This window comes from Cupressus sempervirens, chromosome 2 (assembly GCF_028749045.1).
Source record: "Cupressus sempervirens isolate cs-2001-9-10 chromosome 2, ASM2874904v1, whole genome shotgun sequence".
Classification (NCBI taxonomy): Eukaryota; Viridiplantae; Streptophyta; class Pinopsida; order Cupressales; family Cupressaceae; genus Cupressus; species Cupressus sempervirens.
The window spans coordinates 33,984,726-34,056,814 of record NC_143119.1 but is presented as its reverse complement, the minus strand read 5'-3'; the positions used below and the strand labels follow the sequence as shown (position 1 = coordinate 34,056,814).

Genomic DNA, 72,089 nt, shown 5'->3' with positions numbered 1-72,089 from the left:
TATTTCTACCAAAATGATCTTATTATTTGGTCCTTCCTTTATGTACAAACTATAGTTGTCATTAGTTCTTTGAAAACCAATCTGAATAAGATAGTTATGCAATCTTTCATACCATGCTCTAAGGGCTTGTTTCAAATCATATAATTTTTTATGCAATTTGCAAACCAAGTCCTTCTTGTCTGGATCAAAAAAAGCTTCAGGCTATTCAATGTAAACCTCTTCATCCAATATGCCATTGAGAAATGCTGACTTGACATCATCTGATAAACTTTGAATCCTTCGAATGTAGCATATGCAAGTAAGGTTCTGACACCTTCCAATATTGAAACAGGAGCAAAAGTCTCTCCATAGTCTATGCCTTCTTCTTGAGATTATCTTTTGCATACTAGTCTAGCTTTGTTCCTTGATACTTTACCATCTTCATTTAGTTTGTTTCTGAATACCCACTTTGTTTAAATCACATTTTTGTCTTTGGGTCTAGGTACAAGAGTCCATGTTTTATTTTTCTCTATCTTTTCTATCTCTTCATTCATAGCTTCAATCCAACTTTCATTGCCTAGTGCACCTTTGACATTTCTAGGTTCAAAGTCAACAAGTAAACAAGTGCCTTTAAACTTACGTCTTGTCATTGTTCCTTTTGATTTATCTCCAATGATCTGATCTGGTGCATGATGCTTTCTAACATACTTGGCTAACATGCTTCTTGGCTTTTGAATGACTTGCATTGTTATCCTTCTTTATCTCAACTTCTAGTTCTAATTCTAGTTGCTCAAGCTTGGTAGATGCTAACTCAGTAGCTTTTGTTTGCAACTCGGGTTCTTGCAGCTTGGTAGGTACTGACTCGGTTTGAACTTCTTGTGAGTCAGTTAATGAAGACTCTGGAGTTGAGGATTCTTGATTAATAGGTATACTTGGCATTGTATCAGGTTCAATGTAAACAAATCTTCTATAGTCTTCAAGTTCCTTTTTGCTTTCTTTTTCTGTTCTTCTGAAATTTAGGTGATTAAATAATATCATGTCAAAAATTGAACAAACAAAATTGTGTCCCCTATCCACTAAATACCATCACCATCAAATCCTCTATGAGTGTAAAATCCCAATCTCTATATAAATAACAAGTATGCCCACAATGTACACATGGATGAGATGACACTACATCCTAAGATGCCTCCATATCCATCCCATCACACATGTGCTAATAGAATTTTTTTTTAATTGGATCCCAAAGACTGTAATGTTGTACATGATGATGATGTAGGTGGCACATGTGAGGATGACACTAGTGGTGCAGGTGACACATGTGGAGATGAAACTAGTGGTGCAAGTGATGCTAATGGAGATATCATAGGTTGTGATGATTGATGTGCCATAGTTGATGATGATGGAGTTGTTGCATGATATGATGACCCTAAAGGTTTATCTAATGATGGTCAAGGTTCTAGAGGTGAAGAAAAACCACCTAACTATGAGCCATGGTCAATGATGTAACCACATGAAGAGTCTATAAATCTATAGACTCGTTTACAATTGATGGGAATACAAGATGAGGCATTATTTTTTGTTTTTTTAACTCTACTCTCATGTTGTGGTACCATCCTACAAACCCTAGATCTATCCTGTATAGAGCCTCTCCCTCTACCCTGGAACTGATAGATGTCAAAGTAATTTGGCTTCTTGCCAAGCATCAACTCACGATATAGATTTCTTAAAAATATAGAGGCACCTCATAATTATTATGTGGTGTTAGGTGAAATACGATATAACCCCTATCCCAAAAACATGATCTCATCCTAGTATGAGTGCACCAATGAATATGAAAATTTTGGTTGTGTGTAATAGGGAGTTTCTAGATATAGGATCGGTGAAAAGAGAAAATATAGTACATTTCTTTATGTCTTTATCTATCACTTTTTTATATGATATCCCATTGGCATATAATTCTTGACACATATCCCTCCATATGCCCCATTCCATAACCTCCTTAGACACCTCATTTTCCTTTTGGGCCATTTTTTCAAGTGTATTCACTATGGTTGAGTGGTGAGAAAGTCTAGATGACCACAACCTAATGACTATTAGGGTAATGTTAGCACTATTTTGTGTAAGGTAGCTTATGAGATCCTTTTGTATAGTAGTTAAAACATATAATTATATGCCCATAGTTTTTATAGGAGGTAGTGATTGTTGATCGAGAACATTGAGTGGAGGGTTTTGTGGTTGTGTCACAACAAGTGGAAGGTTTTGTGGTTGTATCACTATGGATGGAGGGTTTTCTGGTTGTGTCACAATGGATGGAGTATTTTTTGGTTGTGTCATAATGGGTGGAGGGTTTGACTGTGTAGGAAGTGGTCTTTCATCTCTCCCTCAACTTCTTGGATTCCCTTATGCATTTATATTAGAATTTTATTTTTTTTAAATACAAAAGTTATAAATTACAGAATCACATTAAAAATTTTGATGGAAAAATACATAAATGAGGAATAGAATGAATACCTACCTAATTTGTGGGGCATTATGGATGGAAATGCAATAAAAAATCAAATTTTATCCCAAACCTTATTAGGTTTTAACCTTCTCCTCTGTAATGCAGACTGTTGCTACTATTTGAGGGTATAAAAATGCCCTTAGACATAGACTGTAGACAAAAATTTATACTTTAAAAAACCTAATTTGGTTTTGTAAAACCTAATTAGGTTTTTAAAAGTATAATGGCCAAGCTTGGATACCAAGCTTGGCCCACATTTCACTTTTAAATAACCCAATTGGGTTATTGAAATTTTTACTTTTTTTTGGGGTGTCAACATTTTTGTACACCAACTTGTTGCACTCAACCAATTGTATTTTCTAACAATGTCCCTCTTTGGCATTTATGGAAACACCTCTAGTTACAATGCATTCCAAAAATTCCACCATAAAAAAATGTAATATCTCAAGAAACACCCTCAATGTGAAAATTTGGAAATGGATCTTCATTAATATCCTTAGTTTCATTTTGATTCTCATGCATGTATAATTCACATAAGATTTGAACTCCCTCTTTGATATATATTGTTTGTTATGTAATCTCTACCTCTTTTACCTTCATGATATAACTCTAACTTTTTCTTATGGTAATTTTCTCACAACATGATCATCTCTATCTTTGATAATAATGCAAAAGACACTTTACCTTGTACATATTTTCCAAGTTTATATCTACATATTAGTACCAAATTCTTTCTCTATCATTTTTGCATGAATCATACACCATTCTATCCATTTTTCTCATTACTACCTTAGGAAACTCCTAAAGTAGGACTAACTATAGCAAATTATAAGACATTCTTATCAACATATTTGATGCAAATCTTCACTTTATCTTAAGTATTCTTGTATAGGGGAATCACCCCTACTCTTACATATTGATGAGCATCTTTAGGTAAAGTTTTCATGAATATATGAGCTATTTTTTCTTTAGTGTTCACATACTCTAATTTCACTTCTTTGTCTTGAACTAGCTCTCTCAAGTAATGATACTTGATAGTAATATGCCTAGTTTTTCTGTGAATTACATGATCCTTTGATATGTTAATAGCACTAGTGTTATCACAATAGATAACAACTGGATCCTTGATCTCTTCCTTCATTCCTTTTAACAATTTATTGATCCATATGATTTTTTAATAATTTACTACTATACCATCATATTCAACTTTAGTTGTTGATTGGGAAATGAACTTCTACTTCTTTCTTATCCAGGAAATTAGTCTCTTTCCTAGAAAAAAATGTGCATCCACTTGTTCTTTTCCATTCATCAATATTACCTACCAAATTTGAGTTAATAAATACCTTCAGTTCAAACTTATCATTCTTCTTGTAATACAATTAACAATCTTCTACTCCTTTGAGAAATATTAGTATCCTTTTCATTGCCATTATGAGACTCTCCTTAGGATTTGAAAAAAATCTTGCAACTATCTCACTACTAATGCAATATCTGTTAGAAAAGTAAAATATCAAATTAAGCATATATATTCATAGCATGTAAAGAAATAAACATTTACACATATGACATAAGATATGATTACCTAGAAACCCTCCAATGAGAAGGTAAAAATGGGGTGGGGATGACACCCACAAATATTCACTGCTATAGTTGTAAAGTGTATCCAATGAAGGTTACATTTTTTATCATGAACCATGATCTACCCTATGAAAGGTCGACCTTGTTAAAGGCTTACAAGATTGTTAGATCTTACCATGTTAAAAGATTTAAAAACCCTATTGGAAGTGTGCCTAATTAAAGGACTTAAAAATTACAATGAAGTAAGACCCTGTTAAAGGATTTACAATAGCCTATTAGGACTAATCTATTAAGAGATTTAATTGATTCAACTATTAGAATGTCTCAATAATGATCCTGTGGTTAGCACTCTGCTACTAGATAATAGATCGCCTCTTTGCATGTATCCTTAATCCTCTCTGATAAGATGTATCACTTATTTTCTCTAATTCCTTTCCTTTGTTCTCCTCTAATTGATTCTCCAATTCATAACTTATGATAAAAACTCCCTTAGTCACAATGAAATTCTTTGTTTTCACATTCAAAATTCTCTCTTCACACTTACGATCTATTAGGATTTTCTTTAAGTAGATCTAGTTGACTTAGGGTTAGGTATGAATCAACAATTGTGATTCACCTATTTTGTTGCTTAATCCATCCCTTTAACTAACTAGATGCATGTACTGGATAGGGATCCTCAATTTATATTTGATCTTATCATCTAGAATCTCAAAAAACTCCTTATGTCAACTCAAAATTGGTTTACATAGAAGTTTGTATCATTAAAAACAACTATGTCCAAAAGTACATTACTTGGCACTTGAAGTCTCTGATGCTTGGCATCCATTTTATCTTCAATTTTGTAACTCAACCTCTAAATGACTCAGCATTGATTGATCACTCAACATTTGAATCACTCAACATCAATTGTCTTCTCCGCACTTGAGTGACTCGGCACTAATTGCTTACTCAACACATACTTTATATTTGGCTCAGCATCCATTACTTGTTCCACATGAACTAAGTTCTTTCTTGTAAATAACTTAAGTGTATTGTCACTCATATGCCAAAACCAATATGATATTAACAATCTCCCCCTTTGATATTAGTGGAAAAAATACTTGGTCATGCATGAATAACCTTAATTGTTGAGCATCACTCAAATATTCTCTATCCTTTACTTGACATATATAAAAAATTTCAAAACTTCAAAATTTTGTAAAACTTGTGACTTAACAGTCCTACCTAACCATTTTATAACTCCCATTGAGTTGATTGTGCTTTTCTAAATTTCAATCCAATACTCCTACTGAGTAAATATGTTGAACTATTGTGCTCTATTATGTCTCCCCCTTTGTTTGGTCTCCCCCAAAACTTATTCATTCTTACCTTTTATTCTCATTCTCATCTTTTCAAATTTCAAAAAATATCTAATTTATTCTCTCCCTTTTTGACACTTATGTCATAGGTTGTACACATAGTGTGCATTTTTCAAAGAATTATTTATGGACCTCCAGCATAATCTTTAATGTTGCATCCCAGTTGTCATATGCTACCTATAGAGATTTGACCTAAATATCTGACTCAACAACAAGGTTGACTAGGCATTCATGAGTAGAAATATTGGGATCTTTCTTCATCAATATTTTTGTAAAGGCCAATTCCTTGTGTAACACCTCCATGTGAGGAGTTAACATGGATTAGATGTTGATTAGTATATCCCTAATATTTGCATCTTTGGCTTACAATGTTGCTAAATTACCTTGTGCTAACAAAAAATTTCTAAAATGATTTTAACTTTGACCAGGAGATTTTTGTAGGATTGTACCTATTTTTTTCAAATCTCCTTCCAAATGGTCAATGTGTCTCTACACTTCTTGTGTGAATAGGGGTGTATCACACAACTTGGTTTAAAGAGAGAAAATGTTCTCCAATACCTTCTTCACATCATCAATTTTGGTTGCTAACTCAACTTGACTTAGTGCAATGGCACTAGATATCTTCTCATTCACATTTTCTTGAAATTTCCTCTTAGACTATTCAAGTAATTTTACATTTGAATCTAGGTCTTCATCATTTATCTTATCCACAATATGTGCCAACTTCTTAATGATTGGCTTGTCTTTCTCAAGTTTAGGTAGCCTAAATAAATCAAGAAATATGTCCTTCATTTCATGTAGTGATTGTTTCTACCTATTCTCCCTTCTGAGAAGTTCTTGGTGTTTCTTACTGGATAGAGCATCCTGCAATATGCTCATTTTTTGATGGTGATTGATGCAAGATCAAACCTTGGGAGTTCAATCACCTCATCTATGTTGACATCACCATACGATGTAACCTCATCAACCTTACATGTACTAGGATTAGGCCTAGATGACTGTAGTGGTGTAACTTCTACACTTGATCCATGAAGTGGAAGACTAGGAATATGAGTTGCAGTAACTGGTAGTGTAACCAATGTCTAAATTGCTAACTATTCCTCTAGTTTCATAGTCAAGATTGAATCTTTAGTCCTATCCTTCTCCTATTTTTTGATCTTAGTTTCACCTGGTATTTGTGTTGTAGGTGCAAGACTAGGTTCTTAACATATTTGGACTAGTGTCCCATCTTTTTCATCTATTGCAACTCCTTGAACCAAAACATTTTACACCAATGTGATGATATTTGATGTCACTATCTCCTTCCTTTGGTATACTACAATAAACATTGTAGGTTTTACCTCTATATCTTGAGGAGAGGCTATGGATATTTCTTGGGTTTTCTCCCCTACAGATGCCAATTCTATCTTCTTAATCTCATCCACACTCAGCAATACAAGATGGCTACACAGTTTTTCCTTGGTGGTGGTGTCTATCAATGTCTGAACTTCATGTCCTCCTCTGTTAGGGGATTTATGTTCTAAGTGATATTTTTATAAACATCCTTGATCTTCACTATTTTTTTTTGTTGATCTTCTTTTTCCACACAAGGTGGATTGGCACTCGGCATATGTACCTCTGGTACATTATGGTCATTTTGTTTCTCTTCCTTAGTTTTAGCCTTTATGTCTACATCTTTTTTAGTGCCTTCATCATTTCCTTCCTTACAATTTCATATTTTTTAACCTCAACTACTCATTTCCCTTCTTTGTCTTCATCTACTTCAACAGGTGTCTTCTTAATTGCCTTTGGTGGTGTTAAACCATATATTGATTTCTATAGTTGGGTGGTCTTCTAAACATCATCCTCTATATTGTTCTATAAAATGTTAAATATTCTTTATTTTGGAGCAAATTTTCCTTTATACTTGTTAATGGCCTTTTTCATTGAATTTTTGTCCAATTCTAGTATCACTCTTGATAGAGTAGTCTCTCAGATTTGTCTTTCTATAGTGAGACTATATTGCCACTTTTTCTCAACTTTATCATATAGTATTTTGGCTAAAGAGTTGGCAATCTCAATTGGATTTTTTTTGAATGTTTTCACCATGGAATACATAGATAGTTCTACTTTATTCATTTCTATTTTCTCAAGTTTATTGAACTCAACGTCTATGAATCCTGATAAGTCAGCATTGTTCTTAATGTTTTCACACAAGTTGTCCAAATTAGAAGAGAGATTGTGACTTACCACTTTGAATTGGTTGTTGTCATCTAATTTGGACCTCTCCTCATTTGATTTAGCTAGGGCAACATATTTTCTCCTTTTCCTCTTCTTAGGTTCATCTTCCTTAGTAGTTGTACTATGGTCAAAGCACAAACCTATGTCACCCACTTGTGAAGGAAAGGCTAACAAAAGTATAACTATTCACCTTCAATGATATAAAACTAGTATTATTATTTAGGATTTAAAATTGAAGTAAACTAATGAAATCTGTAGAAATTGATCAAGTTTAGGATTATAATTTTTAACAACTATTTGGATTAAGAATTGATATATTTTCATAATTTTTATAGATAATTTTTTAGTTGATGTAAAATGTTGAAAATTAGGAATCTAGTTCCCACCAGAAAACTATGTGGAAAAAAACTTATTTCCCTTTGATCTCAGACTATGTTATAGATAACATATATATCTAAAACATTCAATAATAAATTTTGTGTTTAGACTTATATTTTTTCTTTTATAATCATTCAAAGTTCAACTCACCTAAAATTGATAGCTTTTATCTGCTACCACATTTATCAAAATAAATCTATTCTAATTGGAATAAAAATTATACATTCTAGAAGAGGACTCTCTCCTCTAGAATGTCATACAAGTTTTAATTTTTTATGATATGATTTACTATTCTTTTCTTTCTCAAAATTGACATCTTTTCGAGTGTTAAAATATGTGTTTGTAGAATTTTTTAATTATAAACTCTATATGAGAATATTTTTGACATTTGGCTCTATAAAATGGTGTTTATAAGTTATTAAAAATATATCATAAAAAATAGTAAGATTTATTGAAACATCGGTTTTCTTTAGTAATTGGATACAAACTAGTATAAAACACGAATTTAATAGATATTTTCAATTGGAAAAGTGTGATACCATTTATAACTTAGTTAGAATGAATTTATCTAGATCATATCTTTGAAAAAAATTAATTTTTAGATAGAAATACTCAAATTTAGTTATTCTAATTAGTTAGCCTGAAAGGTGACATAGCTTTGTACTTTTACCCACTTATCTCTCTTTCCATTAGGCTTATCCACTTCTTGAGTTTTATTGGCAGTGGCTCTTCTGCTAGCCCTAGTGATAGGAACTATAGGTTTTTGTTCTAAAGGTTTCACAACTTTCTTTGGTTTTCTTACTATTGGCAACTTAGCTTTTCTCATCTTAGTTTCTATATCAATAGGTGCTTCATTGGTTTCTTCTTTCTTGGCACCTTCATCAAATTCTGCTTCCTCTTCACTTTGGTCCTCACCTTGACCCTATGTAATAGAAAGTGGTAAATGGGAAAGTGTATCATCTTCATCATCTTCATTATTTTCTTCCTCTTCATCTTCTTCTACCTCTTCACCAAATTTTCTTTGAGCTTCTTCATAAGTTTGTTCTCTATAAAAACTAGTTTTCCTAGGTTTTTATTAACAACTAACATATCGAAGAAATACAATTATTACTTCATCTCTATAGGAAGACAATTATATAAGTTATGTTCATGTGATTGAGATTAATAGTTAAAAAAAATTCATAGCTCTAAGAATTGAAATACCATAAATGAATTTTCTATGGAAATTAAAATCTACATCCCATGGAAATTGAAACAATAAATCATTGTAAGAATACTTCTACAATTACCTAGATTAGTCCACAAATACCACTATAATAAAATCATATAAAAAATACCATCCAATACTGCTATATCAAAATTAAATGATGATTACCATTAAATACCACTATATATAATTAAGGCATCACATGCCACTGTGGCAATTAAGGCATCAATTCTACTGGATCATTTAAGGCTTCAAATACCACTGTATCACTTAGGGGTTCAATTACTATTGGATTATTTTAGGCATCAAATACTAGTGTATCAATTAGAGCTTTAGATACCACTGAATCAATTAGGGCTTCATATACCACTGTATCATTTAGGGCTCTAGATGCCACGATATCATTCCTCTCCTTTTGATGGTTTAACTCTAGCAATAACATAAGATTAGAAGATATGCTCATATTTATTATTCAAATAAATAAAATATTGATATAGAAATCCATCAAATAAATCTTCCTCTCACAACTAAATGTAAAATAATTTTAATGATGATAAAACTCAATTAATCTTACCCTAGTCTTGCATATACATCATAAAAGTAAAAATACCAATTTTTGACCAACAATTGAATATATAGTTTATCTTTGTCTGTTGTACATTCGGTAACTTGGGGAGATGTAAAAAATTATCAAGGGCTTAACCACCTAACCTTGGACCTTAACTTATCCCCACACAATATCTATCAAGAAAGGCCCTGCCTACCTAAAATAGACATGTAACATCTTGTCATCCACTAACCATGATGGTATGTAATCACACCACTTGACATGATAGCAAGAGAATTCAATAAACATGATCATGCATGATCTATTAAATGATTCATTTTAAAAGTAATAAACATTGTTATGTCATAACTAGTATTGTTTCATGTTATTAAAGATTCCTTTCTCTCACCTCTTAACCCTTTTCCTTGGCTATATAGTTGGGTGAGTCCTAGGTGTTTGGAATTTTCAGAACAACCGGTTCTTCCTATTGATTCTCAACTATTTCATAACTAACATAGATTATAGCTTATCACAATCTATGATTTGAGAGATTATATTCTTTAAAGATTGTAGAATTGATTGTTTAATTCTAATATCCTTTGTCATAAAGATTTATGGATCCATACTATGGTTACTTAGCTATCACTTGCCATGAACAATGTTAAATTAAAAGAAATTCAATCTGTAAATTCAAACAAGATATCATCATGGAAAATGTTGAAATTTGTTGCTATAAATAATCAATAACAATGACATGGAATATTTAGCAAAACTTATAACTTATTCATGGAAGGGAAAGAATCCCCAAGCTTGGCTGGCTACTATGGAAAATGATTTAAAACTCTAGAATATCATAATCTAGGATGATTAATACATGACCTGATGTAAATTTGGAAATTTATGAATTATTTGAAATTTGACTTGGTAACTAGCTCTCCTTCAGTTGCTATGGAGTATCCAAAATGTAGAGATACTTAGTCTTCAATGATGATCATATCACATATGACAAAGTTCTAAGGTGCTACATATAAATGGAAAGTGCAAATTGAAATAAAAATGAAATTGAACATGAAATATCTAGAGGTCGGGTGTTATGGAGGGTAGAGAGAAGATTGGAAAAACATAACAGAAGATAGTCGAGGGTATGAATTATATCAATTACTTCCAAACGTAACCATAGTGTATAAATACAACCTCAACCTCAACATAGAAAAGGATCCCTTATGACAAACCACATTGAGAATGGCACTAGTATGAAAGGTAAAAGATTTTGATTGAAATTGTAGAAAGTTCAAATTTCTTAAGCAGAGCATCTCTTACAAATGTAAACCAAAATGAATACAAAAGAAATTAAAGTTGAGAGTGTGTTCTCCTCTAACTTTCTTCTCACCTGATCCATGGTGTAAAAGAATTAAGAGGTACTCTTTGGCTTTCGTAACTCAAACAATATTTGCCAATTTAAAATGCCAAGTGTTAAATCGGTTTCAAACAATGGAAAAGGAGTTGGAAGGATATAATTAAAATATTATTATATTTTATATTTATATATGTACATATAAATATATTGAAGTGGCATTATTTTATTATAATAAAATAAAATGATGGTGTCACTTCATTTTTATATCTATGTGTATGTTCATAGATATATATTATAGTAATAAGATGAAAGATCAATCAAACCTTTAAGGTATGTATTGTATTTCAATTAATTTATTTTATGTACCAAATTATTTATCTAATAGATCATGTGGTTCCATCAATTGTATCTTATTTTTTAAGTTGCTAGGTCATCAACCCATTTGCCTAGTGATGGTGATGCTCCTGTGCCTAATCTTTTCTGACAATGCTTCCACCCCTTCGACGTGCTTCCTGGAAGGAAATCCTCTACAATTAAATCAAATTATCATAGCAATTTTATAATCATAATGACTAATTTCCTTTTCAATTCCATGAATTTGTGATAAATAATCAACTCGCATGTTATCTTGACATGAAATTATAATGACTAACCATCTTACCATTTCATAGGATTATAACAATTTTAATTGTCAAATGACTTCATGTGAACCACAATGGCTATATTTTAAATTAGGTCAAAAACTGGGATGTAACATTCTTCTTCCTTATTAGAGAAGATTTCTTCAATTCCATTGTGATTTTGGACTTGGCTATATCATAGTTTCCAAAAGAAGTAGTCTTCTTATCTACTTCCTCTGCAAGTGAAGTAGTGATGGCTACAGATGCCTCATCAACATTAATTTCACAAGGTAGAGCCCTAAGCCATCTAACCCTTAGAGAAATAGCCTAAACATAAGTGAAATAAACATAAATGAGAAAAAAAAAACATAACTATAATATTTCTCTACTAGTGACACTAATATTCTCATTCTTTGCTTTACTGACTTCTTGAAGTCTTCAAAGTAGCTAGTCATTATAGTCTCAAAATTCTCTCCAAGTTTCTCTATATATTCTCCAATCTACACTATAATAGACCTATTGGTCTTCCAAGAAACTTTTCCAAATGAAAGTAATTTGTTTTGCACATAGAAAATATGCAAACAATGATTGAACAAAATTTGCGCTATGCACTCTTTATTTTTCTTATGGATCCCAAGTTTTCTGATAACTATTGGAGTTGCAACTCAGCAAGGTTATAATAATGATCCTTCTTTACTATCTTATAGCCTAAATCTACAACTATACATGGTACACTATTCAATCTATTGGATTGGAAGAACTTATGTGCAATGACTCTAACTACAAATGAGATCAGGGGATCAATGATTTTCTTTATAGTCATACCTCTCTTGTTCCATACTGCCCTTGTATTCTTTTCAATTGCCTCTTTTTCATCACTCCTCATGTTCTTTGGTTTGTCAAGGGTAGGATACCTTGTTACTCTATAAGTAATCCTCTTTGTGATTTTGATAGGGCCATCTTCTAACCATATAGAGTTGTCATATATTCTCCTCAGAACTATCCTGATCCACTCTATCTTGAAAATGTTTGGAAAATCTAGGGCATAGGTTAACCCTTTTCTCTCTACAACTTTGTTTCCTTCAACACACAATTCACACACAATTTTCCATATAGGTCTCTAATTTCCATGTCTCCTATACTTCCTACCTTACAAGTGTAGCAACACCTTATATCTTGTATCGTTAGAACTTGTGGTGGTATCATAGATAATGCATTGGATAGGTCTTGTTTGTATTCAATATCAAGAATTACCCTAAAATATGGTTGAGTAATCTCATTATTTGTCAACTGTACATTCAAAACTTCTTTTCTCTCCTTAACTATAGTAGTACAAGAGTTATTCACCATAACAACTATCTAGGGTTTGCGTAAATTCAAATAGCATACCTTTGCAAAGAATAAATACCTTGAAAAATATGATGATTGGTCGCTAGTAGTGGTTGAATCTAGTTTGTAAATCCTTGAATCAACTTCTTCAATTTTCCTTATGCTCTCCATGCTCTCTTCAATGTCGAATGAAAATCCATCATATGGCCCTTGAAACTTCACAATAATTGTTTAGTGCTTACACAACTATAAGCTTGACTCCAATAGTAATTTCAAATTACTAAGATTCCATTCAATTTCTACCATGCTTGGAAACTATCGTTAGATTGGCCAACACTATTACCTTCAATATCTTAACATCAACTAAGCTTTCACTTTGGTAGCAATAGTGAAAATTTTCATGTTCGATAACAACATGAAAACTAACAAAACTTATGGATTTCTTCTAGGTTCTAACCAATACCTTACATCTTTCTTCATGCATATATGTTCTTTTCAGAACTAATCCTTGGAACTGATGTAAAATATTTTATTAGAATATCAATCCCATACATACCTTTTGATTGCCTAGTTAGGGGTGTTGTGATCTCCTGATCCATTGGATTAAGTCATCCTACTTGAACTTGATGTGTTGTAATCTTTCTTTTTCTTCCATGTTTTGTTCATCTAGATTTTGAATTCTTCAACATCAACCTTTCCTTCTCTTTTATTGAATTCACTTCTTGGTGCATTTGACCTTGTTGAACAATGTCTACTTATGTGACTAGTCTTTAAGCAACTAAAACATAGAGTCTCACTTAACCATCTACTATAATAACTTCTTAAATGTGTTCTTATGCAATTCTTAAGAATATGTACATACTCTTGATAATAGTGACAAGTGTACCTAGTACTATAATCCCAATTATAAGACTTTCCATTATGTTTTACTTTTTTTTTCTTGTTTAATCACCATTTGGGCTTGGATCTACACTCATATGCTCTATATCTATACTTTTGACAATTATAGCAGTATCCTTCAAATTGTTTTCTGTTCATGGTCTTGGTTTTGCATTCATGTGCTTGATGTCCTTTCTTTTTGCACATATAATAGTATCCCATGTAGTTCTTCTTAGTATTTTAATTTGTAGTCTTGCTCTTGTAAACGTTAGTTGTATGTCCTATCTTTCCACAATTACAACAAGTAGGCTTGAAGTTCTTACCTTTCCTATCTCTTTGTTCACCACTTTTGATTCTCCTTCTTCATTGTTGGTGTACCCCAATCCAGTGGCATCATCATTGGATCTAGGAGATCTCATCAACTTCTCAAAGTATTTTATTCTCAAAGTATCTTATGGATTTGCTTGATTTGTTGAAACTTTTAGAAAATTATTTTTCCCTTCTTAGATCATTACTCAATTGTTGATTCTATAATTTTAGGGTTGCGATCTCAATATATTTACCATTCAATTCATGATTGGCTTTCATCACTTGATTCATTGTCTCTAGTTGTGTGCTAGCAATCCTTTGCACTTTTGATGTCTTCTCTTCCAATCTGTTAGTCAATACCCTTTTGTCACTTTCAATCATGACTTTGTCTTCTTCAACTTTATTTCTCAATTTAGTTGTCTCACACAAGATTATAGCTTGTGCTTCATGCTATCTTTTAGTACTTCTAACGTCTTTAGTTAGGATTCCATTCTTTTCCATTAGATCTGCAACTATTCATCAAATTTACTTGAGTTTCCTTTTGAAAATAGTTTAGTAGTGTCAATCTTTTTGTAATGTGTGTCATTATCTTTAATAGCTATTTATTTCATTCTCTTTAGTGAGTGATAAAGATCTTCTCTTTCCTCATTTAGTTGATATAGGGAAAGTCATATTTCAATCTTTTGATTCTCAATAGTCTTTCCTAACTTGTAGACTTCCATCTTTAAGATCTTTCCTCAAATTTGCAAAGCTTTCCTTTCCAAAGAACAAGGCTCTAATACCATTTTTTGGAAATACAATAGGAAAATCAAACTTTGAGAGAGAGGTGAGGGGGGGGGTGTGGGGTAACCAACACTTCAAAAATTTAACCATAAAATTATTCACCTTACATCCATCTCACAATTTGCATGTAAACTAAAATATCAAATAATGCATATAAATCCATGACATGAAAATAGATAAAAATTCACACATATGACACAAGATATAATTACCATTAAACCCTCCAATGAGAAGGTAAAACTAGAGTGGGGATGACACCCAAAAATCTTCACTACTGTAGTTGTAAAGTGTATCCAATGAAGGTTACAATGTTTGATCATGAAACATGATCTATCCTATGAAAGGTTTGTCCTATTAAAGGCTCACAAGCTTGTATCTTACCCTATTAAAAGATTTCAACACCCTATTAGAAGTGCGCCTGATTAAATGACTTAAAATTTAGAATGAAGTAAGCACCTTGTTAAAGGATTTAAAATAGCCTATTAGGACTACTCTATTAAGAGATTTAATTGATTCAGCTATTAGAATGTCTCAACAATGATCCTATGATTAGCACTCTGCTACTAAATAAAATATAACAAAACACCTCTTTGCATGTATCCTTGATCCTCTATGATCAGATATATCACTTCTATCCTCTAATTCCTTTCCTTTGTTCTCCTCTAACTAGTTTTGCAATTCATAACTTATGATTACAACTCCCTTAGTCACAACGAAATGCTCTATTTGTACATGTAAATTTCTCTCTTCACACATACAATGTATTAGGATTTTGCTTCCTTAAGAAGATCTAGGTGACTTAAGGTTAGGTATGAATCAACCCATTTTGCCATTTAATCCATCCCTTTAACTGATTGGATGCATGTATTGTATAGGGATCCTCAATTTAGATTCCATCTTATCATCTCAAATCACAAAATAATCGTTATGTCAGCTCAAAAATGGTTTACATAGAAGTTTGTGCCATTACAAAAAGCTATGTCCAAAACTATATTACTTGACACTTGAAGACACTAATGCTCGACATCCACTATAGCCTCAATGTTGTAGCTTGGCCTCTAAATGACTTGACATCCATTGATCAGTCAACATCTAAATTACTCAATATCAACTATTTTCTTGACACTTGACTGACTCAGCACTAACTGCTTACTCAACACACATTATATATCTAGCTTAACATACACTATGTTACAACTTATGCTTGACATGCATTACTTGTTTGACATGAACTAAGTTCTTTCTTGTAACTAACTTAAGTGTATTGTCACTCATATGTCAAAACCAATCTAAGATTAGCAATAACAGGTTTGATGTGAATAACATATTATAGTTTTCCAATCATTGATCTATATATTTTCTAGTTCACATTAGTAGAATCATCACTCTTAGGTAACTTTTGGCCAATGACCATAGGTGTACTAACTGGTCTTGAATCTTCCATTCCAAAGGTCTTTAGAATTTTTGTGATATATTTGGATTGAGTAATACAAATGCCTTGGTTCATTTAATATGCTTGTAATCCAACAAAGAATTTGATCTCTCCAAATACTAGCATTTCAAATTCCTTCTTCATTTCATTAGAAAATGATTTTCATAATGCTTCCTTACCTCCAAATATGATATCATTAACAAAACTTTCTGACAATAATACCTCATTGTTCTCACTAATCTTAAAATATAGATTTTTGCTATCATTTGTTCTTGCAAATCCAATCTTCACTAAATAGTTATGCATTCTTTCATACCATGCTCTAGGGATTTTTTAAAGTTGTATAAAGCCTTGTGCAACTTGCATATCTATTTGTAAATAGATTTTTCTTTGCATAAAATGCTTACAAAATGACTCAAAAATGCCCAAACTCAAAGCAAAAAAACACCAATAGATAGATAGCATTACAATTAGATTACGCAAGTGTCCTTTGAAATTTGTGGGGTATATCTCCCCAATTAAATAAATAATGAATGAATTTAAAAGATTCTTTTAACCTAAAAGAGATAGCTACTCTCACTATTCTTAGATAGAGGGATAATCAAATAAACAGTAGCAAAGTAAAATGTATATTCCATAATGAAAAGGGAATTCATATTTTCCCCATCAATGAATATTTAAGAAAAATATAAAAATAGATAAATTATCTAAATCATGCACAATATATGCACCCCACAGTAGAAAAAGATCCCACAATTCAATATTGGTTTAATCATAAACTAATAGAGAACAATTCAAATCATAAAACCTTCTAATATATTTATAGAACCTTTTATCATCCAAAAACAATCTTGTTCTTGCATATCACTAGAAATCCAAAATATTTGCATAAAACTAAACTAAAGACTAGATTAAAGTTTATAGTATGACGCCAATCAAAAACTGCCAACCCTCTACACTACTAAGTTTCTAGCTTAGGTAGACTAATATTTGAGAACCTCCATCAAAACCTAATTCTTAGATAGTTTTAAAGTAGTTAAAATAACCAAGTTTAATGGGTAATTAGACCTTGGGAAAAACCAATTAAAAGCTTAAATTTGAAAGAAATAGAAAGAAAAGACTTTCCAAAGAGGGTCATCATCCTACTTCTTTAGTGGCTCTTCTTCTTCATCCTCATCTGGGTTAGAAGGTCCTTGGGTGAGCTTCAAAACTATGTATCCGCCTATGAACTTAGACATGGAATTCTTATTTAGAATCTTTATGCTCTACATATGGTTTTTCCATGTGTCCCTATCCTATTTCATTTTAGTGACACTATCTAGATACTCTGGGAGTTACTAGTTAAACATGTTGATCATAGTCTCTACCTTGGTGATTTTGATAAGATCTATTATGGTTAGATCAACTCCATTTTTTATCATGTTTAGGGGTTCTTCATATTGTTTAACCAATGCTTCCACATTAGAAACCCATTCTTTGAAAGGTGCAGAAGGAGTTGAATTGATTATTTGCATGTCTTTATGCACACCATCCTAAACTATTTTGAACTCCTTTTCAAAAGACTATATGTGAGAAATGTTCAAACCATAGTTAGAAACCCACCAAGCTATGTTCATTCACAATACATGGATCAACCTTGCATCAACTAGTTGCAAAGGATTCTCCTCCAAAAATTTATCCAAACCATACTCTTCCAAATCTGCTACCTAAGTAATCATGGCTGATAGCCTTTTAGATTCTTCTTTGCATACTATCACTTATATGAAGGCTTCACTTATCACCACTTTAGAAAGAGTAAATATCTTATGCAAATAATGTATAAATTTAGTGAGAAGATTTATTACACAGTCTATCCAACTATGGATGACAAAAATTAAAGCCTTTCCCTTTTTTAGAGTATTCATCAACTATCAATTTTTGGGTGCACTAGGATCAAACATGGCCTAAGACCAACAATTAGTCATTGAACTTTCCCCCTTTAATGATCTTATGTATTCTTCCATTGCATATACTTCTGACTTCAATCTCTTCTTTTCAATGCCTTCTTTTTTCCATTGTAGAATAAACTATTTAGTAGATGATTCCACCTAATGTTCTTTTGTCTCCCAGTTGATCACCCTTAAATTTGTGCAAGTAATCTCAAAATTATTCAAATCCAATGCACCTGTATCTTCTTTGTGATTGTAAGTGGCCACTTCAGCAATGCTATTGCCTATTTCTTGGTCGAACACTATTCTAGCCAAGCTCTTAGTTCTTTTGGACTTTGAGGCTCTAGTAGTATACTTACTTACAATGTCATCAACAAAAAAACAAATAGAAACTAGGGTTCTCTTTTTGTTAATTGAGGCAACTAGCCAATTTGGTGTGGAATCAAGAATTTTTTGAGGTTCATTGCCTTTCGAGCATTCAAATTCACTATCCTCTGAGGAGAGGCTCCTACTATAATTTGAACTCACTAAAGATTGTTGATGAGTACACCACCCATATCCTTGTCAGGTTCACTATCAACCTAAATAGCTTCATTGGGTCCAATAGGTGTTGACATCTTGGTTCTATTCTTAAAATGAGCTTTCTATACTATGAGGGGATTATTGCATTGTGCCTTGCTAATCCTTGAGATCTCCTACTACCTGTGGCTTTGAGATTAACATTAGAACTAGAATTAGTTTATTTTTTAGCATGTTTGATCTTTTTCATTTTTACCCAAGAATTTTTTCTTTCAAGAAGAGTCTTTGTTCTCTCTATGATATTATCATCTTCTTCAGAATCCCAGTTTATAATGGCTTTGTTGGAAATTAAAGGCTTAGTTATTTGGATGTCAACTAGATATTCTTTATCTTCTTCACTATCCACAACATCTATATCCAAATTTAGTTGACAAATCTTAATTTGGGAAATAGTCAACCTAGTAGATTCTCTCTAGTCTTCAATATTAGGGACATGTAAAAACTTCACATGGGATTCAAACAAGCTATGAGCTATCCTTTTGCTATCAAAATTTTGTCTAGCATGATAGGAACCAAGATGAAAATTCATCAAGTCCAAACTTATACATGTAGCATCTTCTATACATTGTAGGTTAGTTTTCTTAGTTCAAGTGGACAAATGATATTAGAAGCTTCATCAGTAGTAAACTTTTTTATGACTAAAATTAACTGCAGAGACACCTCTTCCAAGATAAAACAATGAAGAGAAAATCTATGGAGTCATAACGATTCCTTATCAAAACCACCTATCCTCACATAAGTGAATTTGGGAAATTGAATATATTGAATATATATGCTACCAAAGAATTGAACAATTTTTTGAGATTCATGAGAGAATCTATGATGAGGAGAACCATTCATTTCAAAACACAATTTCCTTGAGAAAATATCACAAACCTTCCTAAAGTTTCCCAAAGCTTTGTCTTTATGCAACACATGATAGTAATTATATATAGTGATATCTTCCATCTAGGGTTCATGGGGTAGATACTACAAGTCCTGAGTACGGGCAAGCATATATGTTTGGTATGAAGACATATAAATCCTTCTTTAGGTTTAAAGTTCCTTGAGTTGATTTTTCAAAGAACTAGCAATCAACTTGGCTAGTCAAAGAATTGAGACCCTTTAAACACAATTTGAATGTAAAAGTACATCCATTCTTTAAAAGAAGAGACATCTAGAGAGCCATAAATCTAGTGCAACAAGACCATTATATCATGAACTTTTGAGGTCATGTGGCCTTTCTTGAGGATTTTGGGTAACCTAGAGCCACCTTTGTAAGGAGTTTTAGTCCAACTCTTTGCAATGACATTTCTATAGATATTAGAGATTTTTGAAAATCTGGCCAATGATAATGTAGGTGTCAAATTTGTGAACTCTTGTTCTTCAAGGTGACACAACTTCGACACAGTTTCTCTAGTGATACTCAGCAATACACTTCTATCCCTTTTCAAAATATTTCTACTAGGCATATCATGTATTTGGATACATTTTCGAATGAATTCTAGACATGAATATGCTAAATGAGAAGGAGGAGGCCAAAGGAAATTGGTATCCAAGACTTTAGTACAAAAGGGCTCTGAAAGTTTCTCACACAACCTTTCTATTATTTCCTGCTAGGTCAAATACTAAAAGGTTTACATCTAACACAATGGACAAATTACTATGCATACTACAAGTATTCCCAAATATATGCAATGTATACCTCATAATTTAGAATTCCCTCCCATTTCCTAAAAATCAAAGAAGCAGTCACAATCTTTTCTACTAACAGGTGAAAGAAAAAGAGTTAGATAATACAAGACTTACCTAAAGAGAAGTGACTATGACAACTATGAAAGATATCTTCTCCTTCCTAAGACTCTTGCTGCTGACACTTAACTAACTGAAGAAACTTCTACCTTTTGAAAAAGGAAATTTTACTCATATACACTTTGAAACAAAGGTGGGGTATTAATCATGAGAAGAATACAATGTATTACACATGCTGTGAGAAAAGGATGATGTGAAAAAATGATGTCTATCATTAAATAAAAAGATAGTAACTTAAATGATGTGCTACCTTTGCATGTGCCAAAATTTTAGTTTTGCCCCTTAAATATATCTCGACATGATAATTAATGATTGTCTTACTTCAAACATTAGTTATTTGCTACTTATCTTCAAATGATGAAGTCATACATGATTATGTTAGACTCAACAAGGCATCTAACTATAGTGCATCTCCTCTTTGAACTCCATGACACATCAAGCTAGGGCCAACCAATGGCGTTGCATGAAAACTGAAAGTGAGTTGAAGTGATGAACTCGTTGAACCTTTTGAACTTGGTTCAAATGGTACAATTGGTACAAGAGGTTCATGGTTACTTCATTTCATTTACAAGTGGTACAAAGGGTTCATGAGTTACTTAAGGAAATTTGAATCTTTGGATATGACCTTAATAAAAACATTTACAAAGGAAATTTGGGGATTGGACTTGGTCAACAAAAAACATGAAGGAAGGATTGAAAGGACAAGGTTCATGGATGAATCATTGAAAATGGTTTATTTAACCTCAAATAGAAACTAACAATAGGCAGAACCGATGATTCAAAATAAAGAATTGAAAATAGTAGTGAATAAAAAAAATAAAAATGGTGACTCTGAAAAATCCTAAACTAACAATACCATATTATTCTTGCTAGGATCCACAAAACCTTTTGTTTTCTCTATGTATACTTCTTCTTCAAGTATCCCATTTAGAAATATAGATTTGACATCCATATGTTATACCTTAAATCCTTTATAATTAGAATATTCAACCAGTGTTCTAACTCCTTCTAGTCTTGAAACATGGGCAAATGTCTCCCCATAGTCATTTCCTTCTTCTTGTGCACATCCTCTGCATTCCAGTCTAGCCTTTATCCTTGTGACTTCACCATTTTTATTCAACTTGTTCCTAAATACCCACTTTTTTTCAATAATATTTTTTTATTTAGGTCTAGGTCCTTTTCAATTTGCTCAATTTCTTCATTTATTGCTTGTATCCAATCCTTATTCTCTAAAGAATCTTTCATTGATTTGGGCTCAAACTCACAAAGTATGTATTATTCTTTAGTCTTTTCCTTGTCATAACACTAGTTTCTTTGTCTCCAATGATTTCCTCTAGTGCAAGATGTCTTCTCACATCTTTTTCTAGTAAGTTTGAAGATGATGAGTTTCTCAAGAACTACTATCAGATGGGATCTTGTTTGCTTCCCTTTTGTCATTTCTTTTGTGTGCTTTAGTTTTTCAAATTTTTGTTTAGTGGTTGTCTCTCTTTTGGATTTTCTTTATGTTGTTACCAATCTTTCTATTTTTCTTTCTTGTTCATAACTTGACATCATTGATATATATATATAAAATATTAACTCTATAAATGGTTTTCATGCCCCTTCAAAACTTTCTTTTACATAATTAAAAGAAAATTCCTAACCAGCCTAAAAGCTCTTAGCTTAAGCCTCATTTTTTCTAATGAGATCATCATCAATATCTCTAACCTTACAAAAAATACTATCTAAAGGACTGAAAACATTATTCTTGCTCCTTAGATGCACATGGAAAGGTCTAATATGGAAGAACAACCCTTAGGGTAATTATGGACCTTCACTTCAATGTTTGTGGCTTTATTTATCTTCTTTACCTAAGACTTTTCAGTATCATGCAAAGTACTTTTCAAGATATTATTAGGGGAGTTACCTTTAAAATAAATGATACTTATCTTTACTTGTATCATTAAGATTTTGTAGGCCCTCACTAGTGTCATGTAAAGTAGATTTATCCACATTCAAAACCTTGTTCAATTTACTCTACACACCATAAAATTTATCATCCAAAGTTTTTATTTTCTCCTCATGGTCTTGTTTCAAATTATGAATTTAATTGGAAAGATTATGAGTACTAGAAAGAATATCATCCAATATATTGGTTGAAATTGACCCACTCTTAAAATCCTTACACACTAAAATGAATCAATTAGGTAGGGCCAAGATTGACTTTGTAAGAAATTATTCAATAAGGCTACTAATAGTGGGGTCTTCCTTGATTGAAGAGAAAATTTCAATAAGGGTGTGTTTCCCAATTTCTATAGGAATGTCATCATTAATTTTCTTCTTAGTTCCATCCTTATGAATAATCTTCAAGTATTCCTTAAGAAAACTAGGAGAAGGTTTCCTTCTAAGAAGAGATTAATAGTTTTTCAAGGTGACCCATAAGGTTTAGGCCAGATTATTTACTTAGCCCTACTAGTACTCACCTTCCATTTTCTCTTACCTGTACTTTTCTCTAACTAATTTGGTAGAAAATCTTGAGAAGGCACATAATCTAAGTCCTCTTCATCCAAAGAAATAATGATATTTCTACAAGACAAAGAAGGAAGAGATGTCTTTCTTTTCTTATACATGTGATAAATGTCACCCCCTTTAGAATCAATTCTATCAAGGTCAATTCCTAACTCATCATAGTGAATCCAAACATTCTTTTTGAATTCTAGGCCAAACTTTTTATGAATCTTTTTTTCAACATATAGGGATTTATCCTATCCCATTACAAGTAAAGTCAGTCCCTCTTGCTAAATGGGTGTAGAGTGTCTCTTCATATGAGCCACCATTCTATAAATTAAATATGAAGAAAAATAAAATAAAAAAGAAATACATTTATCATAGAAAAAATAATTGACAATAACCAATTGGTAACTCAACAACTTGCTAAATTTTCCATCCAAAGTCCTATACTGCATGATCACCTTAGCAACATTCACCCATAACAGTGGTAGAGAAAGGTGCTCAGAACCCCAATTAGTGGTCTTGGTGGATTTTCTCTTTCATTAAGAAAAAATAAATTGTCCATCACCTCTAAAGATAATTTGGTCTCCCAATAAAATTTAATGCCACCACTTTACATGTTGGAGACAATTGAGCCCATGTCCTCATTGATCACCACCTATATTTCATAGACTTGCAACACTCCATCCTTTCACCCCTTGTCAAAAGCCTTAGTGATTAGGGAATCCACCCAGTAGAGAGTCAATATGTAAGTTGTTTAGCTGCCAATAGAAATGGCGCTCCATATAATATATATATATTACCAATTCTCATAAATGATTGCCTCTATTATGTTGCAATATTCTCTAATAGTGGGAATAGGTATGTTTGTAGAACCAAACCAAGTAGGGATGCCAAAAAAATAAAAATAAAATTATATGTAGCCTCAAAAAATACACCTTCCTAGCACTATACTTTTGCACATATCAAGGTAATGAGTGAGAGTTAAGCATTGAAAGCTTGCCCAATAATATCATTCCTAAGAATCCATTTCATCCCTATTGGTATGTGATCTGCATAATCCCAAATCAAACAATGATGGGATGCAACACCTTTATGTGTAATGAAATCTGCCACCTAATTTCCTTTATGATACATGTGAGAAATTAGAAAATTGTGAAACTCATTAAGTATTTTGATATAGTTTCTTATAATATTCCTAATAGGCTAGCTAGGAGGGATGGAGCCTTGAAATAATTAGTTATATGCAATGAGTCACTCTCAGTCCACACTTTAGCCAAACTTTTGTCTTTGGCCATTTTCAAAGCCCAAATAGATTGCTCTAGCCATGAAAAAATGGTTTATCTAGGTCCCTAAAGGAATTTCCATTGATCATTGATAATGTTGTTAGTTGTCAAATATATTAAAACTAGTCACCAATATGGTAAAGATGCCATATTTTGTAGGATAAGTGTGCACAATATACAAGCTCACATTTATACTAGTATTGTATACAACTATTATTTGATCCAATATATTAAATCTTTGACCATGTAAGATTTCACCATCATATAGGTATTTCAACTTTTGATGTTCAAATTGTCTTTCTTTGGAAATCTATAGCAACACAAAGTATAAAGAATAGAGAGCCATCTAAAAGAAATCTTCTCTCAAGTAACCTATTGGGTCTTGTTAATATATGCAAAGCTTAATGATCTCAAATCTAAATATAGTTAGTGTTTAAAGTCTTGCACCAATGTGTTATACCCCACTCAATTTCCCATATGTGTATTGGTAGTTAATTATAAATGAGAGTTCTCTCAAAAAACTCAAAGCAAAGATTCTTGCTTTAAAATATTGCTAACAAAAAAATTACCAAGAAAAATAATTGAAATAAAGCAATATTATAATAGTCTTAAAACTGCCATAAAACTAATTAATGAGAGTGTTAACATATCCAATGTGGTTGTCTTTCATAAGATCATATTTTTTAAAATCAAAAGAATATCCTTGTAAACTATAAATAAAAATTAAATAACACAAAATATCTATGAAGACAAAACCAGATAGAACATAATATTTAATAATAAAAGAGTAAACATCTTTAATATTATTAAAATGTAATTGTAATATATTCATTAATAAAAGAGAAAACATCTTTAATATTATTAGAAATGTAATCCTAATATATTCATTAAGACAAAACTAAATACTAAATACAAGATAATATTTTATATTATTCGTTCATATGTAAGCACCATACCAAATATTGATACTTAGATCCATAATTTTATTTTGTTTTGAGTCAAACAAAAGTGAGATCAGTCCTTCAAAAAGAACACATAAAAGCACACATATAAACATAAATATATATTAGTAGTGTTATCTTCAACACAATCATATATTATTCTTTCATATGTAAGCATCACACCAACTATTGATACTTAGATACATACATAGTTTTATTTTAAATCAAACAAAACATAAAAGTGGGATCAGTCCCTCAAAAACACACATAAACATAAATATATAATAGTAATGTCCTCTTCAGCTTTCTCATATACTGATGTTGTTAGGAATTCCCTTGAAGGTGAGACCAACAACCTTGGTATTATCTGAAGTGCTTGGAAACAAGAGTGTGTAAGGAACCATTGCGGCACCACATCAGTTTTTCAGGTTTGGATCCTTATTCCTAGCTATAATATTTTTCTCAATGGCCAGCAGGTTCTGCTGAAATTTCTAAAAGGCTTCGGAAACCCTATAGTCATCAACCCATTCTTTGCTTGAACCCTTCCCCAAGTAAACCTTGTTGGTGGAATGCCTAGAAAAGATTTCCGAGATAGCCATGGTAGTAGTGGCTGTGCTAGGGTCCGTAAGAGTCTTGAGAAAATAGGCCCCTAGGTCCTTGAGTAATTTGGAATACTCGTCTGACCCTTTCTGTGGAACAAACTTTCGGGTGGTACTGGGTAGATTGGGCATGAATCCAGCATAATCATACTGGTTGAAGTTCACTGATGCATGGTGAGTAGAGGCAATCTAGATGAACATTGTGACTGCTTCCTTCAGATCACTCTGGCTATTCATCTTGTACCACCCAGCTACATCCTCTGTTGTAATCTGTAGCTTCGTTTCCTTGTGCCCAACTTCTATTATCTCTTTCCACCACACTCTCGATTCTTCATCACTCTCCACACTCCCATCATCACTGTAATAAAGTGATAAGTATTCAGACACCCATGATTTCAAGGAATCCCATACTTCAAGCCCGTCCACCACATATGGATAATCTTTGATCACTAGTTCCACTCCACCTGCTTTGTTGTCTATGGCGATGCCTCTACCACAAGTAAGCTAGTAGAATCAGTATCTCTATCCTCATTTGTACATGAATATCAGTATTTGAATACAATATATATTGTTCATAACATACCTTCTCTTCAGATTAGCTGGCAGACCTTGCTCATTGAATCTCTAGTTGATGTATGCTTTGGAAGAGATTTCTATTGCAAACTTACCTGGACTAAAACATCTCTCAATGATGCCATGTGCATTAATTAGGCTTTCACGAGCTGCACGATTGATGCCCATTGTGTTGCGAAAGTGAGGGGCAAGTAACTTGTGAAGAGGGTGTAGTTTGCTCAAATTTCTGTGAGTGGAAATGATGAATGGCTCTACCACCGCATGTGTTCTAAGCTTGAAATCATACCATATTAAGTAGACTACATTAGGTACCTTCATGTGTTGAAGATTTAAGGGTAGTTTGTTATGATGCTTCAACTACTTACCAGTGACTAACTAGCTGGTGATAATCGCAATCGTTGGATCCCACATGAGCTTTGGCCAACTCCCACAGCCATCCCTTATCTTCTCCCACATAATTAGGTGTGAAGATTTGGTTGTCACCAAGTCCCACCAATGTGGGAGGCAAACAAAGCTCGATGGCAATAGGCCTCAGAGGTCCATCTTGGCAAAGGAAGAATATGGTGTGGGTGGCATAGATTTTGCTTGTGGGAAGGTTGTTAATGCGTCCCACAAAGGACATGTACACATTGTAGTAGTCTAATATAAACAATTTTTGGTTTTCAATAGCCTGCCATCAATATATCCAACATGGATATTGTGCTTGTGTTGCCCTAGCTATTTATTATTATTATGTCGAGAGGCATTCTATACAATCACAGCACAAATACCCAGCACGAGAATATGTAAAAAAAGATTCTCTGTTAATAAAAAAGAATTGGGAGCAGTTACAAACTTCCAAATTAAATATTAAAAAATAATTCTCGAAATAATAGGTGGCCAAAATAATCGGAAGCCAAATGGAGGCTGAAATAATAGTGCACGAAAAAGTAGGACCTGAAAAAATAGGGCCCAAAAAATAGGGGCAAAATAATTTTAATATAATTTTTTTTTGTTAAATATAATTTTGCATGCACATTTATGCTTATGTTTTGTGGAGAGTGAGGGAATTTGAAACAAATTCGTGGAATATGAAGAGACGTCTATTGGGGGATATGAGGAGCCTCTCAGAAGTTATAAAACCAAGGCTCCTCATTTCATTTCATTTTCATTGTATGTTTTTGCAGGAAGGAAGAGTTGGAGGTTATTGGAGGATTAGATTGGAGTTTTTGAATAGGAGTAGATTGAAGTTTTGGAGTAACATTTTTGCAGGTGGGATTTCTATTTTTTATTTATATTTTCATTTAGATTTAGATGTAGATGTAAATCAAAATTCAAAATTAGTTATAATATTCTACTTTGATTTAGATTTCAATTTTAATTAATTTCATTTAGATTTAGAATTATGTTCATAACTATTTAGGCTTGCATTTAATAGTTTAGTCTATTGCATGTTTGATTTAGATTTAGATTTGTATTCAAAATCAATTTGATTTATATATTTTATAATACTTTTCATTTACATATTTTAAAAGTGCATGTTTCAAATTAGTTCTATATTTGCATGTTTCATATTACTTTTAGATTTGCATATTTCAAAATAGTTTTGGTTTGCATGTTTTAGATTTGAATGTTTCACAATAGTTTTACATTTGCATGTTTCTAAGTATTTATATTTTCATGTTTCAAAGCATAAATTTATCATTAATCTGGATGAGAATGCCACCATATCAATACAATTTATATTTTATTAAAGTTAATGATTTATTTAAAGTAGATAAATCATATATTTAGTATATATTTTATCATTATTGAATTATAAAATAAAATAAAATTCTTGAAATAATAGCTAGCCAAAATAATATTAAGCAAAATAGATGCCGAAATAATAGGACTTGAAAAAATAAGGCGAAAAAAATAGAACCCAAGAAAATAGGGCTGAAATAACTTAATTAAAATTTTAAACATAAAACATTTTCTTTTTGTTAAATATATTTTTGCATGCACATTCATGCTTATTTTTTGTGAGGAGTGGGGAAATTTGAAACAAATTCATGGAATGTCAAAAGACATATATTGGAGAATATGAGGGTTCTCTCATAAATTATAAAACAAATGCTCCTCATTTCATTTTCATTTTGTATTTTTGCAAGGAGGAAGAGATGGATTATTGGAGCAATTAGAGTTTTTGAACAGGAGTAGATTAAAGTTCCATATAGTTTAGCCTTGCATGTTTGATTTAGATTTAGGATTCAAAAACTATTTAATTTAGATATTTGATAATACATTTCTTTTGCAAATTTTTAATGTGCATGTTTCAATTTAGTTTTACATTTTCATGTTTTACATTAGTTTTAGATTTGCATATTTCAAAATACTTTCGGTTTCCATGTTTTAGATTTGTATGTTTCATAATAGTTTTGTATTTGCATGTTTCAAAATATTTATATTTTTAACATTTCATAATTAAATTTAATTGTTGATGTGGACAAGAAGGTCACCTTATCAATAAAATTTGTATTTTATTAAAGTTAGTGATTAATTTAAAATAAATGAATCATATATTTAGTTTATATTTTGTCATTATTTAATTAGATTATATATAGCTTTTTATTAATATTTATGTTTTTAATGTTTGAAAAGTGGAAGACAATGCCACCATATTTCAAACATTATAATCTAACTATTTCATTTGAAATAGTTTTAATTTTTATTTATGTTATTTTGAACATTATTCATTTGAAAGAATTTATGTTAACTATTAATACTTTTTCATTATGATTATTTTCATATGTTGATTTTTGTTTATAAGTTTGCAGGTTACTATTTGAGTTATGGATACCTCGAATAGAGAATCAAACATTATTGGATACTAGAGCCTAACTACTTCAATGATCTCAAATGATTTCTTCCAGATTGAGTTTGACAAATGCCTACAAATAATTAAAGAGGCACAGACAACTGTAATTAAAGTTGTGGAGAAGCAATATTTCCAATTGACTATGTTGAGGAAATGGAAGAAATGCATATGGAAGATGCATAAAAATTTATGTGTGACACATCTACAAAAGTGGATGGGTTTCCCTCAATGATGAAAGAAGTATTTCACAATCATAGTTCAAATAAAGGTCACAAAAGAATCCTAATCATTGAAGAATGTGACATGTATTTACACCATCACAGATATATTTTTTGTATATAGTACATTCTTCTCTCCAGTTTCAAATTTTTACTTCTAATTAGTTGTATTGACAATTTTATTTCCCCATTGTTCAATGTAACTTTCATGGAGAAGAGAACAAGACAAAATAAATTTATTGTTGTACAAAAATTTCTTCAATGGATGTGGCTACTAAATATATTAATTAAGAAAGAAAATCATAAGTCTAAATAGATTCCTTAATGATATGGAGATTTATTGATTACAATTCTTAATCATTGCAATAAAAATTGCATTAGCATTATTAAAAATTCAACAATATATAATTTTCTCACATCATCATGGAGAAATAAATTTCATAAAATTGAATCTTATATATTCTTTCACACTTTTTACATCATCTAAATTGTTGTGTTAAGACTTATAAGTTCCCTTTCATGAATTAATTTTTCCACTATTCAAGTCATTTGTATAACATATATCCCAAATTTTACCAGACTTGTACTCCAAATACTCCAACACTACACCTAAATCTCATACTTCCCTTAACCCTATCCCTTATTTTAGTGTAACATTTAACCACTTATTAACCCTAATCATAACACCGAGTGTCATATAAATGAAATTGTAAACCTTGGATCCTAACTTTAACTCTTACTCTATATATGATTATACTAATCATTTAGTAAATTATATACCTTAGCCTAACTATATGTACAAGTGACTAGAAATAATATTATATTTTCTTATAAGTGATAATATTTATATACACACACCTAGAGAGAGAGGGAGAAAGAGAGAGAGCATATGTGTAGACAAGAAGGACCTCATATTACGTTTCTTATAGAGGCATGTTTTATGTAGAGAGAGAGAGAGAGAGAGAGAGAGAGAGAGAGAGAGAGAGAGAGAGAGAGAGATTATGAGGTGTATCTAGAGAGCAGACACATGCACACACACACAGAGAGAGAGAGAGAGAGAGAGAGAGATTAGGAGGAGTGTCTAGAAAGTAGGGTGGGAGAGATAAGTGGGTGTATCTAGAGATTAGAGAGATTGATTAGGGGGGCATTACTAGAGACTACAAAGAGAGAGGGTATATTTAGATAGTGGGGGGAGATATTAATGGGTGTAGTTAGAGAGAGAGAGGGAGAGAGAGGGGCAGAGGGATTACATTATTAAAAATGTTAATAACTTGTATCACAGTAGCACTGATCATGGTCACTATAATAGAACTAACCCACATTAAAATTTAACCTGTCAGTTATCCTAACACCAAGGTAAAGTGTAATAATAGCACTAACATCATCTATAATATGATTAGTAACCCAAAAATTATCTTAACCACAATAATAACACAAACCCTAACTCTAACTCTAACTAGATAATTCTAATTTTAAACCTAACCCTAACCCTAACCCTTACTCTAACTCTAACTCTATCTCTAACTTTAATTCTCCCCCTAACCCTATCCTTAACCCTTTATAATCCTAAATCTAATGCTAATTCTAACCCTAACCCTAATTCTATCCCTAACCCTAAGCCTTACTATAACTCTAATCCTAACTCTAATTCTAATCCTAATTCTAATTCAAACTCTAATGCTAATTCTAACCCTAAATCTAACCCTAATTTTAACCCATATTCTAACTATAACCCTAACTCTAACTCCAACTTTATCTCTAACCCTAACCCTACCCCTACCCCTAATTCTAACACTAACTCTAACTCTAACTCTAACCCTAACTATAATTATAACTCTAACTCTAATTGTAACCCTAACACTAACCCTAACTCTAACCCTAATTCTAACCCTAATCCTACCCATAATCCTAATCCTAACACTATACATAATGCTAATCCTAACCCTAACACTATATGTAACTCTAACTCTAATCCTAACCCTAATTCTAATCATAAAACCAATCCTAATTCTAACCCTAACTCTAACTCTAAACCTAAATCTAACCCTAAATCTAACCCTAACTCTTGCCCTAACCCTAAATCTGACCCTAACCCCAACTCTACCTCCAACTTTAACTCTAACTTGATCCTTAACTCTAACTCTAATTCTAAACCTAACCCTAACCCTAACCCTAATGCTAACCCTAACTCTAACCATAACCCTTATGCTAACCATAATCCTAGCCCTAATTCTAACCTTACCTCTAACTCCAACTCTTGTTCTAATTCTAATTCTAACTCTAACTCTAGCTCAAATCCTACCTCTAAATCTAACCCTAACTCTAACTCTAGCTCAAATCCTACCTCTAAATCTAACCCTAACCCTAACCCTAATTCTAACCCTAACTCTATTTGTAACCCTAATTCTAGCCCTAACCCTAATTGTTACCCTTACCCTAACTCTAGCTCTAACTCAATCTGTAACCCTAATTATATTTATAACCCTGATTCTAACCCTAACCCTAATTCTAACTCTAACTCTAATTGTAACTCTAATTCTACCCCTAATCCTAACTCGAACCTATATAACCCTAACTCTAACCCTAATTCTAACCCTAACCCCAATTCTAGCTCTAACCCTAACCTAATTCTTACCCTAACTATAACTCTATTCCTAACTCTAACCCTAACTATAACTCTAACTCTAATTCTTACCCTAACCCTAACCCTAACCCTAACCCTAATTCTAACCCTAACTCTAACTCTAATGCTAATTCTTATCCTAACCCTAATTCTTACCCTAATTCTTACCATAACTCTAACTCTAACCCTAACTCCAATTCTAACTTTATCCCTAATTCTAACCCTAACTCTAACTCTAACTCTTTTTGTAACCCTAATCCCAATATTAACCCTAACCCTAACTTTGACTATAAACCTATCCCTAATCCTAACCCTAACACTATATATAACTCTAACTATAACACTCACCCTAATTCTAATCCTAATCCTAGCCCTAACTCTTACCCTAGCCCTAAATCTATCAAGTAACTTTAACCCTAACCCCAATCTAACCTTGATCGCAACTCTATCTCTAACTTTAACTCTAACTCTAACTTGAACCCTAACTCTAACTCCAATTCTAAATCTAACTCTTATACTAACACTAACACTAACACTACCTCTAATTTTAACTCTTACTCTAATTGTAACCCTAACCCTAATGCTAATCCTAACCATAACCCTAACACTAACCCTAACCCTAACCCTAATGCTAACCCTAACCATAACAATAACACTTACCATAACCCTAACTCTAACACTAATTCTAATCCTAACCTTAATTCTAACCCTAAATATGACTGTAACTCTAACTCTAACTCTAACTCCAACCCTTATTCTAACACTAATTCTAACTGTATGTCTAACCCTAACCCTAACTCTTATTCTAACCCTAACACTAACCCTAACTATATTTGTAACCCTAATTCTAACCCTCACCCTAATTCTTACCCTTACCCTAACCCTAACTCTATCTCTAATCCTAGCTATATTTCTAACCCTAATTCTAACCCTAACCCTAATCCCAACTCTAACTCTAATTTTAAACCTAACCGTAACCCTAACTCTAACTCTAACCCTGACTGTAACTCTAACCCTGACCCTAACTCTAGCTCTAATTCTAAACCTAACCCTAACAAGAACCCTAACTCCAATTCAAATCCTATCCCTTACCCTAATTTTCATCCTAATGCTAACCCTAACTCTAACTCTAACCCTAACCCTAACCTTAACACTAACCCTAACCTTAATTCTAACCTTAACCCTAACCTTAACTCTAACTCTAACCCTAACCCTAACCTTAACACTAACCTTAACCATAAAAATTAATTTGTCCCTAACACTAACCCTAAATCTAACTCTACCATAATTGGACTCTAACCATAACCCTAACCCTAACTTTAATCTTGGCTCAAAACTTTTCCCTAACCATAACTCTAGAACCTTAACCCTTACTCAAGCCCTAACCCTAACCCTAACCTTGGCCCTACTATAACCCTAATCCTAACCATAACCATAAGTCTAACCCTAACCTTAACCATGAACATAACTCTAACTCTAAACTTAACCATAAACATAACTCTATCCCTAACTCTAGCCCTAAATCAAACTCTACCATAACTAAACTCTAACCCTAACCTTAAGCCTAACTTTAATCCTAACTAAAACCCTAACCCTAATCCTAAATCTAACCTTAACCCTGACTCAGACCCTAACCCTATCCCTACAATAACCCTAACTCAAGCCCTATAATAACCCTAACCCTTACTTTAATCCTGACTCAAACCCTAACCTTGACTCTAAACTTAACCTTGACTCAAACTCTAACCCTAGCCTTACTATAACACTAACCCTAACCATAACCATAACTCTAACCCTAACCTTAACTATGACCAAAACATTAACCCTAACCTTAACCATAAACATTTAACTATAATCTGAACCTTAACCATAACCATAACTCTAACCCTAACCTTAACCATAAATATAACTCTAACCCAAACCTTAACCATAACTCTAACAATAACCATAACCGTAACTCTAACTCTAACCTTAACCATAACTCAAATCCTAACCCTAACTCCAGTCCTAACCCTAATGCTAACCCTAACCCTTATTCTATCCCTAAGGTTAACATTAACTGTAATGGTAACTTTGTCCCCAACCATATATCTATGTTTGACTATAATATTTCACATTACAATATGCCAAAAAGAAAATTACCTTTTTAAAACCATAATCCTACCCCTAACTCTAACCCTAAATATAACCCTAACTATAAATCTAACTCTACCATAATTAGACTCTAATCCTAACCCTAATCCTTACTTTAACCTTCACTAAAACCATAACCTAACCCTAACTCTAACCTTAACCCTGACTCAAAACTCTAACTCTAACCTTAACCCTTACTTTAATCTAGATGAAAACCATAGCCCTAACCCTAAGCCTAACCTTAACCCCGACTCAAACCCTTACCCTAACCTTAACCCTGATGTAACTCTATATACAACCCTAACTCTAAATATAAACCTAACCTTAACCATCACCCTAAAACTAACCCTTTCTCTACCCCTTTCTCTAACTCTAATCGTAAATCTAATTTTAAGCCTAACCCTAATCCTAATTTTAACCCTAATTATAACCCTAATTTCAACTCTAACTCTAGGCCTTATTCGAGCTCCAATTCTAACTCTACCTCTAACTCACACCCTAACTCTAATTCTAATCCTAACCCTAACTATATTTTTTACCTAAACTGAAATGTCCCTTTCTCTATTTTTATATGATATTTCAAGCCTCTAATCAGATCTTTAAGATCAAACAACCAATCTTTCAAAGATCCACTAATTTCTCAATAAACCCCAAATTGGGTATGCCGAAAATAGTGCCAAAAACTTCACAGCTTCACATATTATTAGTAAATCTGAATTTGGACATATTTATAGAAATTTCAGCAGCATAACAGCCTACAAAATGACATTTTCAGATCTATATAACATTTACACAATAGCTCCCAAATGGAGGATAAAAACAATGCTCATCGAGCTCCCAAAAACAACATAGAATAGCCCGAAAACACCACAAAAAAACTAATAATCTATCACAAAAGTATAATCGTGACCAAATAAATATATTCAGCTCTATTTTAACATCTAAAAGTCTGGCATACAACAGAAACCCAAACTGATATGAAATACTCAACTGGAAACACCAAACTCTTACAAAAACACACCCGAAAACTCACAAATCTGCACTGTTCAGCACAAAGGCAAACTCTGCATGAGTATGCACATGGAATGGCTTCAAAATCCCATCTTTAGCCTTCCTAGAAACCTGCAAACTCCCCTTCTTGGGTCTCCTTCTCCACGGGTTTGGTAGCCTCTGAAGAATAACAAAGAAATGAGCAAAAATCAAGTTTTGGAATGAGCCCAAAATGCCTCCAAACCTCTTAAAAGAGGGCATAACCCTAACTCACATCCAAGAGGGGTTAATAAAACATATTTTAATAATAATTTTCATTTATTAGTCCATTCACTTCCAAAGATTATCCCCTTTTGTTGAAACTTTGCCTTTTTGGGCCTGCCTGCCTTAGCAAAGATTATTATTTTTTAATTATTTGAAAAGGGGATGTGACAAGTCCTCCCCTCCCAAATATTGCTTGTCCTCAAGAAATGGCTAAAAAATAAACCAATCAATCCACCTGGATCCCAAATGTAGTCATGAACTATACTATTTCCAATTAACACGGGCTCCTGCAATATCCTCTGTAATATGACCAAGAGGAATCCATAATCAAACTAACAATTACAGCTCAACCAAACTCCAAAATCACCACTAATACAATTAGAAACCCATGAGACACAAGCTCTTAGAACATAAAAACCCAAGTAAAGTGGACAAATCAAACTGCCAACACAATAAATACCATCAACACATCCCACTGGCTTATATGGAATGTACAATCCAACTCTGCAGCAATGGTGAACGCTCTCGAATGAAACTGTACCAAGTATGGAGAATCCGCACACTGTACAACTCCTACAGGCAACACAACTATGCAAATCACTAGCCACTATCTCATAACCATAACTCCCATGCACTGTTAATGGTGAAAAGACATTACAAGATAAAGAGAAAGAAATGATACCCAAACCAAATTTGCCATGAACAAGTGATATAGCCCACTGTGACTAACCACCAGCTAATTCAAGAGATGTCATAGCCAAAGGAGTAGAATCATTAACAACAACTACTAAAGAATCACTCCCAAACTCTTGCTCTAAGTCATGTATTATCAAGCTATCAACTACATAACCTATTTCCATGTCATGCCCATCACAACTCTCATCCCGAGGCATCAAACCGTCCCATAAATGATGACAAGCACTAGGAACCAAAGTAAATCTCTATATCATCATCTCATCAACATCTTCATCAAAGGTAAATTGATGAGCATACCTCATAGTGTAGTGCTGATAGAATGCACCAATCTCAGTCGGTGGCTTAGACTGCAATCTAGATGAAACTAACTGTAGTCGATCACTAACCAAGTTGGAATTGACTACTACCTCCAAAGACATTGCCAAGGGAGTAATATTACTAGCAGGAACCATGCCAACTATCGGCTCACCAACATCACATATGATCTTTGATACAAAATCTCTAGTCTCTATGCCATTAGTACTAGAGGCCACCACCATGTCAGGCATACCACAACAATTTGTTGCAACACCCAACTCAACTAAACCTGACTCTAGCAGGAACGAACCCGATATGCCAATGTTAGTATCAAGGATGGATGCATCCCCATCTCCACTGTCTCTGACAATCTTGACCATGGACATCCTCAGATCACTAGACACCACAGCTTGTGACTGTACAAAATTTGGTAAAGATTGCAGTCACTCCAACTCCATGGTCACCTTAGTCAAATGAAACTGCGACTCCTCAAAAACCAACTGTGTACTCTGAAGAATCTTAAAAGTCACCTCAAGTTGCTGAGTAAGCTCACTCACCTCATCTTCCTTGGCCAATAATGCATCATATGCTGTACTCCCACACTCCATAAGATAATCTCTATCGGCTACCAACTGCATATAATTCTGTCTCAAAATTTGAATAGCCTCTCATAAAGAGTGGATCTCTGTCAAGGAAAGATAACTGCCTTCCTGCTCATCACTAGTAGGAGAACCTGATCCATAAACTGCTAACAACTGACGAGAAGCATCGAAATGCTGGCAAGTGATAGCAATGTCTCGCTGACTAACTGTCAAGTGATTAGACACATGATGGCACTGGCTAGATTATCTCCTACAAACCTCCTTTGATGCACTGTCTAAAGGAGTATCCTCATAGTTACTAGTCTCTAGAGTATTACCATCCATATCCTGTGAATCAACTCCAAAGCTCATATCAACAGACAGAGTATCAAAAATTGTAGGGTTGCTATCCAACTCCTCTATACCAAAAGAAACTACCAAGGAAACTAAGTCTTCAAAATTACCCACTGCATCCTCCTGGATGTCATCAATGCCAATATGATCTTGGGACTCATCTGTACACACTACCAAATATGAAAGATCATCAACACATTCCAGCAAGTATGATCAACTAGATATATGAACAAAGCCCAACACCGATTTATAAAAACTAATACCAAAATTGGACAAGCTGTTGGCACAAGAAAAGACAACACCATGCAATTTTCTAATCAAATCCATGATAGCACCCAAACAAACACTGCTACTAAAAATTGTTAAAGATCTCCAATCAATTGAATCCCAAATGCCAATATAACAATCTTGATTCCATATCTGTAAACTAGAATCAGTTGGTAACTCAAGAAAACTTCTCACCTGAGTAATATGACCAATACCAACTAACTCTACATACTTGTCACGACAACATAATGAAGTCAAAATACTATCTTTGTCCACTTTTAGCTAGCTAGACAAATCATGTGAAGTACTACCAGCCTCAACCTCATGTGATGAAGCATCTAACTATGCTAGGTACTCTTTCTCAAAAAATTCATGAATGCTCAATGTCTTCTCATCTCTACTAGGTATCTCACCATCATGCACAACAACATCCTCATAATCATCATCTAAACCCACTACACTGTAGTCATTGCCTTTTGTAACTATACATCCTGAATACCTATGACATTACCCTTTGATGACTTGTATACAATTGTCTCAATTTGAGTATCAAGTTGACCATTACTATCAATCTATGTAATATCCTTTCTCACTACCTCCTATGGCAGAGTAGAATCTGAGACCTCTACCTAGCTATAAGCTAGTTTCTCAAACTCCTCATGCAAGTTCTTAGTAATTGTGTCATTTTCCCTGTGACAAAATCTACCAAATAGAAATCTAGTCAACTTATCCACCTTAGCTGGGTCAGACAACATGTCATTCATCATATGGTGGTGCTCAACCAACTATTCATACATGTCATGGCTTATTTTCCTAAGTTTATCTCAAATGTCTAAATAACCATCCTTTCTATTGTTCTAACTTTGGATATCAATTGTGTAAGATCGTGTCCTTTGAGACTTTGTACTATACCTGTCCATTTTGGATAAAGTAGAGTGTAACCCCAATAGGTTATAACTTCTTCAAACACCAAGAACTAACATGCAATTGATTAGAAGTAGCATGCAACCATAGATTTTGACATGTATCTAATTAGAAGCAACATGCAACCACCAAATTCACCAAGAACTAACATGCAAATGATTAGAAGTAGCATGCAACCATAGATTTTGACATGCAGCTGATTAGAAGCAACATGCAACTACCAAATTCACCAAGAACTAACATGCAAATTATTAGAAGTAGCATGCAACCATAAATTTTGACATGCAGCTGATTAGAAGCAACACGCAACCATAAATTATGACATGCAAGATTTTGGTAGTTGTCAAAACTAACATGCAAACTTCTACAAACCCTCAGGCTGGTAAGATCATAGCTCTAATACCATTGAAATGTCCCTTTCTCTATTTTTATATGATATTTCAAGCCTCTAATCAGATCTTTAAGATCAAACAACCAATCTTTCAAAAATCCACTAATTTCTCAATAAACCCCAAATCGGGTATGCTGGAAATAGTGCCAAAAACTTCACAACTTCACATATTATTAATAAATATGAAAGTGTACATATTTATATAAATTTCAGTAGAATAACAGACTAAAAAATGACATTTTCAGATCTATATAACATTTACACAACAGCTCCTAAACGGAGGATAAAAACAATGCTCATCGGGCTCCCGAGAACAACATAAAATAGCCCAAAAACACCACAAAAATAGTAATAATATATCACAGAAGTATAATCATGACCAAATAAATATATTCAGCTCTATTTTAACATCTAAAATTCTGATATACAGTGGCAACAGAAACTGATATGAAATTCATCAATTGAAAACACCAAACTCTTACAAAAACACACCCGAAAACCCACAAATCTGCACTGTTCAGCATAAAGGAAAACTCTGCATGAGTATGCACATGGAATGGCTTCAAAATCCTATCCTTAGCCTTCCTAGAAACTTTCAAAATCCCATTCTTGGATCTCCTTCTCCATAGGTTTGGAAGCCTCTGAAGAATAACAAAGAAATGAGCAAAAATCAAGTTCTGCAATGAGCCCAAAATGCCTCCAAACCCATTAAAAGAGGGCATAACCCTAACTCACGTCCAAGAGGGGTTAATAAAACATATTTTAATAATAATTTTTATTTATTAGTCCATTCGCTTCCAAATATTATGCCCTTTTGTTGAAACTTTTCCTTTTTGGGCCTGCCTGCCTTAGCAAAGATTATTATTTTTTAATTATTTGAAAAGGGGACATGAAATAAACCCTTATTCTTACCCTCACCCTTACCTTAACCCCAACCCTAACTCTAATTCTAATTGTAACTCTATTTGTAATCCAAATTCTAACCCTAATCCTAACATTAACTTTAACTCTAATTCTAAACCTAACCCTAACTATAACCCTAACAAGATTCGTAATCCTAAAAATAACCCTAGCCCTAACCCTAATGCTAATCCTGACTCTAATTATAACTCTATTCCTGACTATAACTCTAACCCTATCCATAACTCAAACCCTAACAATAGCCCCAACCCTAACACTAACCCTAACCCTAACTATAACTCCACTCTTTAATATAACATTTTACATAACAATATGTTTAAAATCAAACTGAATTAAAGTGATGCAAATAAACACCATATATAGAATTAAAAAATAAAATATTCAAGAATAATTTTATAGTAAGTTTATACTATTACATTTTTATAGTAAGTTTATACAATTGTATTGAAAAATAAATAAATAATTCAGCACTACCCTTAAAAAAATAGAAATTTTTTTAAAAATACTTTTCCTGTTGTGCGGCGATTGCCACTAGCTTATATATACCTCTATATATATTATGCTGAGAGTAATCGTTCTCGAGGCACCTATTTTCATTTTCATAAATCCCAACTATGTTTAAAATAACCTTGAGATTAAATGAAAATAGGCACCTTGAGAATGATTACTCTCAACGTAATATATATAGAGGTATATATAAGCTAGTTATCCCTATGGTTCAAAGCGAAAGAAACATAGAAATTATTACAAGATAGCATACCTTTTGCACCGAAAATTGATCCATATAAGAAAGTAAATGCTCCTCAGTGATTGAACTCTGCTGTGGACCATAAATTTGTGGGTTCAAACTGCCATATGGCGGGAAGTGCTACCATGACAAAAAAATATCGCTGCGATAAATAAAATAACATGTCAATCATCAATGTACAAGCATTTCTCTAATTAGTATTGCCCATTTCTCATTGCTAGATAGTAGATGTGACTGCTAACTTATTTTAGCTAACTTGTACAATTTAAGAGAAAAAAGGCTATTAGTGGTAATGTTGATTATGCATTGATGATAAATATTCCAAGTACTTATAATGAACCAAGGAAGCAATGAAATACGAATAATGACAATGTGTCTTGGATATGGAGATGGGTTTCATCCATCAAAATCATTGATTGGAGCTGGTCCCTTTTCTATTGACAAGGAATCCATTATCTATAAATAGTGGTTTTCAAAACCAAGTTTGAATCTTACAGTTCAATTGACAAGCAGAAAGCAAGCCTAAGCTACAAATATTTAAATTGTAACCAATATTTTGTCATTATGCAAAGAAATATTCAATCGTTTAGAAACATAATGTCTATTCATCACATTCTTTAATGAAAAACATCTTCGATTTTTACATACCTCCAAACATTTTATAGCCATTGGATTAATTCCTACAAGTGTTTGACGAGCAAACTCTTCGTCTATCTTCCACGCATTATCGTCCCTTGAATCACACGTCATATTCATAGCGCAATTATATTTCGGTGACCAATGATGTATTAATCCAGTGTCAATATAGAAGTAAGTTAATCTTACTACTTAGTATATTGGGCTTAGGAAATTTTAGGATCGCTTCATTACTTGGATCCATGATCCCTTTCAGCATCTAAAAGGCAACAACTACTTTGGCTATAGTAAGTGTAATACCAGTTGGCGGGAAAAGTCCCTCACTGTAGAGACTTCTAGCCTCCTTCAAATTGCAGAAGTGGCACTTCTTCAGTATATTTGTGAAAAGATCACAAAACAATCTTTTTAGAAAAAGCTCTGATGAAATGGGCTTGAAATTCAGAGAGACTGGCTAGAGGGAACCTCTCATCTAATGGAATATAGAAGCCTAGATATAGAAGTGCTACCACTTTGGACTATGCCTTTCGAGTCTCAAAGGCATGATCTGTAAGAGGGAGGGAGAAATTTTAGGACAGCATATATTAAGATTTGATTCATAAACTAAAAGTATTAAATACTCAAAACTGACTTATTTTTATATAGATTTGTAGGAACAGAAAAACGGGTTAGAAGCACCAACTAGTCTACGATGAAAGCCAAACTAATTAAGAAAGCAATAGAAACCCCCTTTTTCATTTGTAGCTCCCATGTTCTTCTTTCTTTTCCAAATGATTGTAGCTCCAAAGTTTCCTATAGTGCACACAAGATTGAAGCCAAAGCCTCTGATATGGATAATGCCATGAGAATACTAGAAGTGTGATTTTAATCTTGAAAGAGAGAATGCAACATGCAAAGAAGTAGAGACTCAAAGATTCAAAGATTTGGACTTTCAAAACTTAAGCATTCCAAGATTCAAGGACTGGAAATGAGAGAAAGAGTGTTTATTTTATAATTAACACTTAGAGTGAGGGCATTGGATTTGTCACCCATAGATATGTGATGTGGCAAGAGATTCCTTTGAGAATCCATGACGCATATGAAAAAATATGCCAATTGTAAGATTCTATGACACATGCAAGTCAAACTTGGCTAAATGTGGAAGAGAATCTATGATGCGTCATAAGACACCTCAACCCACTTAAAGCTAAGAATCTATGATAAATAAGCCAAATACGGACATGCGTAAGAGATAATGATATTTGATTATGACAAATCTCAGCCAAGTGTCAAAGGAGAATCCACGAGGTGTCATATCCAAGTGTCATGATGATGGAATATTTGAATTAAAAATCCTCTTATTCCACAAAATAAGAATTAGTAGAAAATGGAATTAATGATGGAAAATGGAACTTAGGAAATTAAGAATTTCCATGGTTTGCAAATGATAAACCAATTAATTAATAAAATTAATTAATTTAGGATGATAATTAGGAAGAATAATTAGAAAGAATAGGATTAAATTATGGGTTATTTAATCCTATAGAGAAAATTAGCAGATAATTGGCCAAATTGATTAAATTAATGAGACTATATCCTTTGATGAATATGTGACAATGATGGATATGGAATAAGATGATGAAAAGATAGACCAAAGCCATGGTCAAATTGATTGATTGAAGTTGATAACATGCCAAGGACACATGACATGAATTGGTTGATATGTAACATTTAACCGACATTGTAAATGCTACAGGATTGAAATTGATTGATAAGGTTTGATCATAATAACATCGATAAAAATTACACCAATGTTATTAAAATGGTTGATGATGCTGTGATTTTGACATTGAAAGCCTCAACAATGTCAAATATTGAATGACATGAATGATAGTTTGACCTAGCATTGAGAGCCATGACAATACTAAGGTCAAATTGATGAGATTGATAAGTTGATAGGTTTCTAAGACACTGAAAGCCATAGCAATGCCTAGGAGTAGATAAATGATGATTGACTTGGGATGTTTGATATGTTTTAGGTTGATTAGGGCTGATTTTAAGTGATTCTGGGTTTATTTGGGGTGATTTCGAGTTGATTTGGGGTGATTCCAAGTTGATATGAAATTGATGTGAAAGGGGATACAAATGACTAAATATGGTCAATCTGGCCAAAAGATCCAAGTTAGTAGAATGAGAAAATGGGAAAAATTAGTATGAATAAGTGATTAATTCATATATGTGAACCATTTTTGAGCATCTACATTTTGCCCCTCTTTGATACAATATGATTTAGAGCGTTGTATCAAAGAATAACTGATGAGAAAGCCATGACATGCCCCAGTAGGGATGATGTATATGGGTTCTCCCTTGATAAATTGACAAAGATAAGAATATGATAAGTCAATTTATCAACAACAAGAAGAAAAAAGCATAGAAATTGACAGATCACAAATCAGAGCTAAGATGTGAAAGTTATGAGGTCTAGAGTGCAAAACAGGGTCAATCGGGAGTCCAACAGTGATTGCATGGGTTTCCACTCAATAAAAAAAAAAATTATGAAAATTATATTTCATGTTTTCCACAACAAAGATATGAATCCAACCCAACTGATGGATTGCAAATCCGAGTTAAAACACAAAAGTTATGGGCTCCGGAGTGCAACATAGGGGCTCTGAGAGCAGTTCTAGATAACCTAGGTCCCCAACTGTTCCCAAAACTCAACCAAGTGCGTCATTGATGCACTTGGTAAGCCCAAGTGCACCATGATAGTACCAAGTACATCAATGATGCACTTGGGAAGTCCAAGTGGTCTCAGAAAGTGCCAAATGTGCCCGATAAGGCTCTGGGGGCCAAAATCAACATGACGGGGGGCAACTAGGAGCCCAAGAGTAATTGCAAGGATTAACACTCCATATAGTGACAAAATAATGAAAATTATAGCTCATTTTGTTCATAAGGAAGATATGAGTCCAACGCAACTGATGGTTCATAAATTAGAGTTGAAACGCAAAAGTTATGGCCTCCAGAGTGCAACCTAGGGGTTCCGGGAGCAGTTCTAGATAACCTAGGTTCCCAAGTGTGCCCAAACTCTACCAAGTGCATCAATGACACACTTGGGAACCCCAATTATGCCTTGATAGGGTAGATTGCGCCCTAAAAATCTCTGGGGCCCAGAATCAGCCCGATTAGACTCAGAATGACCCAAAACTATGTGTGCATGCCCAAAATGATGTAAAGATGTCATAACATGAGGGGAAGCATAAAAAATGGTCTTATTTGGTCAAAGATGATGAGAAAAATGTTGGACTGAGGTTTTACCAGGTGGAAAGCCATAGAAAGTGGATTGATAGTGTAGGATGATGCAGGAATGCATGAATGCAAGATGAAGATGATTTGGTGAATTAGAAGACATGATTATGGTGATGGAGAATGAGATGAAGAAGAAAGATGAGATGAAGAGATGTTAGTATCATGGAAAGACTTTTGCTTCTAAAAAGTGCACTATATTTCAAATGGATCTTTATTTTGATATGGCAAATGGAATGCAATGCATCATGGCATAAAGGGCCAAAGCGCAAATGCAAGCCTTTTGCATAAACAAGCACGATGCAAATAGAGAATGACCTTGTCCTTCCTAAGGCATATGTACATGCCCCAAACTCTCAAAGGTACATTGGAATAGATAGAAATAGAAAAAGATGACCATGAACCATCTCAACCAATTTCATAGGTTAGTTTTATATCATCGAGTGGCATAGGAACATGATCAAAGAAAATCAAAGAAAAAAATAAATCACTCACTAAACAACATGAGCTAGCAGCTATCCTTGTCCATTATTACTTTCTTTTTAGTGTTTTAGGTGTTTAGATGGTGTTTGATAGGTTGATGGACAATGTGATAGCACTGTTTGTGGATTTAGTTGATAGGTTCGTAGTGACATGTTGGATTGATTGTTGGTTCACGTTGGTTAGATAGTGTGATTGTCTTGAAAGTGTAGTGCTTTGAGTTTCAATCTACAAAGTGCAAGTGTGAACACAAAAGGGATGGTTATCTACAATGAATATGTACAAGGTTTATTGCAGATTTTGATGGGTTTTGTGATTTTAAGGGTTTTGTGGAGATATTTGATTTTTTTGTGTAACTGGTTTCTTCAGGACATTTTATGATTTTTAAGGTTTATTCAGGACATTTTATGATTTTTAGGGATATTTTCAGGATCATATTTGAATGTTTAGGATATTTTTTAGGACATTATGTGATTTTTAGTGATTTTGTCAAGACATTTTATGATTTTTAGGGATATTTTGAGGATCATATTTGAATGTTTAGGATTTCTTTTAGGACATTATGTGATTTTTAGTCATTTTCTCATGACATTTTATCATTTTTAGGGATTTTTTCAGGACATTTTATGATTTTTAGGGATTTTTTCAGGATCGTATAAGCATATACAAGTGTTAGCTCCAATCCGTTATGCAATAGATCCAATGGATAAAAAGCACTTAGGGGTATGCCCCTAGTTAAAATTCAAACTTATGCACCATGTAGGTAATATGCTCCCAAACAAGATGCAAATTATTTACAGAGGCCAATGACAGAGTGTGTGTGTAGATAGGTGATACTTAAGCAAGGTAACAAAGGACATTAACCAGTTCGTGAGCCATGATAAGGAATCAAGGATGTCTTGCAATATGAAGGGTATGATCAAGGAATGATAGAGGGGGAAAAGACTAGATGGAATCTTGATAGATGGAGGAGCAATAACTGATTACACATGGCACTTGTTTGCCAGGTTTTCACCATGGTACTTGTCCAAAGCGCCTGTTTGCCAGGTTTTCACTTTTGGACGAAACTTTTCTCTTGACTCAAATTTTTGTGCCAAGACGCATGTTTGCTAGGTTTTCATCAAGGCATCCATTTTTTCATGACTTTTTTTCACTTTTTTCTTTGCTTTTTTCATGACTTTTTTCTTTTTTTTTTGATATTTTTTCAGGACTTTTAGATGAAATGAAGAATGTCATTGAAAAATACTGAGAAGATATCTATTGTTGGTGCTGCTAGCTGTTGAGCTCTGGATCCATGACTGACCATAATTATGGAGGATTTGTTTCGAGTCTGTAGCTAAAATCAAACCACTAGAAAGGCCTCAAGAGATACCATCATGTACCATATGTAAGACAATGTTTTTCTCTTGAGAATCTAGGCATCTAAGGATAAATGGGTCAATAGAAATGTCATTTGGGATGTCACTGATGATGACATATGCAAAGGCTTGTTGGATAAAGGACTAATTTTGGTTATAGGACAAATTAGGTAACTGGATTGGGGGATAAACAAAGGGATATAAGGGAGGGTTGGGAGGGTTGAGCCCAATGACCTTCTGCATGAACACTGATTGAGGGAGCTCCAAAAGACTTTGTGGCATGTTGAACATTGAAACACTGATATTCATGGCATCATAGTTTTTATTTTGTATCATTGGGAGCTACTTAGATTTTGATTTTTTATAGTCTAATGGCAACTTTTGATTTTCACCAAGAGACCTATGCTTGCTATCTTTTTCTCTTTTTGCTTTGTACCTAGAAAGTGGAGTTGGCTCCCCAAAATATGCCAATGTGTTCAATTTAGGAGAAATTGCTTCTTTATGATCTTCAATCATAATTCCTTCAAAGTCTGTTATGAGAGTGTCATCATCGTCGAATTGATCAAAAATTGGTGGTTCGTGTTGGTCCCAATCCAAAGGTTTAGGATAACTTGAGGAGATGTCATCATCAGTGTTGAATGGGCTTTGGTTAAAGGTAGATATATGGGTAACTGATTCAACTGGGTGATTGGGGTTATGCTCAGAGGCTAGGGGATTGTCGGTTTCAAGTGGGATATCCTCAAATGTCTTTTCATCATTCGAAACATCCATAGTCTTACATGTAGGTACCGTGGTACTAGGAGGACCTATTCGTAATGGTTTACAACCAAGCCCCAAACTAGGAGGTTGTCCTTCTGTAGTGATAGGTTCAATGATTCCTTGTTTTTGAGATCCAAGACCACTATAGCCATCATAGCCTTGTTTTTGCATGATGGTAAACCCAAGTCCATACTTGCTAGGAGATATCAAAGTGGGTTCTCATTTTGCTTTTGCTTTCTCAATACATATGGATGTATTCTCATGACAGAAGTATCATTCTTTATGCTGATGGGAGAAAATGGTGACTCCCTAATGTGAGAGACTTGAGACATAAAGTACTCTCCACACCCATTGTCTTCAATCTTCATCTTTTCCTTGGCTTTACTGAGCAGTATATCGGCATCCACATACTTAGAGGGATTTGTGGGTTGTGCTTCATTGTTTGTTGGGATTTGGAATGTAGTAGCATCTCTTAGATTAGCACAAAACTAGAAAGGATCTAGATCACCAGGGATGGTAACCTCTATGTTGTGATAGGAAAACTTCAAACATTGATGATATGTAGATGGGACTACTTTCATAGCATGAAGCCAAGGGCATCCTAGTATCATGTTGCAATTCATTTCAATGTCTAAGACATGGAACAATGTGTCTTCAATAGCTAGACCAACTCTAACAAGTAATGTGATGATGCCCCTAGAGAAGTGTTCACCATCATCATAAGTTTTTATTGTGATTCTTCAAGAGGGATCTACATCATTTTTAGAATAACCCAAATTTTTGACAACCTTAAGAGTATAGATGTTTAGTCCTGCTACTCCATCTATACAGACACGTCTGACTTTGGCATTGTGGATGAAGGCTTCGAGATAAAGGGGATCATTATGGTTGGGTTTATCTTTAGGAATATCTCAGGGTGAAAAAGTAATATGTTGTGACGCAGATAGGTTCCCAACCATGGCTTGGAACTGGGTGACATCCATGTTATCTGGGACTATAGACTCTTTAAGGGCTTGATTCAAGATCTTCTGATGTTGGGGAGATGCACGCAGTAGGTTCAAAATGGATATTTGTATGGGGGTTTTGCCGAGTTGTTCAACAAGGCTATAATCAAATGAAGTAGGAGCAATAGGTCTACTTGGGGGTGCAGGCCTAGTAGAAGTAGTAGGTCTAGATGGGGCTCTAGGTAGGGTAATCTTGCTATGGCGTGTAGTGACAGCACAACGATGGTCTTCAGCCTTCAATGTGAATGTGGATATGCGAAAGCCAAACTCATTAAAGCAATTGATGGTGTAGTCATAGCCAATACGTGTGTAATTCACATTACCTTGCGAGTTTGAGTTTGAACTTGAGGGTTTCTCTTTGTCATGATTACCCAAAGGATATTTGAAAATAGTGTGATCAAAGTTGGATGCCAACAGTGATGGATCAACTATGATGACACCATCATCAATAAGGTCTTGTATTGCATGTTTTAGTTGGAAGCATGATGAAGTCTTGTGTCCTTTGGTGCGATGGTAATCACAATACTTTTTGTCATCCCACCAATCAGCTTTAGTCAATGGTTCATCTTTGATTGGGGGTAGCTGCAAGAAATTATTACTTAGTAACTATTGTAATGCAGTTTCAAGTGGTATTCCCAATGGTGTAAATTTCCTATCTTTGGTTCTAGGATGTCTTTGAGGTTTTTCTTGCATGGAAGTCTCAGTTTTCTGTTGTGGAGCTAATGTTTGATTAGAGGTTTATGAATTTGTAGGGTTTACACCTTTCAAAGTTAGTTGAGGTTGTGCTATACTAATCATGTGGGCATCTACAATGCCATCATTAGTCACATTCTTGTTCTTGGAGAAAAATTTTGCCTTGTCATTAGATGAGTTGGTGTTTGTGTTTTCTTTGTTTATCTTGAGGATTCCCTTACAGATAAGAGCATCTTCAATACTAACCCCTTTTTTCATCAATTTAGAAATGGTGCTTGGACTCTTGATTTTGAGTTCATACATTAAGTTTGGGACTAAGTTTTGAATGCATAGGTTTACTTGTTGTTCTTCAGGAATGTCTAGTGAACATTAACTAACTAGGCTTCTCCAATGTAGTAAGAATGTGATGAATGATTCTCCTATCTTTTGTCTAGTTGAGCACAAATCAGAAAGTGTCACCTCAATTGTAATGTTAAAGGCAAAGTGCGAGATAAACTTTTTTGCTAGCTCTGACCAAGATTTGATATTACCAGGAAGTTTGGAGTACAATTCAAGTGTAGGCTCACCTAGAGAATGAGGGAACAATCTCATAAGGTAAGTGGGCTCATCGTTGAGTTCGGTACATGAAGCACAAAATTCTTGGATGTGATCAACAAGGTTTCCTTTTCCTCGGTATTTTTCAAACCTTGGAGCCTCAAAGTGTCTTGGGAATGAAGGCATATATAGACTTTTATCGAATGGGTTAGGACGTAGGTCCCTTTCTGTATATAGAGCCTGTTTCTTTTGGACTCCCAATGCCTTGACTTGTTTGGAAAGTTGTTTGAATTGTTGTAATAGTTCTTCATTGGGGTTTTGCATGATGGTCTTTCCTTCAAGTCTTTTGTGTCTATGAGTAGACAATTTGTTGTGGTGAGAACTATGTCTACTTGGTTCTGACATTTCTGTGTCTGATGAGTCTGATGAAGTGTTGCTAGGTGGTGGAGGTATGTTGGCACCTCAAAGACAGAAAGGTCCCTATTGTTGGGGAATTTTTTGTGGTATTTGATGTGGCACTTGTTGTGGGATTGACTACAATTGTTGTACCATGTGTTGTTGTTGTGTCGTGTGTTGTGGTTGTTGTTGGGATACCTCTGTTGGTTGTATGTGAGACCATGTGCGTGCTTGTTGTTGTAGAGGTATTTGTTGGGGTTGTTGTGGCACATGTTGTTGTTGTAACAAATGTTGCTAGTATGTGATTTGTTGCTCAAGGCGTCTTTGGTATTCCAATTGTTGCTTAAGTTGCTCTTGTTGTTTATCAAACATCATTTCTTGTTGTTGGAATTGCTGCTGAAATTGTTGTTGATAAATTGTGTGTGGTTCAAGTGGATTCACATGGGATTGCATGTTAGGAATGTGGGATGTTTTCCCCACTTGTGGTTGTTGTTGTAGTGGCTGATGTTGTTGTTGATATGTGGGATGTGTGTTAAGTGGATGTATACTTGGTTACACCTTGGAAGTGTGGAGTCCTTGTACCACTATAGGTTGTTGTTGTCATGGGGGTTGACTAAGTCCTTGAGAATTGAATGTCATGTTTGGATTGGGGTTTTGGTACCTTTGTGTCTTAGATGTTCCTATTTGTGACATCATATTGACTTGACTATGAGATGTGTCCCTGTTGGGAATGGGCATAATATCAATAAGACTTTTCCTTTGTGTGTCCATAGGGATGGTTGCACGGGGTAAAGTTAGAAGCAAAGGTGTACTTTGTTGATTTGCCTCCAAAGAAGGCATGTCTGGCATCCCTAGAGCACGGGTCCCTTTAGGTACATCTTGTTGTTGCATCATGTGACTAAAATCAAGTCTTAATGTCCTTTTGGGGTGTTTAGGGATTGGTGGTATTTCATCAAACAAGGGGTTAACATTGATGTGTTCAAATGTACTTTGGAGGATTTCAATTGTTGGTTCTTGATGGGACCTTATAGGTTCCATTATTGTGTTTGAAAACTCCAAAGGTTATTTTCCCTTGTCTAAGTCCAAATTTATCATGGGTTGGATGTTTTCAATTATTGTGTTGGTTTGATTTTTGGACATCGGACCTTCCAAGTTTAGGTTAAATTTGACAATTTCTTGGGCTGCCAAACATTTGAAGTTCTTGCAAAAAATTTTGTCTTGAAATTCCCTAGCCATTTCTTCATCAGTGATGCCATAATCAGTGTCAAAGTCATCACTTAGGTGTACAATACCTTGTTGTATGTTTGATGTGTTAGGTTGGCTAAATTCAAATGCATGTGATTGTTCATCTTCAGGTGAGGTTGGTACACTTCCTCCTCCTGGTGGCATTGGCACGAATATAGGTTCAAATTCAAGACTCCATTGAACAATACCATGTGTGGGGGAAGTGTTTGGAGGAAATCTCATGATAGGTGCATTGTTCAAGGTTTGTTGTGCCATAGCTTGATTATGAGGATCCTGCGGATACATATTCAAAGGGTCTGATAGTAATGGTGGTGATGTCTTGATTTGGTCTTCGTCAAAGGTTTGTTGGATTTTCTTGCTCTTTCTTTGTCTTGGATGAGGTTTTGGTTGTGCTTGTGCCTCAAAAAAAAAAGGTTGATAGAGTTCCTCTAGCCTCTGACCTACTTGTCTCCTAGTAAGTGTCGGCATGATACCTAAGAGTGCAAAGAGTGTTGTGTATGCAAGATATGAGTGTTTTTAGGATTTTTAAGTGTTTAGGAATGTTATGAAATGTGAGGAAATGCTAGATGAATTATGGTTTTGATGTGCAAAGTGAAAATTTCCTAGGGATGTTATGCAAATGCAAATGCAAGGTGTTGTTTTGAAGTTTGACTAGAGGGAATGAAAATGACTCTAAAGTATGCAAAATGACAATTAGGGTTATGTTTTGGACTTTCTAGTGATGCTAAAGGTTGGTGTGTGCAAGGTAGACTATGCAAAGGATGGTGTTCTAGGGTTCATAATGACGTTCGAGACATGCAAAATGAGGGTAAATGCTCAAGAAGGTAATTTGGTTCATGGACAATTTGATAGGGTTTGGTACTGAAAATGATGCTAAGGATTGGAACATGCAAGATGAAAGGGATATACCACTAGGGTAAGTCAAAATGATGTTTGGGGATGGTAGGGATATGATTATGCTATGACAAGGGTATATGGAAAGTTTTGAACTTAGGTAAAACCTTTAGAAAGTATTTTGCATAGGAGTTAAACCTTGTGATAAAGGACTTTGGATCTTGACCAAAAACAGATAAAAGATGAAAAGACCAAATTGATAAAAGATGACAAGGTCAAATCTATCAAGCCATAGAAAAATTTTGACCCAAGAAATTGATAAGAAAAGATAAAAAGACTAGTCAAGATCCATTATCCGTCAACACTAGGAGATGCTCTAAGACTCATACTTTGTTCTAGATTTTTGACTAAATTCAAAGGTTTTGGGGGTTCAAAATGACATTTAGAGGACTCAAAAGGGTGGTGATGCTGAGTGGATATGTGATATGGACAATTCCTATGATGCAAAAGGGAATTTTGGGTGCAAGATGCAGTTTTGGGTCAAGTGCAGAACGGAGAGGTCTAGAGGCTCCTAGATGCAGTTTTGGGGTCCTAAAGTGCAGTTCGAAGGCCCAAAATGGTCATGCAGGTACCCAAGTGTGCCCTAACAGTTCCAAGTGCACCCTAATAGTAACAACTACATCATTGATGCACTTGGAGCTAGTTTGGACATAGTTGGTAGTTTCTGGGCGCAGTTGGTAAGCTAGGAAGAATGTTTGCTGATTCTGAGGGGTATGGTACCAAACGGACATGCCAGGAAGCCAAGATGCTGGGGTTGATGTTAGGATGGGTTGGGAGATGAAAAATGAAGTTTATGACATATATAATGATGTCTTAAGTGAAGGTGATGAAGACTAGGTGATGTAGAATGCAGATCTGGGCAAGCTAGTGCAAGGGGAGCTAACCAGGTACCTAAGGACACTGTTGAAGCCCCAAAATGTTATCTGGAACTCAAAATTGGATCTTAGGAACACCAAGTGCACCCAAAAAGTGCAAAATGTGTCAATGATGTAGTTGGGGCCCAGTTGGGCGCAGTTGGTAAACTGGTTTGAAACAGAGGCAATTCTGGAAGCTATGGTTTCAGGATTGATGTCACAGAGAGGTAAATGGTAGAGGACAGTGTTAGGGCTAGTTTGGATGCTCAAAATGATGATTAGGACACCTGGAATGATGGATAAAGTGGTCAAGGTGATGAATAATTATGCAAAGATGCAAGGTGGTGAATGCAAAGTGCTGATTTTGAGATGGGAATGCAAAAACTAAGGAAAGTAAGCTGAACCTAAATGGATGCAATATGAAAGGTAATAGATATTAAATAAGAACTAAAAGGTTCAATATGAAGTCTATATGATGCATGAATGAGGCCTGTACTAGGGTGAATGTGAGTGAAGTCTATGCAAGTGTGAGATCTATGTTTTGCCAAGCACATTTAAGAGCACAAGTCGCCATGTTTTCCAAGGTTTGAGTGTGTTGAACCAAATTTTGCAAAGTTTGATAAAAGTTGAAATGTTTTGGCAACGTGTGATGTTTTGATAAGTTCAAATGATATCCAAGGTGTAAATTTAAAATTTTGGCTTTTATCTTGATTATGTTATACACACATAAGACACATTAAGACAAGAATAGTTGTTGTAAAAAGTCAACAAACACACCACAACCTAGGCTTTTAGGACTGTATCCACTGAATTCCTACTTGAACCGAAGTTCAGCCGTGCTTATCCAGAGTGGACAACCTAAGATCTTGGCACCACAAGCTCCCCCTTACAGCACACTCACTTCTCAGGGCTACCAAGATCCGCTTCCCAAGGGGCATGACTTCCTAAATGATTGTTGCCTCTACTAAGGACCACGAGAATGTAGGATGTCTTCACGGGCATCGGTGACCCCTTGAGCCAGTGGATAGAAAGGATTTTGGCCATGAAAACAAAGTTTTTAGTAAGGGCATTTCATTCAGCAAGTGAATGATAAAATTCCGCAGAAGGTCTCCCAGCCTCGAGAACCGGGGTTTGATGCACCACAAGGGTACTGGAGGAGAGCTATCACGTAGCAATACCGCCAACACAGCTTTCACCGTAATCAAATTTTATATAGTGGCTGGAATGTTGACCTGGCTTTGGCCCATTACCGCTCTAAGGTCGTCCCTTGGCATACCCAATATCGAGTATCTTGGTCCAAGGTAGGCCTCCTATAGAAGTTACACAAATTTCTCTTACACCCAAGATCCACGAATGGCGAGGGGAGAGGATACGTCCAATGCAACTCCTAGGGATCTAACACCATAGATACACCAGGAAGAAAGGAAAAAGGTTCTTTTTAAGCACCAAATGAAATGTTATCTAATCTAGGAAATCCACACACATAGTTTTGAAAGACACACAAAGTCTTCGACAACGTACTGCAAAGCACACACATCAGTAGTTTGTTATGATCATATCCTCATCCAACAATCGCCACATGCTGCAAATAGATCATTAGTAATACAAAATCACCTAATCTATGTCTTAGAGAGTGATAGGAACTTGAAATGTAGATTTTGATTGGTGCATGTGCTTACTATGAACCTAGGTGTGCTCCGATAGAGCATATTGCACCCTAGAAGGCCAAAATGGCTCAAAACACTCCAAAGTGTGCCTAGACAGTGCCAACTATGTCAATGATCTAGTTGGGGCCCAGTTGGGTGCAGTTGGTAGTTTTAGGGCACATTTGGGAAGTCAGGTGCAAGGTGTGGGGAAATGGGTGCCTAGTCAAGACCCAAAAACTACAATTTTCAAAGCTACACTCCCAAGTGCGCCCAAACAGTGTAGACTGTGTCAATGACATAGTTGGGGCCCAAATGGGTGTAGTTGGTAAGTTGGAAACAACAAAATGAGATTTTGGTGGTTTCTGAGCTCCTAAAACTGCTCCTAGGGGTCCCAAGTGCGCCCTGAAAGAGCAGAGTGCGCCCTAGGATAGCAAGCTAACATAATGCATGAAAAAATAGCATATGAGAATTTTACTGGACCTCGTAATTAATCTAGGTGTAAAAAGGAAGAGCAGATAGTTGTTATACCCTTCCAAGTGAGCTCCTTCCTTGCACCTACAAGCACAAAACAAGAAAACACAATTTTGATATGCATGTTCACGTCGGGTTCACCAAATGTAGGACCAGAAAATAGGCTAAAAGCATAACATACTATGAGAAAATCACAAAACTCAATCAACATACATTAGCACCCACTAGTCTACCATGAAAGCCAAAATAATTAAGAAAGCAATAGAAACCCCCTTTTTCATTTGTAGCTCCCATGTTTTTCTTTCTTCTCAAAATGATTGTAGCCCCAAAGTTGCCTATAGTGTACACAAGATTGAAGCCAAATCCTATGATATGGATAATGCCATGAGAATACTAGAAGCATGATTTTAAGCTTGAAAGAGAGAATGAAACATGCAAAGAAGTAGAGACTCAAAGATTCAAAGATTTGGACTTTCAAAACTTAAGCATTCCAGGATTCAAGGATCTAAAATGAGAGAAAGAGTGTTTATTTTATAATCAACACTCAGAGTGAGGGCATTGGATTTGTCACCCATAGATATGCGATGTGGCAAGAGATTCTTTTGAGAATCCATGATGCATATGACAAAATATGCCAATTGTAAGATTCTATGACACATGCAAATAAAACTTGGCTAAATGTGGAAGAGAATCTATGACGCGTCATAAGACACCTCAACCCACTTAAAGCCAAGAATCTATGATGAATAAGCCAAATAGGGACATGCATAAGAGATAATGATATTTGATTATGACAAATATCAGCCAAGTGTCAAAGGAGAATCCATGAGGTGTCATATCCAAGTGTCATGATGATGAAATATTTTATGGAATATTTGAATTAAAAATCCTCTTATTCCACAAAACAAGAATTAGTAGAAAATGGAATTAATGATGGAAAATGGAACTTAGGAAATTAAGAATTTCCATGGTTTTAGATGATAAACCAATTAATTAATAAAATTAATTAATTGAGGATGATAATTAGGAAGAATAATTAGAAATAATAGGATTAAATTAGGGGTTATTTAATCCTATAGAGAAAATTAGTAGATAATTGGCCAAATTGATTAAATGAATGCGACCGTATCCTTTGATGAAAATGTGACAATGATGGATATGGAATAAGATGATGAAAACGTAGACCAAAACCATGGTCAAATTGATTGATTGAAGTTGATAACATGCCAAGGACACATGACATGAATTGGTTGATATGTAACATTTAACCGACATTGTAAATGCTACAGGATTGAAATTGATTGATAAGGTTTGATCATAATAACATCGATAAACATTGTCAATGTTATTAAAATGGTTGATGATGCCGTGATTTTGACATTGAAAGCCTCAACAATGTCAAAGATTGAATGACATGAATGATAGTTTGACCTAGCACTAAGAGCCACGACAGTACTAAGGTCAAATTGATAAGATTGATAGGTTTCTAAGACATTGAAAGCCACAACAATGCCTAGGAGCAGATAAATGATGATTGATTTGGGATGTTTGATATGTTTCAAGTTGATTAGGACTGATTTCAAGTGATTTTGGGTTGATTTGGGGTGATTCCGAGTTGATTTGGGGTGATTACTAGTTGATATGAAATTTATGTGAAAGGGGATACAAATGATGAAATATGGTCAATCTAGCCAAAAGATCAAAGTTAGTAGAATGAGAAAATGGGACAAATTAGTATGAAGAAGTGATGAATTCATAGATGCGAACCATTTTTGAGCGTCTACAAGATCACTCACTTAATCTTATAGAATCATGGCCAATCCTGCATCTCCTTGGATATGGGAGGTGGCGGGATCCTCCAAGAACAGGCCTCTCAAGCTCCTTCTTATTCTCAGGGTCACCCAGATCATTGTAAACATCATAATCATAAACACGATCCCACGGCTCCCTTCTTCCTGTGCCATTTCGTCTCATTTTCACCAGTTCTTCATCCCTCCAAACCACTAGCCCTACTAGTGTTTTCTTCGGGAGATAGCTCTGCACATTACAATACATATTTCTTCCAGATCATTGTTTATTTATAATGTTTATCAACTGAAACTATATCAGATACCGTCAGGTAAAACATGATACATTAAGGGCTTTGATTCCTAGAATATTAAAAGCAACTTCAAAATAGATAAGAAAAATATTAGGAGTACATTATTTGTAAAGAAGATTCGTCCACTACTCAAACTGGAACAATATTTAGCCATCAATGTAGGATAAATCCACAAGTTACATAGAAAATTAACATCTCCTTGACCAAGAAGATTGAAGCAAACATGTTTGAGATAAAACTCTCACATGTGCTGGTTTGTGACTAGTATAGCTCCGGGAGTCCCATAGTTAGTAGGCCACTCGAAAGTGATCTGGTGCTCTGAATCCTTAGTAACTATTCCCAAATCTATCAAATTCCAGTCTAAGGCAGCCTTATGAGGGCTAACTTTACTCCTGCCAGTCTCTACAATATTTAAAAAAAAAAAAACAATTTGTTATTTACTATAGGCCACTCTTAAACATCATATACTAATGAAGAAATTAAATTTACATAAAAAATACAATTTGTTATTTACTATAGGCCACTCTTAAACATATACTAATGAAGAAATTAAATTACAAAATCATGTCAGTTTTGACTATTTAACACAAACAACTCTTAATATGTGATTTTTACAATGCCTACATATATTTAAGAAAAGTAAGGCCATGTCCATTACCATTATCTGTCTGATCACAACTGACCAGTTGAAAGAACACCTTTCTCTGCAGGATCTCGCCTACTCTGTCACGAACACTAGCACTATAATCTCTAGCATCCAGAAACGATACTTTCCTCAAAACTACTATCCCCTTAATCTTTATATGATCTACTTTCTTATTGGAAAACCTTCTCATTTTTCCTTTCACCGCGCTTCTAAAACTTCAAAATGCCAACCCAACAATTCTGTTTCAATGCGCTTCTTGTGTTACTGCGAATTGCCGCGAATGTTGTATAAATACATGTCCGCAGCCGTCGTAACGCAGAAGCTCACCAATTCCGTCAAACACTTGTGGAAATTCGCAGTACGGGAAGGTGACAGATGAAATCCTATCGATTTAAGCACTTATCCTAAAATGACCCCACGCTACAATTTGTATGGTCCAGAGCTTTAAATTGTAGTCTGTTTAATAAACAATGAATTTTCGCAAAACTTGAATGGACCTGAATATTCCAGGTGAAAAAGGTCTCATTCCTTGCTATCTTTAACGAATGGAATGGTGTACTGGACTGTTTTGTAAATGGACTTTTAAGCTTATTCATGCAAGGAAGGTCACGAATTGAGCATCCCTGTTCTTCTGCTCAATCTTTGCAGTTTTAAAACATGTTTCTCATCATCATTTGATATCATATGTCTAGTTAAGTGTTCTTATGGACGATTTGTCTTATTTCACAAATAACTTCTTACTTTATCTTTTATAAAATAGGGTTACATATATATATATAATTAGGTGGGTGGAAATAGTATGACACTTATCAATAAAACTTTGAGAACAACATATTAAATTATAGATGATTAGATTAAATTGTTCTACCGAGGCCAGTTAGGTGCAAGGATGTGAAATCCTATTTTGGAGAGAAATGTACATGCACCTACCAACCACCAACTTCAACTAGTTGGCCACTTGAGCATGCCACCTAAGCATGATAGTTCTTTGAGGATGATTTCACTAACATCTCCCTTAAGCTTAGTTTATGCGAGGAGGTGGTCTTGACATCAAAACCTAATAAGCCATCATACCATCCTTAAATAAGGGAAACAAATACTCTCTAGAAGATGAGAAGTACAAGACCCTATGTGTGATCTTACACATTCTTCTATATTTTGATCTTACACATTCTAGAGTTATTAGTTCTAACATATGCCTTAATGTTCTAGGTCAAAATCAAGCTATACATCTCTTTTTCCCATGTCATCCTCTAGAGACATGTAATGCTAAAAGAAAACCTCATCTTGTTGATTCGGTCTCCCTTTTATTTTAATTTCCACTATGTTATCCCTTGGTTCAATTGTGTAAGGTTAATCAATACTTAATTATTTTATATAATGTCCAATTATATAGGACTTATTTTCTTCCATCATGTTAATCTTGTATAACTTTTCTAAGTTCAAAACTATTTCCATAATGAATATTAGCAATGTATCAAGTTCTATTGTTTAAATCCCATAAAAAGTGATATTTAACCATTGTTAGGTCAACATATTAAAGTTATATCTAATAATTTTCTTAGTGAGAGGATCCTTTTGTGTATATTTATTAAAGTGGTAGAAAATATCATTGGAGCCTTTATAACGATACCTTATAGTCATTCCATTCTAGATGTACATATATCTAAGTTAATCACCACTATGGATAACATTGATGTCTTTCTACACTAAACATGTGTAATATGCAAGCTCATAACTGTACTAGTATTATTTTCAACTAGTTTTGTGCCCACTTATATAAATCTATGATGATGTAAGACTCCAAAATCCTATAAGACTTCTATTTCATGTTTTTAGGTACAAATTAATTTCCTTAGGATAAGTAATGCAATTCAAATTATTAGATAATAATGATCATCTAAATGAAAATTATTTCCACATGGTACCTTCTTGATATATTGAAAGGAAAATTATTTCATATATATATATATATATATATATATATATATATATATATATATATATATATATATATATATATATATATATATATATAATGTGTAAAGTATTGTAACAATGTGTTATATCCTTCCCCATTTGCCACATGAATATTGAATGAATGATAAGATAATTATATATTTCTCATTAAAAACATTGAGAAAATAGTACTCAATTTTAAAAAATCTAATACAAAATTTCCCTAGAAACTAGTTAGAATTATTTTACATTGTAACACTTTGAAAAATCACAAAAAAACTCAATCCTCAAGGGTATTTCACACCCCATGTTATTTCCTTTAATATGACCATATTATTTAAAAAATTTAGGCTAGATTATTTATGTGGATTTTTTTTCAACATATAGAGCTTTATTTCATTCCACAATCACTAAAATTTTCCCCTTATGTGAAATATGTGTAGATGATCTTTTCGCATGAGTCACTATACTATAGTTTCTAAAGGAAGCAAGATATAAAAAATGGAAAATATATTTATCATGATGAAAATGATTGAGAATAACCAAATAGTAACCAAACAAACTTCCAAATTTGTCTTCCAAAGTCCCACACTACATTATTATCTCACAAACATTCACCCATGGCTTGAGTAGAGAAAGGTGCTAAATTTCCCCATTAATAATTTTGCTGGCCTTTTCTCTTTCACTAGGGAGAAAGAAAATGTCTACTATGTCTAAAGTGATTTTTTCTCCTGATAAACTTTAATGGAATTACTTTACATATTGGAGACAATAGAGAGCATGTCCCTTGTGATCACCAATTCAATTTCATCTCATTGACTTGCAATACTTTATCCTTCCACCTATCCTCAAATGCCTTAGTTTATGGAAAGTTTTAATATAAGTGGGTAAGCCCCCAATAGAAATGGTTCACCACACAATCTCTGTCACCATATTATATCACAACTCATAGTTATACTAATATTATTTTCAACTAGTTTTGGGCCCACTTATATAAATCTATGATGATGTAAGAATCTACAATCCTATAAGGCTTCTATTTCATATTTTTGGGTACAAATTATTTTTCTTAGGATAAGTAGTACAATTCAAATTATTAGATAATAATGATCATCTAAATTAAAATTATATACGCATGGTACCTTATTGATATATTGAAAGGAAAATTTCACACACACACACACACACACACACACACACACAGGTATATATATTGTAACAATGTTTTATATCCTTCCCCATTTTACACATGTCTTAATCTCAGATTGGTTTTGGCAAGTGAGTGTCTACACACTTAACTCATTTACTTAGTTCATGTTGAACAAGTAACATATGCCGAACACAACATATAGTTTAGCACATGCTGAATAAATACTGTGTGCAAAGTCACTCAAGTGCTAAATGGATAGTATGTGCTGAGTGATTTAGGAGCCAAGCAAGTAGTACATGTCAAGTTATTTAGATGCCGAGTCACAATATTGAAGTATGTGTTGAACACCAGGGACTTTAGATGCCATGTAATGCAGTTTTGTCATAGTTATTTGTATTGGCACAAACTACTATGCAAACCATTTTTGGGCTGACCTAAGGATTAAATTATGATATTCTGTTGATAAGGACAAATCTTAATTGGGAATCCCTATCTATTACATGCACCCAATCAGATAAAGGGAAGGTTTAAGTGGCAATATGGATGAATCATAGTGATTCATTCATACCTAACCCTAAGTCGCCTAGGTTTTCTTAAGGAGGACAAAACCCTAAATATAAAGATGATGAGTGATATGGGAATGAATGATCAAGGAGAGTTTTACATGTGTAAACAAAGACATTCATGGTGATAAAGGTATTATGATTTCAATTGTATTGTAGAATAAGGTAAATGATAATAGAGGTAGGAAACAATAAACAACAGAGAGACATTTGATCAAGAAGATCAAGTATACATTAGGATAGAGGTGATCTGACATCAAGAAACAAAGTGCTAATCACAAGATAAATGCTGAAACTTTATAATAGGAAAATTGATTAAATCTCTTAACAGAGTAGTCCTAATAGACTATATTCAATTCCTCTAACAAGGTGCTTACTTAATTGTGAGTTGAAGTCCTTTAGTCAGGCACACTTCTAATAGGGTGTTGAAATCCTTTAACAAGGTAAGACCTAATAGTATTTGTAAGCATTTAACAAGGTAGACATTTCACAAGATAGATCATGTTTCATGATCAAACATTGTAACCTTCATTGGATACACTTTATTGTTGTAGTAGTGAAGATTTGTGGGTGTCATCCCAACCCCAATTTTACCTTCTCATTGGAGGGTTTTTGGGTAATCATATCTTGTGTCATATATGTATGAATGCTTACTTGTTTACATACTTTAGATGTATATTTTTTACATGGTATTTTAGTTTACTTATTGAATATGTGAGATGGAAGTGTGGTGAATATTTTTATGGGTTAATGTTTAAGGCACTGATTCACCCCCCCTTCTTAGAATTTTACCTTTCCTATTGTAATTTCAACAATTGGTATCAAAACCTTGTTCTCTAAAAGTGAAGCTTTGCAATTTTGAGGAAAGATCTTGGAAATGAAACTATACAAGCTGGGAAAAGTAATTGAGAACCAAGAGATTGAGATACAACTCATTCTACATTAGTTGAATGAAGCAAGAGAAGATCTAAAGAAATAATTGAGAAGAAGGAAGGAAAATGCTATTGAGGAAAATGAAACAAAATACAAAGAGATGGACACTACCAAGCTATTTGCAAATGGAAACTCTAATGAATTTGATGCAACATTTGCAGATCTAATGGTGAAGAACTGAACGCAAGATAAACAAATTAGAAATCTTAAGTTAGAGTAAGAATCACAAGCCATACCACTATGTGAGGTGACCAAATAGAAAAAGAAAGCTATAGATGAAAAAGCCATGATTGCAGATGATGAAAGAGTTTTCACTAGCAAATTGGAAGAGAAATCATCAGAGCTAGCTAGGATTGCTAACATGCAATTGGAAACCTTGCGTCAAATGATGATTGCAAGTCATGAATTGAATGTAAAGAATATTTAGATCACAACACTAAAGTTATAGAATGAACATTCGAGCTATTATCAAAAAAGTAAAAAGGAGTCTGCTGATAGTTTCAATATACCTACTAAAATTATCAAGTACTTTGAACAATTGATGAGATCCCCTAGATATAACAAGGATACATCTGGACTAGGATACAAAAGTATTGAAGAAGGAGAATCATTCAAAAGTGTTGAAAAAAGGAGTAACAAAGGTAAGAATTCAAAACCTACTTGTCATAATTGTGGTAAGAAAGGACATACTACTAATGTATGCAGGAGCAAGACTGTAAATCAGAATGTTAAGCAGAAGAGCATGGATCACTACCATAAGTGCAACAAAAAAGGTCATTAAGCACATGAATGCAGAACCAAGACCATGCACAATCAAAGATTTGAAGGATATTGTTATAGTTGTTAAAAGTATGGGCATAGAGCTTTTGAGTGTAGATTCAAATCCAAATGGTCATCAAACAAGAAAACAAAGGTAAAGAGCAATGGAAACTCTTATAATTGGGATTATAATACAAGGTATAGTTGTCACTAATATCAAGAGTATAGACATGTTACTGAGAATTATATAAGAACACACTTTAGAAGTGATTATAAAAGGTGGTTAAGAAAAACCACATGTTTTATTTGTTTGAGCCGATATTGTCCAACAAGGTCAAAGGCACCAAGTTGTGAGTACAATAAAGGAAAAGGCAAGGCAAATATTGAAAATTTCAAAGATGAGATGAACAAGACATGGAAGAAAAAGGAGGATTGCAATACATCAAGTAGAAAAGGGATCACTTCACCCAATGGGTTAGGTGATCACACCTGATCAAACTAAGCAATCAAGAGGTATGTGGGAATGGTACTTGAAAGATATATCATACATTAGTTCCAAGGATTTAGTTCTAAAAAGATTACATATGAATGAATAAAGATGAAAAATGTTATTAAAAATCAAAGAAAAAAATCTTTAAGTTTTGTAAGTCTTTAATGTTATAGCCAAGCATGGAAAGATTTCTTATGGTTGTCAAGAAAAATGTTAGTGGATGTCGAGCTAATAAATTTGGTTAGTTGAGACCAAGCTTGTAATAGTTGCCGAGCAAATGGAAAGACATGTTGATGCCAAATGAGCCAAAAATTAGTTGATGTCGAGCTTACAATTGTGTAAGAACTTATCATTAATTGTAGTGTTTTAAGGGCTCTTTGATCAATTTCTACTCATTTAACATCATTCAAATTTGAAAAAGAGAACAAAGTGCTAAAGGTGATTTCAAAATTTTATCTGAAGTGTTTGCAAGAGATTTGAGTAGTTGTTTGATAGCACTTGATTACAATTTATAAGGTATTTACCATGTGTCGAGCTATGAAGTTTTGAATTTCTCAAACCCTAGATATATATAATGGCATCTAGCTCTTCATAAGCGAAAGGTGTAGAGGGAAAAGAGTTTCAAACTATAGCATATTGACATTCTAGTTTTGTTTGTTATTAGTGACATACACTTATTCATATTATAAGTTCATACCGAGCATATTGTATAGTTAATAGTGTTAACCAAGCATTTTAGTTGCTACTAAGTTCTACAGTTGCTACCAAGTCCTTTGGATAGATTTTAGTTTGCACTGAGTAGTTACTACTATGGTGATGATCAGTAGTGTAAACCAAACATCTTTGTGTGTGCCGAGTTTACTAGTGCAAATTGAGTTGTGTAGTGCTTACTGAGTTTGTAGTTAATGTGATGTGATTCTAGCATTAATGTAGCTACTCAATGTTAACCAAGAGACTCAATTTATAAAGAGGTCACAATGACAGTATTGACCGAGCTATGCAATAACAATTGAGTGATTCAATTTATATGCCAAGTTTTAAAGTATTCACCAAGTCACTAGTGTAGACTAAGTTCAAGACCACTTGGAAGCGATCAGTATGGACCAAGCTTCTACATCCACTAAATGCATGATAATGCCAAGCATTAACAGTGGATGTCGATTATCATAACTTCACTAAGTTAGTCTTCAGAACCCAAGTTCCTACACTTTGGCTGACTTTGTAATATTTGTGTAAACTTGTATTGTGGCCAACTGTGTAATTATATAATTAAATTGGTATATATGTAATGTATTGTATCATATCCAAGATATCAAGTAGAAGTAATGTAATCATTAGATAAAAGTAGAGAAGAGTGAATTACAAAGGCTACAACACTATATAGAGCAACAAAGATTTATCTCTCAGAGCAAGTTGATTTATAGACTCAAAGAAATCTCATTCAACAAACTAAGTTGTAGATCAGAGATCAGCTGCTGCTTTATCCTAACAGGTGGATCAGTCAAATCCTTTAACAAGGTAGACCTAATAGTCTTATGTAAATATTTTTACCAAGTGCATACTTCGTTGTATGTTTGTAAATCCTTCTACAAGGTGGACCTAGCAATTCTTATTACTCCTAACAGAGTAGATCATCATAAGTGATCATTGTAAGCCTTAATAGGCCAAATTTATACTATAGGACTAAAGCTTGTGAGTATCATCCCCATCCTAGTTCTACTTTCTATTTGGAAGGTTTTTAGGTCACTAAATCTTATGTGTTAAAGTGTTGTGTATGCTTTCATGTTTTCAGTTTCTCATGCATGTAGTTAGATCAAAATTTACATAAAGGATTAACTGCTAATTAAGATAAATTTTTATAAGTTACTGATTTACCCCTCCCCTCTTAGTAACTTAACTTGTCATAATATTTCCAACAATTGGTATTAGAGTTTTATGGTTCTCAAAGAAAATTTTAACATCTTGGGCAAAGATCAAAGGAAATGGAGGTATTCAAACTTGACAAGGCTATTGAAAATGAGAAGCTAGATTTGGAATTGGCCATTAGACAACTCAAAAAAGAAAAAGAACAACTCTCTCAATCCTTGAAAAGAAGAAAAGATCTTGCAATCTATATGAATGAAAAACTCTACATTGATGAAAGAATTTAAGACATCTGCTCAAGCAATTCAAATGAAGCTAATGAAGCAATCAAAGAGCTATTGGAAAAGAATAAAACCCTTAAAGAAGAATTAAGAAAATAAAGAAGAGAGAAAGAAATTTAGTCACTAAGATTGTGTGAAGTCATTGAAGAGAAAGATAAGAAAAGAGAAGAAATAAAAGGAAAGAACAAGGAAATTTAGCACCTATCCCTAGGGCAAGAAGGCTTCATTAATCAACTCACCATTGAAAATGAAGAAATCATGAATCTCAGATCAGAGAATGAAAGATTGTAGAATGATCTAAACACTAAAGGACAATCTAATGAAAGGATGATGAAATCCCAAGTAGACATGAATCAGTTGAATGAGAAAAGTCATTATAGACAAAAAGGAAAAGTATGAATTGGATACATATAATAAAGTGAATCATTCAAATGAGGAGCTCAAAAGAATAAACCTACTTGCAATCACTATGGTAAGATAGGTATTAAATCAAATATATGTTGGAGCAATGGGAAAGAAAAATTCAATGGAAAATGCTACAATTGTAATCAACATGATCATAGAGCTAATGAATGCAAAGAAAAACCAAGATTTGAAGGTAAATGTCACAAATGTAAGAAGCATGGGCACAAGTCAGTAGAATGTAAAACTAAGATATTGAATCTAGAAAAAAAAATTGTAAAAGCTATATTTGGTTGGGACTATAACACTTGGTGTAGATGCCATTAATGTGGATAATTTGGATACATTGGAAGGAATTGTGAGAAACATCACTTAAGGAAAAGAGATACTATCAGAAGATATTTCATTTGTACAGAACTTGGTCATCTTGACAAGAACTGTATGAATACTAGAAGAATTGAAGATGAAAAGAAGGCAAAAGCTGATGACACCAGAAAGAAAATGAGATAACAATGGGTTCCAAAATCTACTGAGAATGCAAGTCCAAGAAATGATGATCAAGTCACTCAAGAATTGGGTGACTCCACCATTTCCACTTGATTTTTCAAAGGAGAATTGAAAATTGGCTACTAAAGAAGGCATCTAAATTAGTTATAGCTAATAGGACAAAAGATCCATATCAACATTCAAGATGCAAAGGGATCACTAAGTAAGAGGTATGAGTTACTACCAAGTTACCTTCCTTATCGAGAAAGGTCAAGTTACAGACTCTACCAAGTGAGCTCGGGAGTAACTAAATTTTATGTGGTTACTAAATCATGGAAGACTCTACTAACTATTCAATACAAGTGAAGTGGATGAAATTCTATCAATTTAATATAACATTTGTACTAAGCATTTATTGGGAAATTTGATAAAAGGGAGTAAAATCAAAGTCATTTCTCACTATGAATTTTTGTGAGCTATTTGTGCAAAGTGATCTTCAAGAGCATTCAAGTGATTTGAGTGAATTGTTACCAAAATATTTTGAATTCTCTCAAACCCTACAGAGAAAAAATCGCAGCTACTAGAAACAAGGTGAAGAAAGGATTAGATATATTGGTTTGTGGTGTGGAATGGAAGGCACCAAATTTCAAGCTTACTCCTACCATTGTGGAAACCCTAGATCTGAGCGGAGTGCAATCTTAAATCCCTCCAACTATACTCTTCATCAATCACATTCATTCTCATTTCAAATGTGAAATTTAGGATATTAGTACTTTGGAAATGGATGAAACTCTAGAGAAAAAGCTAAAGGTTTAACAGATATTCCACATATGCCACAAGATTTTCAAATTAAGTGGATAAGATACATCCTTAGTCATGTGTATAATGGTTAGTTGTGGTTGGAGAAACTAATTTTTTTCCCAAAGAAGATGATCCACAGGAGCACTAGTCTCTATGGGTTATCAAAAGCCAAAACAACTAAAACCCTAAGTTGGGTTGAATTGGAAAAGAAAACCCTTGTCAAATGGGATGGAAGGGGAATGAAAATAAGAAATGTGACCTACATGGAATTAAATTTTGACATTCACATCATCACACACAAAATCTACAACTCTAGTAGGTTGAATGGTGTGTCATATGAAGTTGTGGACTTGGCTTACAAAGTAGTCAAGAATAACCTTTCTCTTGACCTTGCCAAGTTACTGTTGAACTAGTTCAACAAAAACATGGAGAGCATTAGGACTTCAAAGAAAAAATCATGTAAGTTTGGTTCACTCTGGACATGTTTTTTCTTTTTATGTTAAAAAATTCTTCCTATCAAAAGGTACTATTGTTTGGAGAAAAGGTGTACTAGTCCTTTATTAGAATAATGAGTATATTGCTAAAATGGGAGGAAGTCATGAAACCATTATGGAAAACTATTTTGATGCATTTAAGGATAAAATGAATAATATATTTAGAATCCTCATGAAATTAGTTGAGGATTATAAAGATGATGCTTGTTTCATGGTAGATAGTGACAAGGTGTATACTTAGGTAGTAAGGCCAAGAATTGCATGGGTAAAACCTCTAGGATATGAGGTGAATATTGATGAAACCAAAGGCATAATTGAAGCACAAATAAATGAGCCAATGGATCCTAGTAATACTTACTTTGGCACTTGTGATGAGGCAAAGGCTAGGATAGAACTGGAGATCAAGCTTCCTCAAGCTGTTAACAAGGGTAAGAAGAGGATTGCCAAAATGAAAACTAGTTCTACTCTTCTATTAACTAAAGGAAAAGGTGAGGATGAAGAAGTAGAGGATGATGAATCAAAAGAAAAGGATCCACTAAAAAAAAGGGTAAGGTAATCATTGCCAAGCCTACCAAAACATGCACTACAGTGTTCATAAGGACATCCTCTAGGAAGAAAGTAGATATAGAAGGAGGAGAAATAATTTTCAAGAGGTCTCTAGCCACATTTGAGGAAAGAATGAAAGAGTTGGAATAAAGTTCTAGAATTACAAACTTCAAGGCACTAAAATATGAGACCAAGATTTTTTATGAGTAGAAGTAGATAGAAGATATGTTGATATCCAAGATGGGTAAGTGGAAGTACTCACTTGATCAACTTACTCAATAGATTCTTGATGCATTGATGAACAAAATTAAGCCAAGATGGGAGCATGCAATGCAAACTACAAAAGATATATATGAGCAGACCTTAAGGAAAATTATGCCAAATTTGAGTGAAAAAGAGGTGAAAAAATCTTTGAAGAAAAATGAAGAAAAATTAACCTTAAGATTCAATACTTGTCTTATTTTATTGAAAGATATTGAGCATGTTATGAAGAACACTACAAATACATGGAAGAATGTCTATTTTCTTCAAAAATATTGAGTGATTTATTTGTAAATGTAGGTGATAAGGATGATGATGATGATTAGGAGGAGGAGAAAGATGAAGAGAAAGATGATGAAGAATTGACTCATTTTGATAATATAGATGATGAAGAGGAATAGGTTTAGGAGGCTATCAAGGAAGATACATAAGATGTTGAGGAGAATGACCCAATTAAGATAACTACAGTGGTCATAGCCTCACTTCATCATTATCCCAACAAAACATTGATAACATCAAGCCTAGAGATAGCTTTAACAGGATTGAATATGACCAACATTGAAAGCACAAGCATTCAATCAATCTTTGCACCAGTCTAGCTCAACACATCATTGACTAAAGTGCATAACATTTCATCTAATGAACAAAAAGCTCTTCCTTTTACATCAAGTTTGGCTACTTTAGGTATTCATACTACTAGTATTTCAATGAGTGTAGTATCTATTTTTGCAGCTATTCCTACCATTTCTACAATTGTTTCCAATCCTAGTACAAAAGCAATAAGTGCAAAGATAGTTGAGACCAAGTCTAAACCAAGCCCAAAATTGTTGGGTAAAGGAAAAGAAAAGGAGGATAATATAGATCTTGATGAAGAAATTGTCATTCCTAAATGGGACATCTCAAATCTAAATTGAGATTAGATGCAAATTTTTGGTGAACTTGTTCATCTAGGCATGGAGGTTGACACTTATCAATCAATTTTGTATTAGTTGGTAGAGGTAGTCCAAAAATTTAATGAAGATTTGGATGGATAGGATAAATTATTGTAGAAAGTTGAGAAAAATTCTTAGAACTTATTGCTCGACAAATTGGCATTCATCAAGTAGAATTGCCTACTATTTTAGGCTCTCTAGAAACCTCTTGAATTAATGTATCTCTACATTTTGGTAGACTATGTGATACATCAATTTTTACAAAATAAATAAGAAACAAATTGTCTAAAATTGATGAAGATCTGAAGGCAAGTGCACAACAATTGCGACTTGACCCAAGTTCAAGCTCTACCCACTTCAACAGGATTAAATTTTTGACAAATAAATAGGTAAAATTTCTTAGAGGAGAAGCAAGAATCAAGTCTACTTTGATAGATATTCAGAATATGATTCTCCCTAACATGGATGCACTATAGAAGTACATTACATATTCAAAAATTCTCATCCATGATAATAATTTCCCCATTTTAGTCTGCATGATTGAATTTTTAATAGAAGTGCAAATTGCATTGCACACATGCAAGGTCTTGTAAGAAAATTGGGACAAGACTTTGGCACTTATCCTAAAGGTACACTCAAATTTCTTGTCACATTTTGGCATTACCATGTAAATACATATAACATAAATCTTTGGCATTAATGTCAAAAAGGGGGAGAAGATATAAGAAGATATAAATGGGAAGAAGATTGGATAAGATGTAAAAAGGAAAAAAGGGGAGAATTTAAAAAAAAAAAAAGATTGGAGAAGATGTGTATTGTATATTGTATGTATAGTATACTCTAAATTATGTATGGGGGAGGATTACCATGTATAGAAATATATCTCTTACAAAACCAATTTTGAAAAATCTCAAAAATAGTATACTCTATCGAGTTGGAGACATAAGGTGATGGATAAAGATATTCTTGACTTCAATTTTTTATTGATAAGTGTTTTTGTCACTAATGCCAAAGGGGGAAATTGGTGACATTCTAGTCATGTTTGTTATTAGTGACATTAACTTATTCAGATTGTAAGTTCATACTAAGCATATTATATAGTTAATAGTATTAACCAAGCATTTTAGCAAATACCAAGTTCTAAAGTTGCTACTAAGTCTTTTGGATAGATTTCAATTTTCACCAAGTAGTTACTACTATGGTGATGATTAATAGTGTAAACCAAGCATCTCAGTGTATGCCAAGTTTACCAATGTAAACTGAGTTGTGTAGTGCTTACCAGGTTTATAGTTGATGTGATGTGAGTCTAGTGTTAACTAAGCTACTCAATGTTAACCAAGTGACTTAGTTTATACTAAGTTTTTAGTGACAATATTGACTGAGCTATGTAGTAATAAGCAAGTGATTTAGTTTATATGTCAAGTTTCAAAATGTTCATCATGTCAATAGTGTAGACTGAGTTCAAGAATACTTGGAATTGATCAGTGTGGACCAAGATTCTACATCTACTGAGTGCATAATAATGTTGAGAATTGATAGTGGATCCTGAGTATCAGAACTTCACCAAGTCAGTCTTTAGAACCTGAGTTCCTACACTGTGGCCAAATTTGTAATATTTGTGTAAACTTGTATTTTGGCTAACTTTGTAATTATGTAATTGGATTGGTATATATGTAATATACTGTATCACATCCAAGATATCGAAGAGAAGTAATGTAATCATTAGAGAAAAGTAGAGAAGAGTGAATTACAAAGGCTATAATAGTATAAGGAGTAGGAAAGATTTATCTATCACAACTAGGTGATTTGTACACTTAGTAGAATCCCATTCAACAAACCAAGTTGCAGATTAAAGATCAACTACTACTTCATCCTAACAAGTGGATTACTCAAACCCTTTAACAAGGTAGACCTAATAGTTTTTTGTAAATCTCCTTACTAAGTGCATACTTCATTGTATGTTTGTAAATCCTTTTTTAAGGTGGACCTAGTAGTCCTTATTGCTCCTAACAAGGAAGATCATCAGAAGTGATCATTGTAAGCCTTGATAGGCCAACTTTATACTACAATATATAGCCTATGGGTATCATCCCCATCCTAGTTTTACTTTCCATTTGGAAGATTTTTGGGTCACCAAATCTTGTGTGTTAAAGTGTTGTGTATGCTTTCACATTTTTAGTTTCTCATGCATGCAGTTAGATAAAAATTTACATAAAGGATTAACTGCTAATTAAGATAAAATTTTATAAATTACT

General features: G+C 33.8%; 1 pseudogene; it reads right to left on the bottom strand.

Moving 5' to 3' along the window:
* Positions 1 to 25,805: 25,805 nt before the first annotated feature.
* LOC149570941 (linoleate 9S-lipoxygenase 6-like) lies at positions 25,806 to 58,104 on the bottom strand (annotated as a pseudogene).
* Between the last annotated feature and the right edge of the window lie 13,985 nt (positions 58,105 to 72,089).